General features: G+C 42.7%; 3 protein-coding genes and 1 non-coding gene across 10 annotated transcripts; all 4 read right to left on the bottom strand.

The window, feature by feature from the left end:
• Positions 1–31,416: 31,416 nt before the first annotated feature.
• On the bottom strand, positions 31,417–36,932 carry cssa01h2orf42 (chromosome ssa01 C2orf42 homolog). 4 transcript variants are annotated; one of them, XM_045692161.1, is made up of 8 exons: positions 36,514–36,932; positions 34,963–36,194; positions 34,737–34,850; positions 34,062–34,166; positions 33,875–33,982; positions 32,781–32,881; positions 32,431–32,593; positions 31,417–32,305 (listed from the first exon to the last, which is right to left on the bottom strand). In XM_045692161.1, exons 2-8 carry the CDS (start codon positions 36,137–36,139, stop codon positions 32,079–32,081), a joined length of 1,995 nt encoding a protein of 664 aa, XP_045548117.1. In that variant the 5' UTR covers positions 36,140–36,194; positions 36,514–36,932; the 3' UTR covers positions 31,417–32,078. The 4 variants fall into 4 exon arrangements, with proteins under 4 accessions (XP_045548117.1, XP_045548116.1, XP_045548114.1 ...); XM_045692160.1 differs by having other exon boundaries at positions 36,582–36,915; XM_045692158.1 differs by having other exon boundaries at positions 36,402–36,539.
• Positions 36,933–38,922: 1,990 nt separating this feature from the next.
• Positions 38,923–49,065, bottom strand: LOC106568058 (nucleolysin TIA-1). 4 transcript variants are annotated; one of them, XM_014138076.2, is made up of 12 exons: positions 48,770–49,065; positions 47,239–47,335; positions 46,072–46,170; positions 44,602–44,656; positions 44,273–44,360; positions 43,820–43,895; positions 43,435–43,543; positions 43,199–43,294; positions 42,995–43,079; positions 42,623–42,773; positions 42,249–42,397; positions 38,923–41,963 (listed from the first exon to the last, which is right to left on the bottom strand). In XM_014138076.2, the coding sequence occupies exons 1-12, from the start codon at positions 48,796–48,798 to the stop codon at positions 41,825–41,827; spliced, it is 1,173 nt and encodes a 390-aa protein (XP_013993551.1). In that variant the 5' UTR covers positions 48,799–49,065; the 3' UTR covers positions 38,923–41,824. The 4 variants fall into 4 exon arrangements, with proteins under 4 accessions (XP_013993551.1, XP_045548113.1, XP_013993539.1 ...); XM_045692157.1 differs by having other exon boundaries at positions 42,249–42,394; XM_014138064.2 differs by having other exon boundaries at positions 42,635–42,773.
• Positions 49,066–49,222: 157 nt separating this feature from the next.
• On the bottom strand, positions 49,223–49,293 carry trnag-ccc (transfer RNA glycine (anticodon CCC)). Its single transcript has one exon. It is a non-coding gene; the product is annotated as a tRNA-Gly (tRNA).
• A 777-nt stretch (positions 49,294–50,070) lies between these two features.
• Positions 50,071–64,593, bottom strand: dtwd2 (DTW domain containing 2). Its single transcript, XM_014138089.2, has 6 exons — positions 64,327–64,593; positions 62,073–62,163; positions 55,989–56,083; positions 55,662–55,899; positions 53,922–54,053; positions 50,071–50,498 (listed from the first exon to the last, which is right to left on the bottom strand). Exons 1-6 carry the CDS (start codon positions 64,515–64,517, stop codon positions 50,319–50,321), a joined length of 927 nt encoding a protein of 308 aa, XP_013993564.1. The 5' UTR covers positions 64,518–64,593; the 3' UTR covers positions 50,071–50,318.
• Positions 64,594–71,810: the final 7,217 nt, after the last annotated feature.

Below are 71,810 nucleotides of genomic sequence, written 5' to 3'. Positions count from 1 at the left end.
GCCCTCTTCACGACTGTCTTGGTGTGTTTGGACCATTCTAGTTTGTTGTTGATGTGGTCACCAAGGAACTTGAAGCTCTCAACCTGCTCCACTACAGCCCCGTCGATGAGAATGCGGGCGTGCTCGGTCCTCCTTTTCCTGTAGTCCACAATCATCTCCTTAGTCTTGCTCACATTGAGGGAGAAGTTGTTATTCTGGCACCACCCAGCCAGGTCTCTGACCTCCTCCCTATAGGCTGTCTCGTCGTTGTCGGTGATCAGGCCTACCACTGCTGTGTCGTCTACAAACTTAATGATGGTGTTGGAGTCGTGCCTGGCCATGCAGTCGTGGGTGAACAGGGAGTACAGGAGGGGACTGAGCACGCACCCCTGGGGCGCTCCAGTGTTGAGGATCAGCGTGGCAGATGTGTTGTTGCCTACCCTCACCACCTGGGGGCGGCCTGTCAGGAAGTCCAGGATCCAGTTGCAGATGGAGGTGTTTAGTCCCAGGATCCTTAGCTTAGTGATGAGCTTTGAGGGTACTATGGTGTTGAACACTGAGCTGTAGTCAATGAATAGCATTCTCACATACGTGTTCCTTTTGTCCAGGTGGGAAAGGGCAGTGTGGAGTGCAATAGAGATTGCATCATTTGTGGATCTGTATGGGCGGTATGCAAATTGGAGTGGGTCTAGGGTTTCTGGGATAATGTTGTTGATGTGAGCCATTACCAGCCTTTCAAAGCACTTCATGGCTACGGATGTAAGTGCTACGGGTCTGTAGTCATTTAGGCAGGTTGCCTTTGTGTTCTTGGGCACAGGGACTATGGTGGCCTTCCCTGTAGCTCAGTTGGTAGAGCATGGTGTTTGCAACGCCAGGGTTGTGGGTTCGATTCCCACGGGGGGCCAGCACAGGAAAAAAAATGTATGAAATGTATGCATTCACTACTGTAAGTTGCTCTGGATAAGAGCGTCTGCTAAATGACTAAAATGTAAATGTAAAAAATGTGGTCTGCTTGAAACATGTTGGTATTACAGACTCAATCTGGGACATTTGGAAAATGTCAGTGAAGACACCTGCCAGTTGGTCAGCACATGCCCGCAGCACACGTCCTGGTAATCCGTCTGGCCCCGCAGCCTTGTGTATGTTGACCTGTTTAAAGGTCTTACTCACGTCGGCTACGGAGAGCGTGATCACACAGTCATCCAGAACAGCTGATGCTCTCATGCATGCCTCAGTGTTGCTTGCCTCGAAGCGAGCATAGAAGTGATTTAGCTCGTCTTGACGGCTCGTGTCACTGGGCAGCTCGCGGCTGTGCTTCCCTTTGTAGTCTGTAATAGTTTGCAAGCCCTGCCACATAAGACGAGCATCGGAGCCGGTGTAGTATGATTCGATCTTAACCCTGTATTGAAACTTTGCCTGTTTGATGGTTCATCGCAGGGAATAGCAGGAATTCTTGTAAGCTCCCGGGTTAGAGTCCTGCACCTTGAAAGAGGCAGCTCTACCCTTTAGCTCAGTGCGAATGTTGCCTGTAATCCATGGCTTCTGGTTGGGGTATGTACGTACAGTCACTGTGGGGACGACGTCCTCAATGCACTTATTGATGAAGCCAGTGACTGATGTGGTGTACCCCTCAATGCCATCGGAAGAATCCCGGAACATGTTCCAGTCTGTGATAGCAAAACAGTCCTGTAGTTTAGCATCTGCTTCATCTGACCCCTTTTTTATCGACCGAGTCACTGGTGCTTCCTGCTTTAATTTTAGCCTGTAAGCAGGAATCAGGAGGATAGAGTTGTGGTCAGATTTACCAAATGGAGGGCGAGGGAGAGCTTTGTACGCGTCTCTGTGTGTGGAATACAAGTGATCTAGAATTTATTTCCCTCTGGTTGCACATTTAACTTGTTGATAGACATTTGATAGAACTGATTTTAGTTTCCCTGCATTAAATTATTCGACCACTAGGAGTGCCGCCTCTGGGTGAGTGGTTTCCTGTTTGCTTATTTCCTTATACAGCTGACTGAGTGCAGTCTTAGTGCCAGCATCTGTCTGTGGTGGTAAATAAACAGCCACGAAAAGTATAGCTGAAAACTCTCTAGGCAAGTAGTGTGGCCTGCAATTTATCACAAAATACTCTACTTCAGGCGTGCAAAATCTAGAGACTTCCTGTCACGCCCTGACCAGAGAGAGCCCTTGGGGTTCTCTATGGTGTTTTAGGTCAGGGCGTGACTAGGGGGGTTTCTAGGTATTATATTTCTATGTTGGTGTGTGTGTATGGTTCCCAGTTAGAGGCAGCTGAATATCGTTACCTCTAATTTGGGATCATACTTAGTGAGTCCTTTTCCCCACCTGCTAAATGGGATATTGTTTTGTTTGAGTGCCTATGTGCGTTACGTATTTCACGATCGTTATATCTTTGTTGTTTTGGAAATTTCACTAAATTTCATTAACCTGTTTGGGATAGGGGGCAGTATTTTCACGTCCGGATAAAAAACGTACCCGATTTAATCTGGTTACCACTCCTACCCAGTAACTAGAATATGCATATACGTATTACATATGGATAGAAAACACCCTAAAGTTTCTAAAACTGTTTGAATGGTGTCTGTGAGTATAACAGAACTCATTTGGCAGGCAAAAATCTGAGAAGGTTTCATGCAGGAAGTGGCCTGTCTGACAAGGTGTTGTTGTTCTTGCTTCTGTTTATTGAAGAGTCAGGATCTTAGCTGTAACGTGACATTTCCCACGGCTCCCATAGGCTCTCAGAGCCCGGGAAAAAGCTGAACGATATCGAGGCAGCCTCTGGCTGAAACACATTATCGCTTTTGGCAAGTGGCCGATCAGAGTACTTCGCCGAATTATTTCTGGCTGGGTACTCTGCTGACATAATCTAATGTTTTGCTTTCGTTGTAAAGCCTTTTTGAAATCGGACAGTGTGGTTAGATTAACGAGAGTCTTGTCTTTAAATAGCTGTAAAATAGTCATATGTTTGAGAAATTGAAGTAATAGGATTTTTAAGGTATTTGAAAATCGCACCACAGGCTTCAACTGGCTGTTACGTAGGTGGGACGAATTCGTCCCGCCTAGCCCATAGAGGTTAACCTGTTGGGGGTAGGGGGCAGTATTGACACGGCCGGATAAAAAACGTACCCGATTTAATCTGGTTACTACTCCTGCCCAGTAACTAGAATATGCATATAATTATTGGCTTTCGATAGAAAACACCCTAAAGTTTCTAAAACTGTTTGAATGGTGTCTGTGAGTATAACAGAACTCATATGGCAGGCCAAAACCTGAGAGGATTCTATATGGGAAGTGGCCTGTCTGACAAGTTGTTGTTCATCTGGACTCTTTTTATTGAAGACTGAGGATCTTTGCTCTAACGTGACACTTCCTACGGCTCCCATAGGCTCTCAGAGCCCGGGAAAAAGCTGAACGATATCGAGGCAGCCTCTGGCTGAAACACATTATCGCTTTTGGCAAGTGGCCGATCAGAGTACTATGGGCTTAGGCGCGTGCCCGAGTCGACCGAATGCTTTATTTTCTTTCGTCTGTTTACCTAAATGCAGATTCCCGGTCGGAATATTATCGCTTTTTTACGAGAAAAATGGCATAAAAATGGATTTTAAACAGCGGTTGACATGCTTCGAAGTACGGTAATGGAATATTTAGAATTTTTTGGCCACGAAATGCGCCATGCTCGTAACCCTTATTTACCCTTTCGGATAGTGTCTTGAACGCACGAACAAAACGCCGCTGTTTGGATATAACTATGGATTATTTGGGACCAAACCAACATTTGTTATTGAAGTAGAAGTCCTGGGAGTGCATTCTGACGAAGAACACCAAAGGTAATAACATTTTTCTTATAGTAAATCTGACTTTGGTGAGTGCTAAACTTGCTGGGTGTCTAAATAGCTAGCCCTGTGATGCCGGGCTATGTACTCAGAATATTGCAAAATGTGCTTACACCGAAAAGCTATTTTAAAATCGGACATATCGAGTGCATAGAGGAGTTCTGTATCTATAATTCTTAAAATAATTGTTATGCTTTTTGTGAACGTTTATCGTGAGTAATTTAGTAAATTCACCGGAGGTTTGCTAGTTCTGAACGTCACATGCTAATGTAAAAAGCTGTTTTTTGATATAAATATGAACTTGATTGAACAAAACATGCATGTATTGTATAACATAATGTCCTAGGTGTGTCATCTGATGAAGATCATCAAAGGTTAGTGCTGCATTTAGCTGTCTTCTGGGTTTTTGTGACATTATATGCTAGCTTGAAAAATGGGTGTCTGATTATTTCTGGCTGGGTACTCTGCTGACATAATCTAATGTTTTGCTTTCGTTGTAAAGCCTTTTTGAAATCGGACAGTGTGGTTAGATTAACGAGAGTCTTGTCTTTAAAATAGTGTAAAATAGTAATATGTTTGAGAAATTGAAGTAATAGCATTTCTAAGGTATTTGAATAACGCGCCACAGGATTCCACTGGCTGTTACGTAGGTGGGACAATTCTGTCCCGCCGGCCCTAGAGAAGTTAAAATGTGGAACTCTACTCACGCCGCACCTTGGTCCATTTATTTATACGACAGTCGTGACAGAATATCCCATCTAAACAGGACCAAGGAGCATGCCCAGGAGGTGAAGGAGAGTTGGTCATGGGAAGAGATACTAGGTGGATGTGAGACCCTTCCTTGGCGGGAGTCGCCGAGGAGTAAAGGAGGACAGCGACAACGCCGGGATCCGCAGCCACAAACAACCCAAGGGCAACCCCAATATTTTTTTGGGGGGGACACAAGGGGCGGTCGGCCGAGCCGAGGAGAGAGCCGTATGGGAGTTGATGGAGCAGTTTGAGGAGGGATATCGGAGAGAGGTGTTGGCTAGGAGTATGCTGCAGCGCAGGCGTTTTGAAGAGCGTGTCATCAGTCCAGTGCAACCTGTGCCAGTTCCACGCACCAGGCCTCCAGTGCATCTTCCCAGCCCGGTACGTCCTGTGCCGGGCTGTGCCGCACTTGCCCTGAGGAGCGTGTCATCAGTCCAGTTCAACCTGTGCCGGCTCAACGCACCAGGCCTCCAGTGTGCCTCCCCAGCCCGGTATGTCCTGTGCCGGCTCCTCGCACTCGCCCTGAAGAATGTCACCAGCCCGGTGCAACCTATGCCGGCTCCACGCACCAGGCCTCCAGTACACCTTCCCAGCTCGGTACGTCCTGTGCCTGTTCCCCGCACTCGTCCACCAGTGCGTGTGTACAGTCTGGAGTCTCCAGCGACGGTCTACAGCCCGGAACCTCCAGCGACGGTTCACAGTCCAGAGCTTCCAGTGACGGTTCACAGTCCAGAGCTTCCAGCAACAGTTCACAGTTCAGAGCCTCCAGTGACGGTCCACGGTCTGGAGCCTCCAGTGACGGTCCACGGCCCGGAGCTTCCAGTGACGGTCCACGGCCCAGAGCTTCCAGTGACGGTCCACGGTCCGGAGCCTCCAGTGATGGTCCACGGCCCGGAGCTTCCAGTGACGGTCCACGGCCCGGAGCTTCCTGCGCCGGTGCCATGGCCGGAGCCTTCCACTGCGCCAATGCCCAGTCCAGGCACGGTGTCCAGTCCCGCTCCATGGCCGGAGCCTTCCTCTGCGCCGGTGCTCAGTCCAGGCATGGCGTCCAGTTCCGCTCCATTGCCGGAGCCTTCCTCTGCGCCGGTGCTCAGTCCAGGCACGGCGTCCAGTCCCGCTCCATGGCCGGAGCCTTCCTCTGCGCCGGTGCTCAGTCCAGGCATGGTGTCCAGTCCCGCTCCATGGCTGGAGCCTTCCTCTGCGCCGGTGCCCTGTCCAGGCACGGAGTCCAGCCCGGCTCCATGGCCGGATCCGCGGTCTGAGCGGGTGCTACATCCCGCACCGGAGCCGCCACTGACGCTTGTTGCCCACCCTAACCCTCCCCATCTAGTTTCAGGTTTTGCGGTCGGAGTCCGCACCTTTTGGGGGGGGTACTGTCACGCCCTGACCATAGAGAGCCCTCGGGGTTCTCTATGGTGTTTTAGGTCAGGGTGTGACTAGTGGGGTTTCTAGGTATTATATTTCTATGTTGGTGTGTGTATGGTTCCCAATTAGAGGCAGCTGAATATTGTTACCTCTAATTGGGGATCATACTTAGTGTGTCCTTTTTCCCACCTGCTACATGGGATATTGTTTTGTATGAGTGCCTATGTGCGCTACATATTTCACAATCGTTATATCTTTGTTGTTTTGGAAATTTCACTAAATTTCATTAAAATGTGGAACTCTACTCACACTGCGCCTTGGTCCAATTATTTATACGGCGGTCGTGACACTTCCTTAAATTTTGTGCACCAGCTGTTGTTTACAAATATGCACAGACCACCCCCCCCTCGTCTTACCGGAGTGTGCTGTTCTATCATGCCGGTGCAGCGTATATCCCACTAGCTGAATATCCATGTCGTCATTCAGCCATGATTCCGTGAAACATAGGATATTACAGTTTTTGATGTCCCGTTGGTAGGATATATAGGGTTATTATAAATTGTTTTCTTGGTTTTAGAACTTAAGTTTTGTGTGAAGTCAGTGTAATTTATTTATATTTGCTTTGCTAACTTCAGTAGTTAGCTAGCTACCAGCGCGAGTGTGCAGTTATTTCTGCCAGAATTGTAGAATGGCCACCGCTGCTGAAAATGCTGTGGACTTAATGTATCTGCTATTTGTATTTACATCTAAGTCCCCTCCTGTTCCCTGATTTAAGAGGTGGTGACTACTCCACTCCACTACCATTGTCAACTGTCTCCTGACATGAACTGAAGCCACATCTCGTGTGCCAGCTCATCCACTGGCACATTGTATGGGAATGAGTACTGGGCTTTAACTGGAAAATCTGTCCCCCTCCTCCTGAGAGAGAAGCCCCAGACAGTGGGGGTGTTTGTGGATTATGATGAGTCTCATGATGTTGAGGCCAAGTCTCATATTTACTCTTTCACTGGTTGTACCTTCACTAAGAAACCCTATCCATACTTCAGACCTGGTCTTAATAATGGTGGTGAAAACTCCCCCCCCCCCCCATCTCTCCTGTCAGTCAGACAGACTGAGTTGTAGCTTTCAAAAAATGCTTTATTCGATTATTCAGTCACATGCACAATTATCAGATAAGACACAATACATATTGTTGAATGAAATAAAATGTTCCTCTTTTTTGTATTTTTCTTATTTTTGTTTCCACCTTCTTATCTAACTTGTAAATGTTTTGAATTTAGAATGTTATTCTTCAGTTGTCAATCGTTTAGGGAAGAGTATATATTATTGCAGAACATTCCTTGACTGTTTGCTTGCCAATGTGATTATGTGCTAATCCAAAGAAACTCAACAAATTGCATGGAAAGTCTATTCTGTAGATATTGAGTCAGCTAGCTAGTTAGCTAGTTGGTAGGCCTACTAAAAACAGCAGCAAACGTTTGTTAGCTAGGCCTATCAAAAATGTTAGCTAGCATTTGCTGGATGATTTAGGTAGTTGGCTAGCATTTGCCTGCTAGTTAGCTGCCCTATGGCTAATATTATGCTAAATCAGCCAGCACAATTTCTGTACATTATTTTTTATTTAACTAGGCAAGTCAGTTAAGAAGAAATTCTTATTTACAATGACGGCCTACCCCAGCCAAACCCTAACAACGCTGGGCCAATTGTGTGCCGCCCTATGGGACTCCCAATCACGGCCGGTTGTGATAGAGCCTGGATTTGAACCAGGTTCTGTATTGATGCCTCAAGCACTGTGATGCATTGCCTTAGACCACTGTGCCACTCGGGAGCCCAAAGAGTAGTTCCCTGACTGGTAATTGAACCCGGGCCGCGGCTGAATCCTAACCACTAGACTGTATCCAAAAAGCAAAACGAATTAGATAGAAAACCTACCTTCTCTCTCCTGTAGCAAAGTTTTTGTTTCCTCTACAACACTGAGTAGATGGAACAATCTATTATGTCTGGATTTTGCACGCAACTTTCTTCTCGATCTCTGTTGTTTGCACACTGTCACCATGACATCTGTGTCAATACAAATTGTGGGTACATTCAAGGTCGTTGTTATTTCGAGCATGTTGTGCAGATGGGCAGATCTTTACATGATGCCTTAATTCCTGGGATAAAACAGTGCACCAGTGCATCCCATCCAAAAGTGAGAATGTTCTTAAAACTTCATAGGGATAGGGGTGCAGTATTTTCACGTCCGGATAAAAAGCGTGCCCAAAGTAAACTGCCTGTTATTCAGGCCCAGAAGCTAGGATATGTATATAATTGGTAGATTTGGATAGAAAACACTCTAGTATCTAAAACTGTTGAAATAATGTCTGTGAGTATAACAGAACTGATTTGGCAGGCGAAACCCCGAGGACAAACCATCCAGGGGGAAAAAATGGTTGCAGTTGCAGTTCCTATGGCTTCCACTAGATGTCAACAGTCTTTAGAAATTAGTTGATGTTTTTCTTTTGAGAAATGAGGAAGTAGGGCTGTTCATTGTAAGTGTCAAGCCAAGTGGACTCTTCTGTTTGGTGCGCATGAACTGGAACGCGCTTCACGTTGTATTTATCCGGTATTGAACACAGTATATTCCGTCTTAAATTTTATCGATTATTTACGTTTTAGGATACCTAAGGTTGGATTAGGAACGTTGTTTGAAATGTTTGGACCAAGTTTACAGGTAAATTATTAGATACTTTGTAGGCATATTGGTTGAGTTGGAACCGGTCTATTTCTGAATCAAATGCGCCAAATAAATGGACATTTTTGGGACATAAAGAAGGACATTATCAAATAAAAGGACCATTTGTGATGTTTCTGGGACATTTTGGAGTGCCAACAGAAGAAGATCTTCAAAGGTAAGGCATTAATTATATCACTATTTCTGACTTTTGTCGCGCACCTGCCTGGTTGAAATCTGATTTTCATGTGATTGTATGCGGGGCGCTGTCCTCAGATAATCGCATGGTCTGCTTTTGCCGTAAAGCCTTTTTGAAATCTGACACAGCGGCTGGATTAACAAGAAGTTAAGCTTTATTTTGATGTTTAACACTTGTATGTTTTATGAATTTTTATTATGAGTATTTCTGTTTTTGAATTTGGCGCACTCCAATTTCACTGGATGTTGTCAAATCAATCCCATTAACGGGACTCGAGCGGGAAGGGATCACTAAGAAGTTAAACCAGTGCATTTATAAACCATTCTTCAACCAAGCTTATTAGGCTCAGAATTTGGCAAGCACTGAATGACTATCTCACAATGTATTTAATAATGTGTTAACAATGTTTGATGGTTAGTAAAGTAAGCAGCTACTGTTGCTATCCAGATCAATTGCACCATTAAATGATAAAACCATGTTTTTTTTGTTTTAAATTATGTAAATCCCCCATTTTTTCCATAGTGCTTATAAGCTTCCATTCGTTTCAAACGAAAGCTTGATCTGGGCATGGGCATCAGACTCCAGATCCCTTTATAGCAGAGCTGTTTCAATGAGGTGGTTGGTTTTAAATTGATTAACACTTATAACTGTGGTTTGTGCAGGCTGAAAAATGGTGCATTGGATGCTATTGGAAACATTAACATTTGTAACAAGCATGGTAGCAAGCATTCGTTGTTACACCTGTGTAATTACAGACTGCAATTATGACCAGTTACATTTTATTAGTACAGTATAACTATAAATTATTACAATTAATTACAATACTTATTACAGTGTAATTACATGTGCATAAAATGAAGTGTTATAAAAAAAAAGATTTATAAAAATCAATCTATGAATTTTGTTTTTGAACACTATAATTTGTTTACAAGCGTAACAGCTGTACTTTTAGTTTATGGTTTACTCAGCTTGTAGGCCATTAGCCATCCAGCATTTCTCAACAAGTTCAAACCATGTGAATGCATCCAACTGGTATTTACAACTTCACAACTGGTAAATTCTCACCTCCCACCTGGTTATGAACGCAGCATGAGCCTCAAAGTTGCTTGGGGGAGTGGTTATATAACTCTGTAACCCCAGCAGGTATACTAGTCTAGTTTACAGAAGTTAATTAAATTAAATTGCCTTTTAACATGTAGGAAGTGAATCAAATTAATAGGTAAGAAGAATCCATCTGCACAGTAAACTAGCTTGTCAGAGCGAGTTCAGCCATGTAAAGGGTTCATGCCGCGTTCACGTGCTACTCGGAACTAGGAAACCCCGAAATGTCAAACTTGCTAACTTGTTGAAGTGGCACGTGTATAACTACAACCACTTAACAAGTCAAACGTTTCAGAGTTTTTTTTTATTGAGTCTACAAAAAGAAAGAGCCGAGAAACAGCCAGTCACACATACGGGGGAGTAGGTAGATTTACCTGGACAGGTAAAGGTGAACTGATTAACTACTGTGTTCACGTCTGTTTTCATTATAACTATATCAAGATGATTTCCTATGTGATGGTGAAACTGTAAGCCTATCAAGATTGGCTAGTACTATAATGCTATCTCAGCAACTCTAGAGTGGAAATTATTGAGAGCAAGAATATAACTTCAATAAATGCCTTATGTGTTTTATTAGGTTCTAATTCTCAGAGTAAAAAACTCAACGGACACTATGAAAGCCTAACCAAGTTTATTCTTCCCAGAGGGGGGTCAGTACAGCTGCATCAGACAAGACATGTTTCCACCAACACAAGTATATATACTCCAATTTAGATGCACTTCTCCTTCTCTCCAACCCTTACATATTTTATGGTTCGACAGGAAGACAAAGTGATGGGGTAATAAACTGCTCCTCCTCCCTTAAGGTGACCTGACCTGACCTCAACCTCCTTGATGCCTAATTCAAAGCTCTCCACCCATATCACCTATAGCACTCCCGTGACTGCCTCCCCTCTACCCAGCACATTCCAAAGCCATCTGTCTCCTACAGATAACCATTAACTTCTGATGTAAAAACCAGTCTCTATCACTCCTCATATACTATAGTGTTACTCCTGATGTATCATGTCTCTAGTATAACAATGTTCCAAGTTTAACCCAGAATCTAACAGCCCCCCGTTTTGAACATTTAACTCCATACTGTTCAACACTACATACACTTGGAAATTACTTATAAATGGACAAACAATAATAATAATAATAAAACATGAACAAAAAATAAAACATGATTAACATTCACAGTTAGGCTTATGTCCTCTGTTCTATATGTACACTCGTATTACAATCTCTCATCACACAACAGAATGCCATTCCAGATTAAGCTGTTGGCTTCCTCCACCAAAGTTTGATAACATGACAATTCCCACTCTCTCTTAGCCTGACTATGACTTCAGGATACTTTTCTGCTAAGGTTGGCAAAAAGAAAAGCCCTAAAAAGCCTCCTCATGCTTTCGCCCAGTCTTCCCCATCAGACTGCAGGATCCAAGAGGTGTTCCCAAGCCATGTCATTCTCACTTTGCTCCCCATCGTCTTCCTCCATAGCCACCCAATATAAACGTGCTGTAGCCTTAATCAATTTTACCTAATCTTGAGGTAACCCAACACTGTGTAGTCATTTTAACATCAATGCCCTCAGCACATGATATCCCAACAATATCACCAAAGTCACCCCTGCTATTACTAACACTGCCCTGACACTGGACAATTTGCATGCTTTAAATGCCAGGATGTCAGATTCATTTCGGCTTTTCATCTTGTAGAATTCACTGCACACTATTGAGGAAGAGAACCGTCTTTCCAGACCAACATTATTTTGTCAACAGTTAATAATCAGATAAGGGGACGCATTATACCAAAATGAACAAATGGCGGGTTGCAACACAATTGCGGATTAGACGTATGAGCCTATTATGTTTAGATTTGTTTCTTACACAATACATTTTTAATAAACAGTAGTTTCTTAATAGTATGTAGTAGCCTGTTATTAGGACACAGTATGTCGTTTTAGTAAGTAGTAGGCAAGACAGTGTTGTGTCGTGAACCCATGAGTGGACAGAGCGTGACATTTCATCCCAAGCTTCACAGATTCTGTAATTCACAGAGCCTCCTTTCAACCCATCACAGAACAAACAAACTGCTCTTCCCACAATCCTGTTATGACTCTGAATGCCAGGCTGGTTGTCAGGAGACAGTCAGCAGACCCTTTCTACAACTTACATGTATTAAGGGAGGGAGGTCATCCGAGAGGCGCCACAGCTATGTTCCAACAAAATAACGCTTTTTTCCTCACTCTTCTTAATTAACAAGGAGAAAATGGCAAGAGCAAGAAAGGTCACATTTTGCCTCCCCAGACTATGTACCTCATCCTAGAGATAGTTCTCACATTCAAAAACACCTTTTTGTATTTCGTGAAACATTTTGTGAAACATGAGTAAGTTTCATGTTTATCGCCTATGAAAATGGATATGCCAAATCTTTACAATCAACGGGGCTTTCCCTTGTTGCATAACTGGGCCGTTAGACTCTGCCTTCTGTGATTCTGATTTTAAACAAGAGGACTTACTAACCAGAAATCAGATCAGATCTTTGTGAGGTGTAGGCCATGCCTTGAAGGTTCAATGATCCATCTCCTTGGAAACCAAAACATAGCTGCGAGAAACCTACGCAACTTTGATTTGCACCATCCTACTCAAACAGAAGATTTGCCTGAGAGGAACCACTGAGTCTTCATCGCTCCCAAAGGCAAACCGAAACCAACATTATATTGCACCCTAGTGTCTTAACAAACTTTATCTCGTTGAACTGAGAACTGAACTGAGAGAGCCTGTGTTTGAGCTTCTATGAGGGCCTTCTTTGACCGAAAGCTCCAAACGCCAGGACAACAGACCTTTTCCCTGTGTACCACTCCATCATAACAGAAACTCGACTGAACAATACGACACTCAAATTCACGTAAATACCTTGATGCGTTGCATTTTCCTTTTTTGTGATGCTGTCTGTGTAAAAGTGGTGGCAGTAACAGATTATTGTAAGACTGTTAGTCTTAATTAGGTATCATAATTAATACTGTTAAGGCATTGTCCACATTCGGATGCGAACTGATAGCCTAGCCGCTGGCAACTCTTGGTGGATGAACCTATAATTCCACAGTGGTGACGACTATCAGTTGATAAGACCATGTCATCCTCAAAAGTCTGGTGAATGTATGTACTGCTGTATTTGCTCAGTTCAAGTACAGAAGTTAATTTATGTTGACCTGTGGAGATTCTCACTTCAATAACTGTGTTGTATTCTGTTAGCCTGGACCCTGCCTTATTCTGTTCTGCTATACTCTGTTAACTACCTCATTTTCCAACTTATTTAGTCTAATAAATAAAACCTTTGTCACGGTTGCCGTAATGAGAAGCGGACCAAAGTGCAGCGTGTGTGTCGTTCCACATTTTATTTACACTGTGAAACTATGCGATACATAAACTAAAGAACAAAACAACAAACCGTGACACAGAGGTGAAACATACACTACTCAAAAAACAATCTCCCACAAACCAAGGTGGAAAAAACCCCTACTTAAGTATGATCTCCAATTAGAGACAACGAGGACCAGCTGCTTCTAATTGGAGATCATTCCAAATAAAACCCCAACATAGAAATACAAAACTAGACCCTGACAACATAGAAATAGAAAACATAGAAGAAGAAAAACCCTGACCTACTCTACCATAGAAAATAACATCTTTCTATGGTCAGGACGTGACAACCTTAAAAATGAATTTGTGGCCTTGAGTTAATTTACAAGTGATTGGATCCTTGAAGTTTCTGAGCTCGACAACATTCACAATGAGAATATAGTAACTGACTGTTGATTAAGACTATTGTTAATATAGAATTGTTATAACGGTTAATGATAACTACGGACGGAGTTAATTCAAGAGATCTCTATATTTAAAAAAGACTTGATGGTGCCCAACCTTTGATTAATTTGGATAGGATAAGCAAGTTAATTACAATAAATTAGATAAATGAATTATTCCAGTAATTAATCAGTAAATGATCTTTAATAGCCATAGCCAAAGTCACAACAGCAGATTTCCGACACGGCCTCTCCTCTATCTCTCTCTTTGTCCGCTCGCAGACCACAGTCGTTGTGCGGGACAGGACCTGGCATTTCCTTCCATGCACCTGATCTCCTGTGTGCGTGTGTGTGTGTCACGGAGGCTGTCACTCATCACTCGTCCTCTGATAGCTGACGGACAGCAAGGGGGAGTAGTGCTGTGACAGGATGACAGAGGGGACATTCTCTCTCTCTGTCTCTCTCCTTCTACGTTGATCGGATTCAGTTAGTGGGCAGAATCATTGAACAATATATGCATTCATTTTATGATGCACATTATGAACTTTCATTCATCTGATGAAGTTTTACACATTACTGAGACTCAACTGAATTACAGTACATCTGTTTTCTTCCACGAGAAACAAGTTAATTGATTTTGTTATAAAATCCAACTTTCTTACCATCTCTGTCTCTTCCCCTTTTCCCTTGTTGTCTGTCAGCTGCTCAAATACTAGTCTGTCTATTCATTCATCTGGAGGCAAAGGGAGGCTCTGAGGGGAAATATTGACTCAAGTCCACTGATGCAGCAGAATATGAATGGTCCTCATTTCAGCTTGTCAAGTTAGCCTGTACTCTGCCCCTCGCTGTGCCAAACACACACACGCACACGCACACACGCACACACCTGCTGCATGGTGAGGCTGGAAAATTGAGCTGATGGCAGCCCTGTCTGTCTGGCGTCATGTTGCGATGTGTTGTACTGCACCACACTCTTCCACAGGGGTCATGTCACATTGTGTACCCCCGCGATCAATTGTGACCCAGCTGTCAGGCTGCCCATGCTGGAGGTGATGTAGTAATGTGTATGTCTGAGTTTGTGTTGTCTGAGCGTGTGCTAAGATTCCCCTTGCTTAATTGAATCTGGTGTGTTCATACTGGGCTGGAACAAAAGCCTGCACAGTGTATAGTCATTCAGGCCACCTACACTAGTAAGTGAGCAGGGTGTAATTTATGGTTTGTTTGCTCAACACATCCAATCTAATTCCATTCACAGCCCAGAGCCTGTGAGAAAGGTTTAATGGTGGTGCGGAGAGAAGGAATTAGAGATTACTAACGAGGTTAGAAAAGCTTTAGAGTCTGGGAGGCATGGCTGGCTGCCTAACGACTCCCTGGCTGTTTAAACAAATCAGTTTTTCCTACTGGAGCTGGTGCTCAGCACAATTATACCCACAGTTAACCTCTCTTTTTACCAGGGCTGCCTCTGTCAACTGGCCTCTAACTGGAGATGCTAAGGCCCAGTAGATCTTTGGAAATTACTAATAACGCTGTCGCAATGGGTTCGTTATTAAGCTGGCAAATGTAGTGATAGAGGGGAAACGGCCAATGTGGTGTGTGAACCAGCAACCCTGAGGTTATGGGTCAAGTGTTCTACCATAAAAGCCTGGGCCTCTTGGCAGAAGCAGTAAGTGAGTTTCCTTTCAAAAACACATGGTAGAAAGAGATGACCTGTTCATTTAATTATAAGGGATATCAAGTTATTGATTGACTAATTGGTTTATTTAGGGATAATTGTAAATATGCATACAGCCACATCACTACATCAGGTGTAGAAGACAGGAGAATGAGGTGAGAGAAGGCAAGGCAGAGAGAGAGAGTGTAAAAGAGATGGAGGAGGAGGGGACAAGCTGGTATTGATTTTGTGCCAGGTGTGATGGATAAAACCATAAGTGGTAGGAGCCAGTGGAGGAGAGGAGAGAGTGATTCTGCTTTTCACAGGTCAAGGGAGGCAGAGGGAGGCCAGTGTCCAGACCTTCGCCACATGATAGACTGATCTGTTGGGACAGAAATAGAGGGAGGAAAGACAGGGAGAAGAGGGACTCGAGTCTGACTCCAGTCACAAATTTGATGACCTGAGACTCGACTTGATATAAAATATAATGACTTGACTTGGACCTGGAGCCTCAAGACTCGGGACTCGACATTGACTTGAGACTGATGACTTGAAATGATCTAGCCAGGTTTTGTAATGTTTTGTAACTCATTTTGTGGCACAGAGTCTCCGTTGATTACTCTCCACGCAACCAGAGACAGAAGGCACACTCAGCCTTCTGATTGGACCAACAAACTGTCAATCAACACATGTCCAGTGAGCCACTGCAGTGGATCTCAAAGTGGAGAAGATTCTGGGGTGTCATGAGTATGAAACTGAATGGGAAAAATAACTAAACTGGTACCAAGAAGCAAACAAGTAGCCTAATATCTAGGTTATTACGGTGTAATTACCATTTTACCTTGTGATTCAAGTACACTAAACAAAAATATAAACGCAACATATAAAGTGTTGGTCCCATGTTTCATGAGCTAAAAGAAAAAAGAAAAAATTATACATATTTTAATTGGCTACATATACAGTGCATACCATTTCTATTTTATATTTATATCCTTCCCTATCAATCTGGTTTCTAACATACAGTGTTGCACCAAATTATTATTTAAAAAAATGAATCTGTGCTTCAGAACCAAAACGTTGCGTGTCTTGATTATTGACCAATGACCATTCATCAGCATTAGAGCGCATCAGCATATCCAGATTAGCCTCAAAAAAGCACTTGTTTCATTTTCTCCAGTTTTGCCTGGCACAAACAGAGTAGGCCAACGGTTATATTATCCATATAGCAATCTACTATGGACGTATCTTTCCCAGAACAATAAACAATAGGCTACCTGGCTATCATTTTCATTGAATATTTTCAAATTTCAGATAGTCGTAGTTTGGGTGGCTACTGGCTATATGTCTGAAGATAGCTGTAACATTGCACAGCCTTCAATATTGTGGGAAAAGATGTAATATATTCTGGTGAATTTATTGTCATTTTTGTGAAGAAGAAATGGGCTACACAGTTGGCAACGAGCACTCCTACAGGCAAGCGGCCTTCCAAAGTGATGCAGACAGACCATGCTTTCTATCAGTCAGGTAGGGTAAGCATATTATCCTCTTGCTCTGGAATCCAGAGGAGTGACAAGATATTGCTAGTTGATATTGGCCACTAACATGAATGACTTTCACCTCAAAATTCAGGTGTAAAACACTGTTAATTTATGTGTCTTGCATTTTGAAAATGCATCACCGTTTATGTCTATAATGCAGTGGAGGCTCCTCAGAGGAGGAACGGGAGGACTGTCCTCCTCAGTGAATTTTATAAAAATAAGGTATCCTTTTTAGATAAAACTATACTAAATATATTCACATCACCAAATAATTGATTTAAACACACTGTTTTGCAATGGTCTACAGTATCCTCAACAGCACTCTGTAGGGTACCACAGAGGACAGCTAGTTTCTATCCTCCTGTCAGGTGTGTCGTACAAAGTGGACCAAAACACAGCGGGTATATGAATACCCATCTTCTTTTATTAGAAGGAAACCAAAACAAAACACTTATACAAAAACCAACGACGAAAAACAGTCCTGTAAGGTACTCTGACTATAAATGGAACAGCTACCCACAAAACCCATGGAAAAAACACCCCTACTAAATAGGACCTTCAATTAGAGGCAATGAGGAACAGCTGCCTCCAATTGAAGGTCAACCCAATAAACTAAACATAGAAATAGAAGACCTAGAATGAACATAGAAATATACTAACATAGAACATTAACCAAAAACCCAAGACACATAAATCAAACACACCCCTGCCACGTCCTGACCATACTATAATAACAAAATGACCCCTCTACTGGTCAGGACGTGACACCTCCTCTGGGTACATTGACTTCAATAAAAAACCTAGGAGGCTCGTGGTTCTCACCCCCTTCCATAGACTTATGACAACTTCTGGAGGACGTCCTCCAATTTATCAGAGCTCTTGCAGCATGAACTGACACACAATCAAAGGATCAGAAAATGAATATAGTACTGAAAGCATAAGCTACAGCTAGCTAGCACTGCAGTGCATAAAATGTGGTGAGTAGGTGACTAAGAGAGAAAGATAATAGTTGAACAGTTTTTAACAAATTAATTCCTTCCAAAATGAGGGAGATGCAAGAGAGAGAACAAGAGAGACAGCTAGCTATATTTCATTGTATATTGTTTTTTGCTTTCACTTATCTAGCGAATGCAGCTAGCTAGTTTAGCCTACTCAAACACCCAGCTCAACAGAGAGGGATGCAATGTTAGTTAGCAGGCTATGGCTATCCAACACTGGAACTCTTCCAGGTCAAGGTAAGTTTTAGGTTTAATTAATTTATTGCCACGAGGCCCGCCGGTGTAACTGCTAAACTGCTTGCTGACTGTACACTGTACTGCATGATTGTAGCGGGTTTACTAACGCTTTAGTTCTAGTAGCTATGTTGACTATGACATTAGCTAATATGGTGACAACAATGTAGGCTGTGTGTAGAGGTTAGTGGTTATGATATTGTCGTGTCTTGACTATCATTAATGTGTTTGACTGTTATTTGATAAAATAATTACATACCACGTTAAATTATTATGTGATTGAATTAATCATATAACAATGAATCCATTATTAATCTGGGGCACCACAGGAAATTATTTAATGAGTTACTATCTCCCAACTAAACTCTAATGATATAAATATCTCTTACATCAGTAACACTCAATTCATTCATTCTTATTTACTTTCAGTCTCATTCTGAATGTTGAAAAATCCTTGGATATCTGCACGAACCCTAGCATAAATGATGAATCAGCGATATACAAATTGGCTTAATTATTTATTTACTAACTAACTAAATAATCACACAGAATTACATAAACACACAAACAGGATAGCTTACACATTGATTACTACACAATGCAATGAAAAGTCCCTAGTGGACTAAACCGATATGATGGCTTGTTACACTAAATGGCGGATTCAAAAGAGAGGGAAAGGGAGAGGGAAAGGAATTCAACTATCGTGATCCAGCCTTTTGATGTTGTAGTTTTGGCAGGAGGAATCTCCTTGTAACAAAAGGTTTCTTTCCCCTCAATCCTGCAGAACCCAAAGGCGGAGTTTCTACAAGGTAGTTACGACCGTTATAAAACGGCCAACTTCACCCCTCTCCCTCTCTGCGGGAGAGAGAGGGCGCTGTAGAGCAGACTCACTGTAACCTGATCCTTCGTATCCTCACAGGAGAGTCATGACAATATGAAGGTTTGGCCTGGAAAGGTTTTTTCTTCTGGTCACATACAGCTGATGTGTTGTGCACTGAAGTCCACAAGCGAAGGGAAAAGGTGAGAGGAGGAGAGCGCGTAGATGTGAGAAGGAATTATACAATGAACAAATTATCATGCAGTTTGTGGGTGGCTGCTATGAAAGTGAACTGTGATGTTTGTGTGTGTTCCAGGGTGTATTCATTCTGCCAATGCTGTTGAAAAACATTTCTTAAACAGAAGCAAAAGGAATGAAATGGGTATAAACATACCTGAATTTGTCCAATAGAAACTCTCGTTTGCAACTGTTGGACAAATGATTTCATCCTAGATTAGCTAGATGCAGGCAAGAGTATGCAAGGTGGTATTGAATGTGTCACTGTCTGTCACCTTGATTACAAAAAAATGTATCTCAACCTATGTTGTAAACTTTCATTCATAGGCTAGGTTGTAGCAACCTCATGATGGGTATAGGGAGAATTTGAGCATCATGTAGTAGCCTAAACCTATCGATGTTACATTGAGCTGGGTGAATGAAATTTGAATGACAGTCATCCAAAATGTTTTAATAGAAATAAGGCCATGCTCATAAAAAATGTATAATCCTCCCTCATCTTTAACGGCACCAACCGCCACTGCTGTAATGACAGGCTACATTTGCGCATGAATTGTGTGCGCGTGTATGTGAGTCCTTGGTGCTTGGGGTCACCACCTTTGAACCACTCCTTTTAGGGGTTTGCGGGTCAAAAAGTTTGAGAACCACTGAGCTAGCAAATAGATTGCAGATTTACTACAGCTATACAGGATGGGTGCAGCGCAAATGTCAAATTCTAGGGAGAGAGGATTGCCATAAATAAATATGCAGCTCCCCAAAAATTGGTGATAAAGAATATGCAAGCTCACCAGCAATTGTGAAGAAAAGAGATGGAGGGGCTGGAAAGAAGAGAAGATAGATGAAGGGATGTGATAGAGGGGGGGAAAGAGTTGAAGAGAGCATTGATGAACTGGAGAGAGAGAATGAGAAAGGGAGGGTAAAGAAAGAGAGAGAGAGAGAGAGATTAAGGCAGGGGTTGATATTGCAGTCAGTTCAACATTATTAATGGCAAAAGAGAGGAGAGGGAGGTATGACAGAATGAGTGTGAAGGGGGGATGAAGTCTCCACGGATAAATTATTTGACTGTATTAGTGATTTAAATACTTGGCCTCACAACTTCCTCCAGCTAAATCAAGACAAGACCAATGTTCTTATTGTTGGAGCCATATCACAGAGAGAGTATCTGAGTGTAGTCGCACATGCACACACGCCCCCGCGCTTGCATGCACACAATGGGGTTGATGAGTAGTTATGATTGTGATCCTAGCCAGAACCATGCATCAGGTAACATCTAGCAGCCCAGCCAGGACACACACAAAGATAATAGATATATACCTTAACCAAGTCACTTCCAGGCCCCACATACTCATATACTAACTGTTCTCTCTCTCTCTCTCTCTCTCTCTCTCTCTCTCTCTCTCTCTCTCTCTCATTTCTAGGGCTTTATTGGCATGAGAAACATGTTTACATTGCCAAACAAAGTGGAATAGATAATAAACAAAAGTTAAAGAAAAACATAAAAAAATTAACAGTAAACATTACACTCACAAAAGTTTCAAAAGAAACTGTGGCGACAGGTCAAACATCTTGCTGCTGTGATGGCATCACTGTGGTACTTCACCCAATAGATTTCTCTCTCTCGCTCTCTCATAACATTATGTGACACCAGAGTCAGACACAGACATCTTCCTCCTCTGTCTAGCTCTTCTATTTCACCATCAACAAAAAGAGAGGGATAGAGGTGGCCAGACATGAGAGGTGGCCAGACATAGATAGAAAAAAAGAGGAAGAGAGGAGGGGCAGACCCTAGACAATCTCATTAAATTGAGTAAAGAAGGAATGATTCAAAAGGGAGAGAAGGAGAGAGGGAGAGTGAAAGTGGCAGAGAGCCCAGCCCAGCTTAGTTTGGTCTGATAAAGACAGATACAGGTGGCCAAACGAAGGAAGGATGAGTAGAGCAAGGGAAAAGAATGGATGAGGAGGAGGAGAGAGGAGGGGTTGGGCCCAGACAATCTCATTAAGGAGAGGGCCGTGGTGTGACACAAGATGCATGAGTTTGGCAGCATCCATCCACTCTCTCCACAGGAGCCTGTCTGGAGGGAGATGTATGGCCGCGTGTGTCAGTGTGTGTGTAGAGTCGTGTGAGTGTTCGTGGAAAAAATAAACAATTAAATACAAGGGTCAACTCAGATAGTCCGTTAAATATATTCTGGCAAAAATTACAGACAGTAGCTTATTAGCAAAATATAACTTTATTGAGAGTGTGTGGGGAGAGGCCAGGACCCAGTTTCCTAATAGCGATGGAACTTCGGCATATGAGTGTATTAATGATGCAGCGTTCCTACAACGGCCGAAGATGTAACAAGAGTTTCCCAAAACACCACGCAGAGAGAACGTTTGCTAAATGCGTAGTTAGACCATGTGTCGATACAATCGCTTCTCTTGGATCAGCTTTCTCCATTCAAATCTTACCTTAATGTACAGCGCCTTCAGAAAGTATTCACACCCCTTGACTTCTTCCACATTTTGATGTGTTACAGCCTGAACTCAAAATGGATTAAATTGAGATTTTTTTGTCTCTGACACACACACCATACCCCATAATGTCAAAGTGGAATTTTGTTTTTCTAAATTTTTACAAATTAATTAAGACAACCTCTTTGTTATGGCAATCGGGGTCTACAGTCCATTACGGATTACGAAGGAAGACCTAACCATGATCTGCCCAACGATGCCCCTCTACCAGACGAACTCAATGCATTTTATGCATGCTTTGACAATAACAACATCAAGCTGGATGTGAAGGCCGTCACCGACCAAGTGGACTTGGTGACGCGCTCTCCGAGGCCGACGTGAGAATGGTAGAGAGCATGCGCAGAACAGCTGGCAGGCATGTTCACGGTAATGTTCAACCTCTCCTGGTCCCAGTCTGTAATCCACATGTGTTAAGATGACCAGAATCATTCCTGTTCCTAAGAACTCTAAGACTTCATGCCACAATGATTACCGCCCTGTAGCACTCACTTCTGTAATCATGAAGTGCTGTGAAAGGCTGGTTATGGCACACATCAACTCCGTCATCCCAGACACCCTAGACCCACTCCAATTTGCATACCGCCCCAACAGATCAATAGACAATGCAATCTCAATTGCTCTCCACACTGCCCTCACCAACCTAGATCAGAGGAATATCGATGTGAGAATGCTGTTCATTGACTAAAGCTCAGCATTCAACACCATAGTGCCCTCCAAGTTCATCACCAAGCTTAGGACTTGGGACTGAACACCTCCCTCTGCAACTGGATCCTGGACTTTCTGACGAGCCGACCCCAGGTGGTGAGGGTAGCCAACATCACCTCCACCACGCTGACCCTTAAAACAGGGGCCGCACAAGGGTGTGTGCATAGTACCCTCCTGTACTCCCTGTTCACCCAACACCATTATCATTGCTGATGATATGACGGTGGTAGGCCTGATCACCGGCGATGAGTCAGCCTACAGGGAGGTGGTCAGTGACCTGGCAGTGTGTTCTTAGAGCAACAACCTCTTCCTCAACGTCAGCAAGAAGAAGGAGCTGATTGTGGACTTCAGGAAACGGGGGGGGGGGGGGGTGCACACCCCCTTCCACATTGACGGGGTGGCAGTGGAGTAGGTAGACAGCTTCAATTTCCTCGGTGTACAAATCATTAAAGACTTCAAATGGTCCAAACACACATGCACAGTCGTGAAGAAGGCGTGACAGTGCCTCTTCCCCCTCAGGAGGATTGAAAAGGTTTGGCATGGGCCCTCAAATCCTTAAAAGGTTCTACAGCTGTACAATTGAGAGCATATTGACTGGCTGCATCACTGCTTGGTATGGCAATAGCGCCGCCCAATTGCATGGTGCTACAGAGGGTTGTGCGACAGCCTAGTACATCACTGGGGCCGAGCTCCCTGCCATCCAGGACCCATATATCAGGCGGTGTGAAAAGAAGGCCTGGAAAATCGTCAAACACCTCAACCACTCAAGCCATAGACTATTTTCTCTGCTGCCGCACGGCAAGAGGTACTGGTGCGTCAAGTCTGACACCAACAGGCTATTAAACAACTTCTATTTCCTAGCATTACAACTGATAAATAGCTAAGAAAATAGCTACTCAGACCGAGTTTCCCTTGCGTCTTTATATACCTTTTATTTCAATATTTGCACTGTCTCTATGCACACTCACAGGGCCCTACACACTCACAAACACTGTCACTACCAACACACACTCAAACACTCATGACATAATTTGCTCGCTCACACGTAATATGATCATACATTTATACTGACTCTACACACCCGCACACTCAAATACAGGCAAGCTGCTGCTACTCTGTCTATCTTATATCCTGTTTCCTTGTCCCCTTACCCCTATACATACAGCACCAGTCAAAAGTTTGGACACACCTACTCATTCCAGGGTTTCTTTATTTTTACTATTTTCTACACTGTAGAATAATAGTAAAGACATCAAAACTATGAAATAACACATGGAATCATGTAGTACCAAAAAAGTGTTAAACAAATCCAAATATATTTTATATTTGAGATTCTTCAAAGTAGCCACCCTTTGCCTTGAGGACAGCTTTGCACACTCTTGGCATTTTGTTGGGTTACTACATGATTCCATATGTGTTATTTCATAGTTTTGATGTCTTCACTATTATTCTACAATGTAGAAAATAGTAAAAATAAAGAAAAAATCTTGAATGAGTAGGTGTGTCCAAACTTTTGACTGGTACTGTATCTACCTCCATCACTCCAGTTTCCCTGCATATGTAAATATGGTATTGGAACTGACTTTTAAAATATTTCCTGTATATATAGTATGCTTACTTACTGTAAGTAAGTAAAAAGCCTAAGTAAGTGTCACGCCCTGACCTGAGAGAGCCGTTTTTCTTTGTTTGGTTAGGTCAGGGTGTGATATGGGGTGGGCATTCTATGTCATATATTTCTTTGTGTTTGGCCGAGTATGGTTCCTAATCAGAGGCAGCTGTCTATTGTTGTCTCTGATTGAGAATCATACTTAGGCAGCCCTTTTCCCACCTTCAGTTGTGGGATCTTGTTTTTGTACAGCTCTGTGTAAGCATGCAGAACGTAATGTTCGTTTTCCTTTTCGTTATTTTGTTTAGTATTCTGAGTTAAATAAAAGTAAACATGAGCACTTACCATGCTGCACCTTGGTCTCCTCCTTACGACGATCGTTACAGTAAGTCCACATAAGCTGCATGGACTCACTCTGTTTGCAATAATAGTGTTTAACATGTTTTTTTGATTGACTACCTCATTTCTGTACCCCACTCATACAATTATCTGTGAGGTCCCTCAGTCAAGAAGTGAAACACAGATTCAACCACAAAGCCAAGGGAGGTTTTCCAATACCTTGCAAAGAAGGACACCTATTGGTAGATGTGTAAACAAATGTATATTGAATATCCCATGGTGAAGTTATTAATTACACTTTGGATGGTGTATCAATACACCCAGTCACTACAGATACAGGTGTCCTTCCTAACTCAGTTGCCGGAGAGGAAGGAAACCGCTCAGGGATTTCACCATGAGGCCAATGGTGACTTTAAAACAGTTACAGAGTTTAATGTCTTTGAAAGAACGGAGGATGGATCAACAACATTGTAGTTACTCCACAATATTATCCAAATTGACAGAGTGAAAAGAAGGAAGCTTGTTCAGAATAAAAATATTCCAAATCATGTATCCTGTTTTAAAACAAGGCATTAAAGTAATACTGCAGAAAAATGTGACGAAGAAATTAACTTTTTCACACTGAATACAAAGTGTTATGTTTGGGGCAAATCCAACACATTACTGACTACATTTACATTTACGTCATTTAGCAGACGCTCTTATCCAGAGCAACTTACAAATTGGACTACCACTCTCCATATTTTCAAGCATGTTGTTGGCTGCATCATCTTATGGGTATGCTTGTCATCGTTAAGGACTGGGGAGTTTTTCAGGATAAAAAATAAACGGACTGGAGCTAAGCACAGGCAAAATCCTAGAGAAAAACCTGGTTCTGTTTGCTTTCCACCCGACACTGGGCAATGAATTCACCTTTCAGCAAGACAATAACCTAAAACATAAGGCAAAATATACACTGGAGTTGCTTACCAAGAAGACAGTGAATGTTCCTAAGTGGCTGAGTTACAGTTTCACTTAAATCTACTTAAAAATCTATAGACAGATCTGAAAATGGTTGTCTAGCATAAAGTAGACAAAAACACACAATAAATAAAAATAAGAAAAACATGAAAGTAAGCATACTATATAGAGGTAGATATGTATAGGGGTAAGGTGACTAGGCTTCAGGATATCTGATAAACAGAGTAGCAGCAGTGTATATGATAATAGTATGTGTGTGTAGATTCAGTATAAATGGCTGCAACAAGCTCTCACAGTCTCATGTCAGAATTAGACATTCATCCATGTTTCTCAAATATCAAATTTAAGGTTAAGTTTAGGCATTAACTCCGAAATATTAAGGTTAGGCATTAACTCCAAATGGTTAAGGTAAGGGTTAAGGTTTTGAACATGCAACCTTTGGCACTAGAGGCCATCCCCACCATTCCTGTCCACACCCCCCTAGAAAAACCCAAACCTACTTGAAGGTAACAGCGCTCACTGTTGCCCCTAGTGGCCGGTTTCCACATCATCTCCCGACATCCTCAGACATGGATGGACGTTGAATTCTGACTTGTATCACGGTTGACCTGGCGGATAAATGTGTGTGCATGTTATGTGTGTGAGCAAATTATTTGTTTGTGCGCAAATTAAGTGTGCGTGTGTTAGCGCATCAGTGTGCGTGAGTGTGTAGAGTCCTGTGATTCTGCATAGAGTGCAAAAATAAAAAATTAAATACAAGGGTCAACTCTGTCCGTTAAATGTATTCAAGCAAAAATTACAGACAAATGCCTATTGGCAAAATAGAACTCAATTTATTGAACATGAAATTGATTTCAATATGATTCCGATATATAGGCCCATGTAGTTAACATCGGTTTTCATTTGAAGCATCTTTTCATCCTTCATTTGTTTGTAACAATTATAAAGACTTTAGCAACTTTATGTACTTGTATTCAACTTTGTTCTGAAGTAAGGCGGTCACAATCAGACAGATAAACATCTTGATTCCATGTTTAGCAGAGATCTTCTGTGAATAAAGTGAAACGGAAGGGCAAAAATGCATCACTTAGCCGTTCTAAATAACAAGCAACTTTAGTAATTGTGTTTTTTGGAAACAGCTCGGAATGGCTCCGGGAAGATGTTAAGAGGTGGGGACCATACAAGAGTAATAAAGGCCCAGTGCACAAATTATGAGGGATTTTTTTTCTGATTTATCATGGGGTGCTGCAGCACCCTCAACACACGAACTTCCCGTGGCAATGCAGCTCGGAGAATTAGCAATGTTCCTACTAAGGTTCTAACGATGAACTTAACCTTAAGATGCATTTGGGAAACTGGGCCCAGGGCCGCCAGTTAACTGATGGATGGGAGGAGAGAGGGAAGAGAGGTGATTACATAGCTGTGCTTATGCTTGACCTCCTCTACCCTAACACTTGTGCCTTCATCCAGACTGACAGAGATGGAGACAAAGAGAAAGAAAGAAAGAAAGAAAGAAAGAAAGAAAGAAAGAAAGAAAGAAAGAAAGAAAGAAAGAAAGAAAGAAAGAAAGAAAGAAAGAAAGAAAGAAGAAAGCTTCAATAAAAATGAGAAGCACAAAGAGAAAGAATGAGGATGAACAGAAGAGAATAATAAAGGAGGGAGGTAGGGAGAAAAATAGAAGTTTGTTGAGATTCTGGCAGTGACACTGGGACTATCATTTCAATACATCAGGACAATGAATGAGGCTTTCAGCGAGCTGTAATAAGAATTTGATAAATCATGAGACCAGAATTAACCAGACGTCACAACAATGAGACTCCTCTGATGGATGGAGGGAGGGCCACGGCACAGATTACTCATAGAGGAGAGTGGGAAGGAGAAGGGGAGTAGAAGGAGAGGAGGATGCATTGGGTCCAGCAAGGTTAAAACAGGGTCTGAGAGAGAGGAAAGGAGATGTGCCAGGCAAAGAGAGGGTAGAAGAAAGGGAGATAGGGATGGGAAAAGAGAGAGAAAAGAGGTAACAGACTGCAACTGAGAAGATATAGGAGGACAGAGATAAGAAAGGTGGGGCAGTGAGAAATAAAGAGAGGAAGAGAGAGGGGGTGAAGGAGTGGACACTATGGGAGGCAGACATATCTGTCATATCTCTGGTAATGATCTTAGTAGTACTACAGTTATCACAGAACAGTTTATCTCTCCCTCCCCTCTCCCTCCCTAACTCCCTCACACTCTGCCTCCCTCCACCTCCCTCCCTCTTTCCTTCCTTCCTTCCCTCCCTCTCTCCAGCCCTCCTCTCTCTCAGTCTGGATTTATATTTATTTATTTAATTTAACCTTTTTTTAACTAGGCAAGCCAGTTAAGAACAAATTCTTATTTACAATGACTTCCTACCTGGCTGAGGGATGTTTATTTAATGAGCGCAGTCTGTGGAGGGGGTAATGGAATCTTCCCTAACACCATTAACCATGAGGCTTATCAGCACTGCTCTGCTCTGCTCTGCATGGGGACACACATCAGCACACTGCACCCCTTTGTTCTCTACACCAGTGTTCTCTACACCATTGTTCTCTACACCCCTCCAGTACCCCCAACAGAACACATTTTATTGTAGCCCTGGACAAGCACACCTGATTCAACTTGTCAACTAATCGTCAAGCTCTCAATCAGTTAAATCAGGTGTTTTTGTTTGGGGCTACAGCAAAAATGTGTTCCCTAACACAGGTCTGGGATCAGATTACCCATGTAACTGCAGCCTAACCCTGAGTGTGAGGTTTTACAAAAAGTGGTAAAAAGCTAAAAGTGACTAGAGAACAGTACTAAAGGGGTAACTGTTTATATGTTGTTGTTGCTAAGTTGACATGGAGGACAGTCATGTGATAAAGGGTTAGGAGGACTAGAGTAAGTTATGGTTAGTATTAGTTCAAGTACAAGTTATAGTTTACTTACCATATTCCAGTTCAAGTTTATTGGCCATATCCAAGTTACATTTTGCCATATGTAATAAGTACATTGGAAATAGAGCTCTCCCATTAAAACAGCCTTACAGTAGAGAGGTCTGATGATGGCTACACAGCCATGTAAATGAGCCCTAGTTCTCATCAGTCATCCTGCCAGTCTCTCAGTCCCATTAGAATTATGACCATAATTGGCCCATGTATCCTCAGGCTACTGACTCCTCTACTCTCTGATGGATCTACTTACAGCCCTACTCAGCCCAGCCACTCAACACTACACTACGTACATGTGTGTGTGTGCGTGCATGTGTGTGTGTATGTGAGCTGGGTTGGACTGGTGTGTGTGATGTCCTATGATCTGATTTGTTGTGATCACCACAGGACTGTGTACTGCGGATCAGAAAGATCCCAATCCCTTTGTGATCGAGCGGATCGCAAACATCCCACACTTTAATACTATTAGTAAATTAGCCAAGCTGAACAGAACGAGACAAAGCATGGCTTCATGACCTTCTATAGTAATACTGTACCCTGGACACAATGTCAGAGTGGGAGAAACAAGCAAATAGAGAAGAGAAGAAATGTCTCTCATATGAAGCTCACTGGGATACTAATGGTCCTTATGAGAGTACAACATCACAACAATATAAATGGTTTTAATAATATAATTTTGAACATACATGTTTTGCCATTCTTCTTAGTACATGTTCTCACCCCTCAACCTCTCCCTATCTCCTCCTCTCACCTCACCCCTTCACCTCACTATATCTCTTCCACTCTCTGTAGGGGCCTAGTTGTAACAGATAAACGGTTGAGTTAACCTATTGAGAGCCACCGTCACATTTTGGACTTCTAACTCCTTTAAAACAATGTTTTTGATGGGTTGTACCGTTGGATTAGTCTATTTCTTCTGCATCTGCTGATACCAACCAATAGTCTGTAATTAATAAGGGCTGAGTTAGAGCGGTGTTTGTGAGACAAGGGCAGGTCCCGAAGGGGTCCGGGGGTGGTTCTTCTCACAAAAACGTCTGAAGAGTCCAAATGGTTTGAGCTAAAAAATACTATGACCCAATATATGAAAACCTGAGACTCTCACGAACACGCACGTGTACTGCTCTATGAATCTCAGAAGCCACACAATAGTTGTTAGAAGGTAAGGGGTTCCTTTACATAGAAGATCATAGGAAATCCCAGGACATAGTGTCTATAATACTGTAATAAGCTCCCATACTTGTTGTCGCAAACTCCAAACTCCACACAGTTGTCACTGACGAATACAATATTAATTTCTCATAGAGCAAACAATTTCTGTATTGTTATAAATACATTATCAGGTTTTTGCTTAGAAGACCTTACTGGTTTGACATTAGTCAATAAAACTCATTAATGCAACTGTTTGGCAAATAGTTTTGTGTTGTACTTGTAACCCTGGTTGTTTTGAAAAAGAATAAAATTGGTGAATTTCAACTTGTTTTTCTGTGGGAAGCCTGGTTATAATGCAGGAAAACAGGTCGGATAAATGGTGCTGTAATGGGACAGAGAGAGAGAGAGGAACACAGGGTCAGAGAGGATCATACAAGCTAGGGACGAGTAGGGTCACCACTGAACCCAGCACCCCCTCAGTAACCACCAACATTCCAGAGAGAGAGAGACAGAGAGAGAAAAAGAGAGAGGGGGGAGAAGGGTGGAGAGAGAAAGAAAGAGGGCAGTGAGGGAGGGAGAGAGAGAGTAGGAGGTATTGGCAGGTGAGTGATGTGGGATTGGGTTGGTTGGTTTAATGATTGACAGCCAGGCCTTAGAGGTCAGTAGTTAAGTGATCCACTGAGTCTCAGAGGTACTGATAGACATCTGCTAATCACTTCATTGTCTCAGTGTTCTTTAATTAGACTGTGGGTGAATCTCAAATCTCAATACTCCTCTCTCTGAAGTCTGCACTTGCTCGCTCCCCCTCTTGGATTGGATTAAGTTGAAGGACCTAGAGGGAGTGTCCAGAGGAAGTGTAAAAAATGTTGCACGTAGTACCTGAACATGTATTAAATAATATAAATATGTACAGTATCTCCATCTCGACCACCTGCAGGTTTTCCCTGTATGGTTTGAGTGTGAGCACCCTTTGGATTCCATTTTGTTTTTTACCCTTAGCCGCGTACTATATAGCCTTGGTGCAGACTGACACTGATTTTCTCTGTAATTCAGAAGAACAAGGCTAAGAGAGAGCTGTCGTCTCAGTGTGTTGTAGGCTGGCGTTGACACAGAGACACACACACGCGCACACACACAGTCACAGAGCGCTGGCTCCTCACAATTCCATCATTAAGGGTCACCTACACACTAGTGCGCACACAAACACACACTGCGCACCAGCTAAAATCATTTTGTGACCCTGAGATTTGAATCATATTCTACTTGACATGCGGCCTTCGCTACAATTCTTCTACCAATATAATTCTCTCCCTCCCTCCCTCTCCCTCTTTCCAGCTCGCTCCTTCATCCTCATCCAACTTTCAAGCTCGTTTTCATGCTGTCAAACAGGATGTTTTTCCTTCTCTCGCTTAGTTTCTTTCAGTGTTAGTGTCACACACTCTTGTGGAGGTTGTCTCCTGGGGGTCTGAGAGGGAGGACGAATAGGGCCGGGAGCCATGGATGTTCTGACACCCACACACACCTCTCATACACTAATGTCCTCCTCCTACTCTGTACATCACTCATTTGGCATGTGGTTCACTAAGGAGCATTAACTGAATCAATTAGTTCATGTAAAAGTGGATCTTATTCTGAGACTGTGTGGTTATGATAATATCCTGAGAAGGAGTGTGTAATTGAAATGAGCTGTCTGTTCATCGGGGGATGGAGCCATGGCCAAACATTGGACAGTTACGTTTCTATAAAGCAAAACATAATTTCTCTCTTCCGTAGGCACTAGTCAAGTTTGTGGAACACTGGTGTGAAATTGTTAGCCAATGTCGCCACCTGGTGGACAAAGACTAAGCTCAACACTTTGGCTGAAAAACAAGCAACGTCTAGGACACAAGTGTGCACGCTCTTTTTATCAGTAAAATAAGTAATGTAAAGGATGGGAGGGAGCGATGCTAAGAAATAGAAAAGAAAGACTGTCTATTCTCAAGGTCAATGAATTTATTAATCTACACTACAAACAAACAAAAAGACAACAAACCATTAAGTTATTCTGTAACTACGGGCACAAACGTAAATATTCTATTCGACAGTGAATTACATCGCTACACACCAGAAAGTTCTTATTCATTATACACCACTTATAAATGCACACACACACACGCAAAGGGTAATCAATCAGATGGCATTCATTTAAAACCCTTCAGACACACACATAAGCCTCACACACGTTTGTCATTTGATTATCTCAATGACTTGATATTACATTCAGATGCTACTTCTCTGCAGAGTAGCTAATGTTATCAAGCACCTGCGATTTGATACATAGAAGTCATGTAATGGCGTGAATTAACAGAAATCCATGTTAGCTGCAATGGAAGGGACATAGGGTAACTTTGGGAGAAGAGTGTACAAACAGTGATATAAAAAATACAATTCTTGGCCATCAGCAGCACTCTTTCACATCTCTTTCCTTCTCTCAAAATGTTCCCCCCGCTCATTTCTCCCTCTTTCCCTCTCTAAAAAACAGTCCCCCCTCATCTCCCTTTCTAAAAACAATGCTCTAGACTTTCATAATTCCCAGAACTATTAACTAACAGATTCTCCAGTGATTTCTCATGGGACAGTTGCCTGTGGAACTTTTTATTTGGGAAGGGAGGTCTCTGATGATGACTTGCAACCCACCCTCTCTGTCCCCCCTCCCGCTCCGGTGCGCCTCAGAGTTCCATCGCAGTATTCCGTCTGTCCTCCGTGCTGGTGACCATACTGGAAGCGGATGCGGAGCTCTCCGACGCGACAGCGAGGCAGGATGTCTGGGATCCACTCGATCACAAAGGGAGTGGGATCCTTCTGATCCGCTGTACACAGTCCTGTGGTGATCACAACATATCAGATCATATGACATCACACATAGCAGTTCAGTCCAGCTCTCTCACACACACACACACACACACACACACACACACACACACACACACACACACACACACACCACCGACTTGGAGAAAGGTGCGTAGCTCCAGGGGTCGTATGGCCTGGGATCTGTCCGTCCGGCTGTAGCCCTCAGTGGGGTCAGGAGGAAGAGGCTCGGGACAGCGGAACGGAGAGTAGGAACCATCACTGTTCTTCACAAAACTCTGGGTCAACTCCAGGGGCAGCTAGACAGACAGAGGAAGACAGAGAGGGAGAAGGATACATGGTGAGATAGAGAGGAAGTCACAGAGTGACTAAGACCAAAACATACCAACACCCTGTGGTAAATACATGACACGAGCAGTCTGAAGACCGTGTGAGTGGATGAGATGAAGGAGGGAGATGGGGAGGAGTGAAGAAGAGAGAGCTGACCTCTGGGGTGTCGAAGATGCGTTTCACCTGCATCAGGTTGGTGATGTGCCAGGTGTACTTGGGGAAGGAGCCATGGTGCAGATCATCATTCCTCACAAACGCTGACCAAAGAAAACAAAAAGATGAGATAACAAACCATGTTTCCCTTGTAACTTATCCTAAAACTGGTGGTTACTTTAGGGTTATGTTTGGTGTTGGGTTAAGGTTTACCTGTAGTTGCGTTAGGGTTAGTCTCGTGAGGCCATCTTTCGAAATCTCATCTTGATGACACAAATATTGGAAGTCTGGAGAACTTCAGTATTGGATTTTGCATTTGAATGGGAGTGCTGGCTGTTAACGCTCACATTTGATTGTCTCAGAGTAGAAATTAAAATGAGTTGTTTTTTCCTAGTTTTGTTTGTGCCTCTTTTCCTACCGGTTAGACAACATTTTAGTAGTCTATGCTGCCTTCTTTTTTGTATCGTATGCTAGTTAGCTTGTTGCAAGCCAGAACATATTTTAGAAACATAACCTCTGTTTGGAGCTCCACCCAATCAAAATGTTTGATTGATTTGATAGGTGGCAATGTGTCGCTAGCATTCATCTAGACTCCAACGTATTTTTGGCATCTTTCTGCAGACAAGTTCCCTAGGAGTTCGGAACAATGTAAACAAAGCCTGGGTGTCCGAGGCTGTTAGGGTTAGAGTAGGCTCATTTGTAGCGTTATACAGTGAGCTCCAAAAGTATTGGGACAGTGACAATTTTTTGATGTTGTTTTGGTTCTGTACTCCAGCATTTTAAAAGATACAATGACTATGAGGTTAAGTCAGCTTTAATTTGAAGGTATTTTCATCCATATGGTGGGAAACAGTTTAGAAATTATAGCACTTTTGGTACATAGTGCCCCCATTTCAGCGGACCAAAAGTATTGGTGCCCTCAAATTAAAGCTGACAGTCTGGACTTTAACCTCATAGTCATTGTGTCATTTAAAATCCAAAGTGCTGGAATACAGAACTAAAACAACAACAAACAAGGGTCACTGTCCCAGTACTTTTGGAGCTCATTATAGTTGAATTAGGGATGGCGTTGGGTTGTGGTTAGGGTTCAGGGTTACCTGAGGTAGCATTGGGCAGCCGTCTCTTCTTGGAGCCCAGGGACAGACGATACTGCAGGGCGTTGAAGAACACATGGGGGACATGGAACACCAGAGGCTCCGGCTTACCTGGAGACAACAACATCTTTATCATCATCATCAATAAGACAAACACACAGGGACGGAGGGCTGTGTGTGTGTGCGTTACCATCAAACTGGTAGTGCATGGTCTGGTGGATCCTCTCTGTAACGCTGGCTAGCCACTGCTGGAAGCCCAGGGTCACCAGGCTCTCATCCACAGGCTGGCTGCTCCCTGACACACACACACACGTCATAATTAATTAAAAGAGAGAGAATAATATAATATTACCTTTTAATGCTCAAGAATCTGTGGTTTATTGGATACCGTTAAGGGGCAGAAAGGCAGTGAGAAAGGCAGTGAGAAAGGCAGTGAGAAAGGCCGTAAGAGACAGAAAGGGAGGACAGATGGACAGAACAGAGGCACTGGGTAAGACACAGAGCGACAGACAGAAAGCAGGCAGGCAGGCTGCACCTGCGTTCTTCAGCCCAATAGAAACAGGAGCACAATGACCAGGAGGTTTCCTCTGAAAAGGTCTCCTCTACCCATCCTACCCCCACCCACCCTACAGGACATACAGCTGAACGGAGGGAGGAGAGAGAAGAGAGGAGGGACTTACAGGGGAAAATGAAGAAGAAAGGAGTGACAGAAGAAAAAGAGGATAGATGGTCACAGAGAAGGACAGATTGAGAGAAAAAAAATTGTGCTCAGGCAGATTTAAAAGAACATAAAGAAGGTCCTATTTTCATGATGAGGCACTCGCACTTCTATTGGATGAACAGTGTGATTGACAGGGCAGCTCACCAATGAGGTGCTCTTCCAGACGGAGTCTCTTGGTTTTGTGAGTGGTGATTGGTTCAGGCAGCTGAGGTGGGCTGGAGCCACAGAGGACTGTGCAGTCAGCATTCTGTTGTACACCTGCAGTACAGATGACAACAGAGTCTCCTACAGGTACTGCAGTGCACATATACATACACCATGACATATTACACAAAGATCACACACATCAATCCCTCTCCTAGGGACCTACCATTGGAGCTGTAGTTGATGAAACCTGTGAACTCTGAGGCCAGTTTCTCGTCGCTGGTAAAGGCGCAAACACAGGCATAGAAGTGGAGGCAGAGGTATGGAGCTGTAGGGCCAGCATCAGCACCAGGCCGAGAGGTGGAGTCAGGAAAGACACCACTTGAGGATCCTCTCACCTCCCCATCCCCATTCTGGGAGGTCTCCACGGTCACTCTTCCCCCTGCCGTACCTCCTCTGACACCCCCCTGACAGGAACACTGAAACACAGCCCCCTCTCTGACCTTCCCCTTCCCCCCAGCAGCAGACCCCCCCGCGCCTACAGTTAGGTGCAGAAGCCCAAGAGGATGACTTGGTCCACTGTGACATTTCACCACCAGAGTATCTTTGTTCACCCGCTGAACCAGGGGTCCCGGGGACTCAGTAGCCAACCTCCAGAGCTCTTCCCTGGCCTCGGCTGAGGCCTGAAGCCCCTCCAGGATAGAGCTCTTCAGGGGGAGAGGGGTGGCCTGCACCTGGCACTCCATAGCCTGCTTCACGTGGACACAGGGAGTGACGGAGTTAGACAAGCCCTGCTTGGAGGGGGGGTTAGTCAGAACAGCTGCCTGCTGTGATTGGCTCTGGCCTGACCTTTGACCGTTGGCATGGCGGCAGGTGGGCAGGAAGCAGCGGCCCATGTTGACCCGTGTCAGTAGTGTCGCCCCTTCACTCGTGGCAATGGCTGTATCCGTGGGGACAAGCTCTATGAACCCCCGCTGTGTTGCAGCCGCTCCCACCCCTCTCACTCGCTGACAGACAGAGAACACCTGCGCACCTCCACCTGAGGATTCACCACCTCTTCCTTCATCCCCCTCTTCATCTTCCCCTCCTCCGTCAATCACCACCCGCACCACCTCCATCGCCCCTCTCTTGGCCCCTCTGCCTCCCCCCACAGCCCCCCCATCTCTGAAGACAATTCCACAAGCCTTGTTCTTGCAGCTGAGCCCACGGGTGCCGTTGAAAACGCCACACTGGGGACACTTCCTGATCCCTCGTAGGGTGGGCTTGCCCAGATTGGACAGAAAGGAGGGGGTGGTGCTGATAGCAGTCTTCTTGCTACTCTCTCTCTGCTTTGAGCAAAGGTTGGGGGGTGTAGGGGCAACCACCGATGCAGGAGGTGAGGTCACTGCCACGCCAGACTCCATTTGGGCAGCCGGTCTCCACTGGCAGTTGGCCTGAAGTCTGGAAGACAGAGTAGGTCTGAAAAGAGAACAGATACAGCCTGATTTAATTTCAGCAAGTAGATATTACTGTAATCAATGTGATCAAAAAATAACTTAGGCCATAATGCAATATTTTGTTCCAGTCAAGCCTTTGTAGGCCTTTATCGAGTTTCCTTATGTAATCAGAAATAAGTGTTGTTTTTTTACAAAATGTGACAAATAATTTATCATAAAAAACGGTTACTTTTCAACACATGTAACTGTGATAAGAAAGGAATAGAAAAGCCCATTTATGTAGGATGACATTGTTCCTGAAGCGAACAATAACGGTGCGTAAAATGGGTCCATAATTATACCAGACGCATCGCAATCTACTGCTCCACGCCTGTGTTTGGACCATGACCGGTTACAGCTGGATGCATACCTGTTTTTTTCACTACCTATAATCCTGGTGCTGTATGGTCGTTCCAGTTTTCATACACAAACCTCCTCTTCCCCTCGACCGTCGCCATTCCTCCTTACATCCGTGTCTCCGCATTGCGCCTGTAACGAGCATCCTGATTGGGTAGGGTGTTGGACAATGACTTATACATAAAGTAGATGTTTAATCCACCGCACGTCCATCTTGGTACTCCCCCACGGTTGTAAAATAGTAATGGCGTATGGCGTATTTTTGTAAGCACTAACTCGACGGATAGCAAAGATCTATAACTAGCTCATTGTTCTACCTCCGCAAAGGTTCATTGGACAAAGCCTATGCGGAAATGAATGGTGTTTTTGGATAAATGCTGAAAATAAATGATGTGGTAAACACAGGCTTAAACCATACTCTGATGGGGCTAGTATTACTATTGAACGTCGGTTATGTAATAATAACCCCAGCATGTCCGTTTTTCCAGTGGACGATTTGGAGGGGATTAGTTTTACCAAACGGCCCCTGTAATTATTGGGGGTTTTCTCATTGTCAATTGACCATTATGACGGAAACTCAGAAACTCTTCTAGGCGTGAAGATATCTTAAATGTCTAGGAATAACCTAATATTGGCCTAATGGCCTTCAGTTCGGCGAAAGTCAAAATAATATTGCATATCAATAATAACCATAAACGGTACCCTATGCAGACATGTAATTACCTGACGTATTTGGCAATGTATCAATTTATTGGCACAATATCGTCCACTTCATATTTTAAAAGAGAAGTATGGCACTAGAAAGGTTTATATGTGACAAAACAGATCATTCATCTGTAAGCTAGTGCTTTATTTTAAGCATACATTTGTTCCCCATGTTCATACCCAAACTGGGTGCAGCACCAAACTCTGTAATATCCCTAAAAACACAGGAATGACGATTCGCCCAGGATAAGTATTATCAGAAGACCTCGGAGTTTGCCGAAAAACATGTTTTTACCTCTGGGGTAATAACCTTCCTGACAAATAAAAATTACTGACATGGCAGTTCGGACAAAACTAAATTAGGGATGTGGTGATTAGTGCTCGTGGACATAATTACAATACCTGAGCTCCCCAGTAAAACGTATTCTGTCCGAATATGGCTTTATAAGATCTTATACATTTTGTTCTAGGATAATCTTCATCGGATGTCACTTTTTTGTTAATTTTGAAGCATTTATGTAATTTAAAAAAGCACATAAAGGCTTCATATCAAAAAGTTCAGGCTAACAAACTGACATCTCAGAGAACAAAACGTATATCATCTCTTAAACTTGTGTTAACCTCAGACCTTGTTTTCGGCATTTATCCCAAAAACCCTATTCTTTCCCCATTCATTTCCACCATAGGAATTGCTGAATGAACCAGAGGTAACTCATTTCCGGGTTTTAGGACTACAAACTTGCGAGCTCTCTAGAAATGCATTTAATGACTACATTTTTTTTTGCCACGTTTATTCTATTACAGACACCTTCATGCAAATACTTTTAAATTGTGAGCTATACATGAAAATAAAAAATATAAAAGTCTTTAAAATATATTTGTTTTAGGTCAATGTTACTGTCCCCACAACAAAAACTATTTTTAGTTTTTTTGTTGTCGTTCTGCCCCTGAACAAGGCGGTTAACCCACTGTTCGTATGCCGTCATTGTAAATACGAATTTGTTCTTAACACACTTGCCTAGTTAAATAAAGGTACAATTAAAAAAATGCATTCCTATGGAGGTCTGCGCCTACTGGGGAGTGCAAATATGGCTGACCAGTGGCTTCAAAGCCACTCAAATGGTCACTACATAGCATCAGCAATAAAATGTTTGTTGCCACGTTCACATGCTAGTCAGATCTAGATAACTTGGACATTTTCGACTTGCTATATGGTTGGCGTGTTCAACCAGTTTGGAAATCGGATATTTCCAACTAGCAAGCGAAGGCAGCATAAATACACACATTACTGGTGTTGGTCACAGGGCCGAGATGAAAGCCCTTTTCAGAGAAGAGAATCAAGTGACATGTAGTTTCTATCTCGTTCATACCTGTAGATCAGAAATTCAAACACAGCTTGGGTCAAAAGTGTATGTAATGTATGTAGGTCTTCCTGCTCTTGTAATTCCAGTTTCTGTTACTTACAAAAGGTGTTATCTGATGACAAAAATCAATGGTTCTGAATACTACAAGTAGGAAAGCTCATTGTAAACAAAAAAGCATTTAGTTGCAAGACTGGACCACCTCTCCCAATACTCTCAACTCAAGCCTGTAAAAACACAGTAACAAGAAGTGTGATGGAGATAGAAATATGATCCGTTTCCACTAGCAATGTTTATAAGCATCAGCATTTTAATGGGACAAAGCAAGAACACGTTATAGCATCAGCAACATAACCCCACCCCCAAAACATAAGGTCTATCTTTAGGCACTGCCTACTCTATGATAAATTGGTTGGTTAAAATTAAATTAACTCAAAATAAGGCAACACAATGGGTCTCATCCAACTGTATTATTTAAACAACTCCATGGGGGGGGGCACAGTGCAAAATGATGATCCATTCAAGTTTGATAACTATTTACTACTTTGTCATAAAAAAAACACCAAAAAGTTCAATATTTAGGTTTTATACACAGAATAACTTTAATTCTACATTACTTTTCAGTATAGATCATTTTTGCACTGCCGGTCGCTCTCCTCAGGCCCCTGGAAGAATCAAATGTTGCACTGTCCCTACATTGTAATGGACCAGCATTTAGCAGTGATGCTAATATGCCCCAGTCTAGTTTAAAATCCCCAGCCCTGGCCGTCAAAAAGCAAGCAAGCTTCCATAATTAACATGAGGTTTTTTCCTCTTTATACAGCGTCAGAACAGTTGAACAGACTTTGTTTGGTTATTTACATACAAAACAGTATACGTACGTACGCCCTCCTAAAACAAAAGTTTCAAAAGGAAAAAAGTGGAATGCAAAACAATTCAAAATACCTAGAATTTGTGTAACATCAAATTTTGTGAAAAGGTAACTAAGTAATAGTATTGTGCAATATTTGTCTGCCTTTAAAAGAAAGAAGAACAGTGGCAGTAATCCCTGCAATTGTTTCTTAGTTGAGATATTGAAATTTAAAAAAAAAAATACAACAGCTGACATCCATTTGATTCGTTTTTTATAAACATAAAAAACAAAAAAAGGTTCTTACATTTCACATGATTCCATGGAGTCATTGCTTTAAACATTTCTTTAAAATGACAGTCCCAAAACAACAACAAAAAAAGTCAAAAGGCAAAGCTCGTTTCTTAACGATATCAGCAGTGGAAATCGTTCTAAACAAACCAACGAGAAAAAGCAAATCCAAAATAACTTTTATCATTTAATAGTACTTTAATTAAAAATGGCATAGTCCTTTTTGATTCATGTGTCAGTTGTAGGGTGTGTGTACGCATGTATACAGTACCAGTCAAAAGTTCAGACACCTACTCATTCCAGTTTGTTTTTTTTACTATTTTCTGCATTGTAGAATAGTAAAAACATCAAAACTATGAAATTACACATATGAATCATGTAGTAAGCAAAAAAAAAAAAAAAAGTGTTAAAGAAATCAACATATATTTTACACTCTTCAAATTAGCCACCCTTTGCTTTGATGACAGCTTTGCACACTCTTGGCACTCAAGCAGCTTCATGAGGTAGTAACCTGGAATGCATTTCAATTAAGAGGTGTGCCTTGTTAAAAGTTAATTTGTGGAATTTCTTTCCTTCTGAATGCCTTTGAGCCAATCAGTTGTGTTGTGACAAGGTAGGGGTGGTATACAGAAGATAACCCTATTTTGCAAAAGACAAAGTCCATATTATGGCAAGAACAACTCAAATAAGCAAAGAGAAATGACAGTCCATCATTACTTTAAGACATGGTCAGTTAATGCGGAAAACTTCAAGAAGTTTGAAAGTTTCAAGTGCAGGCGCAAAAACCATGAAGCGCTATGATGAAACTGACTCATGAGGGCCGTCACAGGAATGGTTGACCCAGAGTTACCTCTGCTGCAGAGGATAAGTTCATTAGTTACCAGACTCAGATTACAGCCCAAATAAATGCTACACAGAGTTCAAGTAACAGACACGTCTCAACATCAACTGTTCAGAGGAGACTGCGTGAATCAGGCCTTCATGGTCAAATTGCTGCAAAGAAACCCCTACCAAAGGACACCAATAAGAAGAGACTTGCTTGGGCCAAGAAACAAGAGCAATGGCCATTAGACCAGTGGAAATCTGTCCTTTGGTCTGATTCTGGTTCCAACCGTCGTGTCTTTGTGAGACGCAGAGTAGGTTGACGGATGATCTCTGCATGTGTGGTTCCCACCGTAAAGTATGGCGGATGAGGTGTGATGTGCTTTGCCGGTGACAGTGATTTATTTAGAATTCAAGGCACACTTAACCAGCATGGCTACCACAGCATTCTGCAGCGATACGCCATCCCTTGTGGTTTGCGCTTAGTGGGACTATAAGTTGTTTTCAACAGGACAATGACCCAAAACACACCTCCAGGCTGTGTAAAGGCTATTTGACCAGGAAGGAGAGTGATGAATGCTGCATGAGATGATCTGGCTTCTACAAACACCCGACCTCAACCCAATTGAGATGGTTTGGGATTAGTTGAACTGCAGAGTGAAGGAAAAGCAGTCAAGTGCTCAGCATGTGGGAACTCCTTCAAGACTGTTGGAAAAGCATTCCTCATGAAGCTGGTTGAGAGAATGCCAAGAATGTGCAAAGCTGTCAAGGCAAATGGTGTCTAATTTGAAGAATCTCAAATATATTTTGATTTGTTTAACACTTTTTTGGTTACTACATGATTCCACGTGTTATTTCATAGTTGATGTCTTTACTATTATTCTACAATGTAGAAAATAGTACAAATAAAGAAAAACCCTGGAATAAGTAGGTGTGTCCAAACTTTTTACTGGTACTGTATACACACACACGTGTGTATCTTATATACCAGGACTGGGCAACTGGGCAACTCTATCGCCAATGACACACAAGCGTTTCCTCTTCTCCACCTTAAAACTTACATGTAAAAACCAGGTTGGGTGGGGGGGACGGACAGGGGAACCCCCCCCCTCATAGAGTTCTTAATCATGTTGTAAAAGACAGGGCACATGTTGGCCCCCCCACCCCCTGTATAGGATCCCTGTTGTGGAGGGTAGGAGGCCGACTCGGCCGCCAGGCCAACGCTGATCAGTGGGTGTGGTAGCCAGCGGTGCCCATGCCGGACTGGTTGGCCAGCACAGTCCCATTGACTCCCTGTCCAGGCTCCACCACACCGCCGTTACTGACGGCTCCCACGCCCGTCCACCCTGCACCCGCCTGTAAATGGCTACACAGAGACAACATGGAGGTTAGAGGATAGGTGAAGGATGGGGAGAGAAAGGTGTAAACCCAAAATCGGTGATGGTTAAAGAGCAGGACGGTAAAGGGAATGAGGGATGAAGAGAGAGAGCAACGACATGAACAAGAAGTTAAGATTGATCTTCAAGGGCCACTAATGTTAAAGTCTCCTCCCAACATCTGGGCTGAAATGTTATACAAGTCTCCTGACATCTGGGCTGCATTTCCTTCAAACACCTTGTTCCCTTCCCTCTAGGAGTCCATGAGTACTCACTTGAATCCCTGCTGGTTCCAGGCCTGTCCATAGACTCCGTAGGTGGGCACCTGCCACCCGTTTGGGACGTATTGGCCAATCTGCTGGGCGTTACCGTACCACTGGGCATACTGGCCGTAGGGCTGCGCTGCAAACCCTATTTTGTTCTGCTGTGGAGACAACACTTAGGGTTCAAACCATGTAATTGATGAACTATTGGATCAAAATGGGTCTACTATGTTTTTCTGTTTCCTTAGATAAGCACAGAGCAAAGTGGGCTATGGGCAACTGCTACATCAAGCCCCTAAAGCTGAGCATGTAGATATGTTACTACACATGTATATTATATCTAAGAAAGTATAAAGGATGTTGTATGAGAAAGGAAGTGCTGTTACCTGCGGTCTTACCTGAGGCATCTGTACCTGCTGCATGGGGCTGACCATGTCTGTGGTTTCTTTCCCCCAGTAACACTTCACCACGTGACCATCTATGGACGTCCCGTTCACTGACACTATGGCGTGGGCCGCTCCCTCGTGGGAGTTGAACCTATACCAGGGAGAGACACAGGTGAGAAAAATCTCCCAAACAACTTCAAGGTCACCATCAGGGCTCTTCCCATCGAACTAGAGATGCAGACACCTGGTCAGCAGTCAAAAGTTCCACGTTTTCAACTGGAGATGACCCGGGTTTGCTGTGATTCTGGGTTACTCTGTGGGAATAAGGGCTTCTGTAACAGTGTATTCTGTAGACGATGTGCATGGACTTACCTCACAAATGAGTAGCCTTTGTCTGGGAAAACTCTGATCTCCATGATCTGACCGAAGGGGGTGAAGGTCTGCCTCATCAGTTGCTCTGGAAACAACAAGGTACATCAGTAAGGATGGGGTCACCAATGACATCACATATTCCATCTAAATAACCTGCAAGTTATGTCGTGACTTCCATAGTACAGATTGTCTTGAGGCTCTGACCTGTGAGGCCTGTTGTGACACCTCCACAGTAGACGGTACAGTTGCTGGGACTGGACTGGTTCACAACCTCTTCAAACGACAGGTGTTTGGTGTTTGCTGCGCCACAGGGGAGAAGGTTGATTTAAAACATTAATAGAAAAAATAGATGGCAATTTTTTCATTTATTTTTCCCCCAAATCAGATGCCAACAGGTGTGCGCACGCGAGTCATTCTTTAGAGTAGTGTGTCTAACTCACTCTCATAGGTGGCTTTGGGCGCAGGGGGCTTCCTGGTGGCCCAGTTAGTCCTGATCTGCCGTCCTCCCAACCACTGACCTCCCATCTGTTGGATGGCATTCTCTGCATCCTACACACAAAGGCATACCATTTATTATGCATAGTGGTAGTAATAATGGTGTAACATAGAATCTAAATCTTGTCTTCACCCATGTAAACTTCATAGCTCAAAGTAGCTACTGAATTACAGGGTGGTATTTGCTTGGCTAAACATTGCTGGGTGACGTCTGAGGGGGGACACAAAAGGAATGGAGTCTCACACTGCTCCGATGCTAATGATTTCTTGCAAGCCACAAACCCAAGATGCAGCACAGTAAGCTGAGGTTGGGAGGGGGCGGGCACTCACCCATTTGTTGAAGAAGGACACAAAGCCATAGCCTTTAGATTTGCCAGTAGCCATGTCTTTCACCACCCGAGCATCACTGTGGACAGAGACTACTGTTAGCAAGACAATAGGAAGTTATGGCCTCTGGCCACTGATCCATCTGTGTTTCTAGGAAGCTTTTCCTTGCCACCGACTAACTGGGTTGCTGTCCAGGGAGGTTTTGGCCCCACGCTGCTGTAAAGCACTGGATGATAAGTATGATACTAAGAAGTGCTGTGATTAGTATTTCATTAGCTGCTTGTTGAGAGACACTCCAAAATGACCTGTAGAGAACATATTTTACAGATGAATGCTGCGAATACAGCTTGTTCCCGTGTTCAATCAATACATTCACGATTGAAGGAACATATCTTTGTAGTGTTTTTGAATAAGCATAACCGAGATAACTGGGGTAGGGAGAAAGAGAACACTCACGATATCCTCCCAAAGGGGGCGAAAGCAGCTTTGATGTCATCCGTGGTGATTTCAGGACTGAGGTCTCCAACGAAAACATGGAAGTGATCTGAACGCAAACAGAATCATATGTATAAAATGTTTTTGAAGATTACAAAAAATCAACTCATTTTAGGCAGCAATGCTAACGATTCTTGGAATAATCTTGGATAACACAAGTGTGCTCTAAATGCCCCATACACAAAGTCTAGCCACATTTGAATAATTACGTTTCCATGCTTTATATAGGCACTAGTCCTTTAACAGTTAGGCACAGTGCATGTCAAAGTATTAATAGAGATAGTACTCACTGCTTGTGTCTTTCTTCTGGCTGCTAGGGGTTGTGGCCCAGTTCACCTTGACCTCCTAAAGAAGAGAAAGAGAGATGGAAAGAGAAAAAGATAGAGGGGGATGGAAAGAGGGGTGAAAAGCAAGCCTTACTTGTACAGCACGCGTCTGTCAGCCTATTAGAGGGCTTGTTGTAGTCACACCAGTGATAGAGGGAAAGCCTGGTCACACTCAGACTACGTCACAATTCAGTCTCACCGTCTAATCAATCAAATTTGGAACAAAACGTCTAGGAAGTTAAAAAAAAGGTCCAAATAACAAGGGACTTACAAACAAGTGAATTTTACGAACTTGTATTACTCCTCAAATGGTCCTTCAATACCTGTTGAGGATAAAATATTTTCAACTGAATGTGTCTTTAAAGATATAAATAGTATTATTATTTGGATTCTTTATGCAAAGGGTTTTTGCAAAAGAACACATTGTACAGAAAAATAAGAGTAGAAGTATAGGAGTGTTATTTGAAACCGGTCAATGGGGGACACTACTTAGAAAGATTACACAACTCAACCAGGTTTAAAGTCATTGGACTCGCTGCCAATATTAATTGCCTGTGCCAAGTTCTCTTCTGAGCATGAAACTGTACATGGGTGACGTCCAGAAGCTGTTTCTACCAGTAGGATTAAATAGTATGTAGAGTAGTAAGCCTATTAGCTACAACCAATCTGGGATGGCCAGGGTCAGGTGGCCAGGGTCCCAAATCAGTAGCTAGCAAAAAATAAATAAATCCATAACATCTTATCAACAGGAGTTTCATAGTGTTTGAATTCAAGAGCAATCCGTCGTCCACGCTCCTTCATTCAGTATCTCCCTCAGGTCAAATGAACCAGACGTTTCATTTACATTGCGAGATCTGCTGGCCTCAAACCCAAATTAATGGGAAAGATTGTAATATAACTGAATTAGATGGTGCCAATGTCAAACTGCCCCATTAATTAGAGATTGAGGCCTGCAGATTGATCCTAATTTATATAAAATGGCATCTACACAACATTTGTGTGGAATATGTAGTCTTATCTGGGCTATCGTTAGACATGTGAGGAATGGAGACAGATTTTGGGGTGAAGAACAAAGTAGCCTACCGTTGTAAGGAATGCTGCAAGACCATTCAAATGTAGCCTACTTATACATAAAAAAAATAAACTTTTTTCTGGTGTTGCGGTATTATTGCTGAATGAGGAAACGTTCCATGCATGTCATACTCCCTGATGTTTAATGTCAACTGTTGAGGTTGAACTGATAACATGACTCAGTGTAATACCCAGTCAATGAGACTAAGTCCCAAATCAAGCCCCTAACCATTCCTCATAGGGCCACCATATCACTTGCACCCATCTGACCTTTCCAGACCTACATCAAGTAGGCCAACCCTCTCTTCCTTCCCCACCCCATGCCGACCCAACCAGACTCACCCTGTAGATACGATAGCTTACCTTACCCATTATTTTACGACCATTCATGGCTGCGAGTGACGAGGCAGCGTGCCTGTGTTCGTAGAACTCCACAAAGCAGTATGGGTCATTACCTGCCGTCTGGAGGGGAACAGTGGACAAGAACAGGGACTTTACCTTTGACACCAGACCTGCCCACCGTTTCATCCTACCATTGTAAAATGCAGGCCTAGTTGAGTCTCCCTCCTTAATTAAGAATTTGTTCTTAACTGACTTGCCTAGTTAAATAAAAACAATTACAATGTAAAGCATTTTATACTCCAGTTAGCCTATAAAATAAAATCCATCATCATCATTTACAGATTGGCCAAACAATCTTCCCTCTATTTAGCTTGACAGACTCAATGTAAATTAAACCCAGAAGAAATACTCAACAGTACAATGTGTTCTTAAACTGGCAGCTGACTATTACTGGTCAAAGCTATTCTGTCCTATTTGGCTAGTCAGTCCTGGGTCAATTTCAGTGGGTGCCAGATAAAGCAATAGTGTGTAGGACAGACATCCCTCTGTCATGTAGAACAGGGAATTGTGTGGTCATATTTGTTTTTCTATAGGCTTTATACATTAAATTCCCATCTGCAATGTGTTGCAGACCACTGAATAGGCCCCTAGTCGTGGCCTGCGTTCAGTAGGCACAAAACTAGAGAAAATATTTTTGAAGCAGTGGTACCCCTCTCAACGAGTCCAAATACAGATGGGACGTTAAACCAAAAATGACCGACCATAACAATCACTTATCGCAGGCATTTTGCTGATATTGTTCATTAAGCTAAGTAGCCTATAATAGAGAAATGTGAAGTTTGAAATGAAATAAATGATCTAATATGTGTGATTGTTAATGGGACAGTTGGTGCCTAGAACCATCATACTAGTAGTAGTAGTTTAAATGATAATTTACCAAAACTGCAGTGCACATTAGTATTATAAACGTATCCTATTCATTGTCATCACCAGAATTCAGGCAATTTATCGCAATATGGATTTTTGTCCATAACGCCCAGCTCCAAGTCTAATCATAATGCTCTTTTTGTTTTTCCATTTCAAAACATTCTCTCCCATTTGTTCTGACTGAACATGGTGCAGTGGTAAGTAATTCTGCGTTGAATCTGATTTGAGAAGGTTCATTCCTAGCCAATAGGAAGGACTCACATCTACTATCATTTTACAGCTCTTGCAGGGGCCGATCTGTCCAAACAGCTGCATGATGAGGGCTTCAGTCACATCCCGGGACAGGTTCCCCACATACCTGCAGCACAGTGACAACACATCAGCATGGACACCCTGGGTTCAACTCAGCAAATACAAGACAACCGAATGTTCCACTTAGCTGATAGGCAAGGAAGTGTGGTTGTGAAGATCTAGATTTAAAATGGATAGTTCACCACCATCGACAAAATACGGCGGTATGAAACCGTCTGGAATTGTTTCTTATTTTGGGGTGAACTATCCCTTTAACTTTGTATTCTACCTCACAGCTAACGATTAGGAAGATATTGGGATTTCAAATCTTAAAATGGATACCAGCCCATGCAAGGCACCATATAGCAACAGTGGCCACATGAAGACAACTGAGGTGAAATTGAAACCATAACATAGGGCAGTGCCATACAAAACCAGTCAAGTAACGTTAGCCGGCTTTGTTTGGAAAGTAGACACCTGGCTTTTACAGCTACTGAACATAATATTTAAACATTTTCAAGACAGATTATGTTAGTGTCACAGTTTGTGTATACTGCGGGAAAAACTAACAGAAATGTATTGAGTAAGTAACATTCACAGTTAGAATTTCCTAAATTAGGCGCCTAGGCCCCAGAATCTGGGCATCCGAGAGGACTAGGCCGCGCTTTCACATTGCATTCAACAATTTCTATATGTGCATTATCATGCATGGCCAGTGTCGTAGTTGCAACCAAAACATTCATGTTAGCTAGCTGACATACCCAATCTGAATCTCAGATTTGTAGAGGTATGGTAGGTAGCTAGCCAACAGCAACAGATAACACATTGATGTCCGACTATTATTGGTCATTGATGTATGCCGAGCAGTGTAGGTATAGCTAGCTAGCCAACGTTAGCAGTTAGGTTGTGTTTTCTTGAATACTGTATGGACACCCGTGTAGAAATGTAACGTTATCGGGCTGACGACAACAGCATTGTTCAGCATGATACTGAAGCTAATTTAGAGGCCCGGCATGCTGTCGACAAGAGTTAGCAAGCAAGATAGCTAGTTATCCTGCTAATCATGCGAACGTTATCATATTTGAGGAAGGCTATTACCAAAATATACAAAATTCACATTTAACTCCCATAGGCGAATAAGAACATCACAATATCTCTAAATGTTGAGATCTAAAAAGGTGGCTTTAGAGGCAATTTTGCAAGTCGCAACAATGTTCTCTCTTCTACAGCATAGTGCCTACAGTGCCTTTGTCTTAAAAATGGACACGTCTGACATGTTAGTTAACTAGCCTATTAGCCAGTGCATTCCCATCATAAACCCAGTTGGCTGGCTCACAACTTGCTAGCTAATAAACAGGGGGGAAGAGAAATGACTGACATGATTATTATGAACCACATCATATGAAAATGCAATTGACACATAAGACCGATGCACTGCTACATGATACTTGGAATAAATGGTCATTCGGCTAGCTAATAGCGAGCTGCTATTCATACATACAGGGTCTTGGGTGTTTCGTCGTCCATCATATTTTCCGACCGAGGTTGAGATCGAACCCAGAGAGAAAAATCCACGTGTGTCGTATTCTATGATGACCTTGGATTCTTGCGCCTTCACCCTATTTTGCTGATGTCCACTGAGCAATATCCAAAAATGTTTTAATGCGCAGTAAATCGCTCCGCCGCCCCTGCTAACTTCAATTATGAACAATAGAAAAGCGACATAAAATGGCGGAGAAAGAGAGCGGATATACGGCATCGCTAAGGTATAGCATCGCATGCGCACTGTGGCTTTGGTAAATGTACTGGTAGGATGGCGCGATGACCAAAATAAGAGTTGTAATGCAACGATTGATTAACAGTAACATATGATTTGTGCTATGCATGGTGGATATTTGTTTTTATGTGTATGTAAAATGCAGGACAAAATTGTGATCGAATGTAACAAAATACGTGCGCCGCCCGGGAATCGAACCCGGGTCGCAAGAATGGGAATCTTGCATGATACCACTACACCAGCGGCGCGTTACAGTGGTAGAGGATAATTCAGGTATTTAACCTGTACTGTAGTACTGAATAACATCCCTTCAACTGCAATTTTACATTTATTAATATGCGTTCCTCTTGTCAATGATTTTGAATGAGGCTGTGTTAGGTCAAAGACGGTTGGTTCAGGTGTCCTCACTGAAGTTCTATGCACCATCAGTGGTGTAAAGTACTTGAGTAACGTGACTTGCCTAGTTAAATAAAGGTTAAATAAATACGTTACTTGTAGTTTTTGGGGGGTATCTGTACTTTCTATTCATATTTTTGACAACTTTTACCCCTCTACATTCCTAAATAAAATAATGTACTTTTTACTCCATACATTTTCCCTGACACCCAAAAGTACTTGTTACACGTAGAATGCTTAGCAGGACAGGATCATTCACATATGTATGAAGAGAACATCCCTGGTCATCTCTTCTACCGCTGATCTGGCGGACTCACTAAACACAAACGTAAATGTCTGAGTGTTGGAGTGTGCCCCTGACTATCCGTGAATAAAATAAACACAAGAGAATCGTGCGGTCTGATTTGCTTAACATAAGGAATGTAAAAAATATTTAAACTTTTGATGCTTAAGTATATTTTTGCAATTACATGTAAAACTAAATCATTTCAGACTTTTACTCTAGTAGTATTTCACATTAGTCGTTTTCTACTAAGGTATGTTTACTGTACTCAAGTATGACAACGGGGTACTTTTTCCCACTACTATGCACCATGCCATCAAGTCCTACATAATGAAATTAGACAGCAGACACTTTACTTATTTATTTCAACACATGTATAAAAACAAATAAGACAATTTCAAATAACCACACATTGGATTGGAAATATAGGGGGTAGCCACACTGACCCAGGGGTCTGAATTTCAGTGCTCTGTACACATCTGGGTAAGGTGGAAGAAATGTTGATTAATCCAAATTGCACTCAGGTCAAAAGTAGTGTACTATATGAGGATAGGCCAGAGTGTTCTTTTATTTCATAAACAACCTAGTAGTCCCTCATCTAGGGCAGATATGCTGGTTAGTAATAAGATTCTCCATTCTCTTGATCTTGCGTTTGTTTGTGGGCATCTGTTTGTCGTAAATGCCGTGTCGTATCAGGTGTTCCTTGCTGTGGTGGACCAGGGCCCCATGCTGCAGCTGGAAAGAGCACAGAGCCTGCAGAGGCTTCAACAGAACCTGGAAGGGACAGGAAGAGAAAATGTACAGTCACGTACAGGCAGATTGCGGCAAAGGGCCATCCGCCATCATGGTGTGGGTCTGTAGCGGCCTTATGCTCAGGAGCAATGTTTGGGTTGTTACTCACAAAAAGTAATATATTATTCATTACGCGTTACTTCTTTCAAAAATAACTAATTACTTCACTTATTACTCTTTGGGAAAAGCAATTTGTTACACTACTTATTTTTTTACGTTACACCCCAAAATGTTACACGTCCTCACTAAATGTAAACAACGTTACGTAGGCCTATACACCAAAACAAGTACCTTAATAATGACAGATTCTACCATGGATAAGGGCAGCATTCGTCTACTACATACCCAGCGAAAAGCTTGTTCAGCTCTCCCTAATTTTAAACCCTGTCCTGCTGAATGATTAAAATCAAGCAATGGTTGTTTGAATGAGGTAGGCCTACAGACATCTTCAGCAGCGGTCAGGTCTCGGGGGGGGGGTCTTTCGATACGAGTTTTGTGTTGCCTTTGCGGAGTACTTCCACGTTGAGAAAGTCAATGTTTTAGACGCTTCTGTCATTTTTCCATCTCTCTCATTAAAGCAGTTAGTAGTAGTGGGTGCATAAACAGGAACTTAGTGAGACTGAGGACAAAAACAAATTTGAATCTGGGATGGGTTTAATTTATATATATATATATATAGCACCATTAGAGAGCAAATAATAATCACAAATATTTACTTGGATCAATAACTAATAGGAAGGGAATGATGACAAAAGTAACAACCTATTTATTTGATCAGAAACTATAATATTATTACTCAAATTGGAGCAGTAACTCCATTACATTACTGGTTACTATAAAAATTATATTATTACTGTAACACGTTGCTTTATAATACATTACCCCCAACACTGCTCAAGAGGGTAAGGTAAGGTGGGTAGAAGTCGTGAGACGTTATAGAAAGTACAGATAGAAATGGATGTTGTCTATTATGCAAACTGGAAACCATATATCTTGAGGCTGCATTTATTGTAGCTGGGGATTTTAACAAAGCACATTTGAGAACAAGGCTACCTAAATTCTATCAGCATATTGACTGTAGCACTCGCGCTGATAAAACACTGGATCACTGCTACTCTAACTTCAGCGATGCATAAATGGCCCTCCCCCGCCCTCCTTTTGGCAAATCCAACCACGTCTCCATTTTTCTCCTCCCTTCCGATCGGCAGAAACTCAAACAGGATGTACCCATGCCAAGGACTATTCAATGCTGGTCTGACCAATCAGAATCCATGCTTCAAGATTGTTTTGATCACGAGGACTGGAACATGTTCCCGGGTAGCCTCAGAGAATAATATTGACGTATACGCTGATTCGGTGAGTGAGTTTATAAGGAAGTGTATTGGAGATGTTGTACCTACAGTGACTTAAAACCTACCCTAAGCAGAAACCGTGGATAGATGGTGGCATTCCTGCAAAACTGAAAGTGCGAACCACCGCATTTAACCATGGAAAGGTGACTGGGAATATGGCAGAATACAAACAGTGTAGTTATTCCCTCCACAGGGCAATTAAACAAGCGAAATGTCAGTATAGACACAAAGTGGAGTCGCAATTCAACGGCTCAGACGCAAGACGCACAGTTGAAGTCGGAAGTTTACATACACTTAGGTTGGAGTCATTAAAACTCGTTTTTCAACCACACCACAAACTTCTTAACAAACAATAGTTCAGGCAAGTCAGTTAGGACATCTACTTAGTGCATGACACAAGTAATTTTTTCAACAACTGCTTACAGACAGATTATTTCACTGTATCACAAATCCATTGGGTCAGAAGTTTACATACACTAAGTTGACTGCGCCTTTAAACAGCTTGGAAAATTCCAGAAAATGATGTCATGGCTTTAGAAGCTTCTAATAGACTTATTGACATCATTTGAGTCAATTGGAGGTGTACCTGTGGATGGATTTCCTTCAAACTCAGTGCCTCTTTGCTTGACATCATGGGAAAATCAAAAGAAATCAGCCAAGACGTCCGAAAAAAAAATTGTAGACCTCCACAAGTCTGGTTCATCCTTGGGAGCAATTTCCAAACGCCTGAAAGTACCACGTTCATCTGTACAAACAATAGTACGCAAGTATAAACACCATGGGACCACGCAGCCGTCATACCGCTCAGGAAGGAGACGCATTCTGTCTCCTAGAGATGAACGTACTTTGGTGCGAAAAGTGAAAATCAATCCCAGAACAACAGCAAAGGATGTTGTGAAGATGCTGGAGGAAACTGGTACAAATGTATCTATATCCACAGTAAAACGAGTCCTATATCGACATAAGCTGAAAGGCAGCTCAGCAAGGAAGAAGCCACTGCTCCAAAACCACCATAAAAAAAGCCAGACTATGGCTTGCAACTGCACATGGGGTTATAAGATTATACTTTCTGGAGAAATGTCCTCTGGTCTGATGAAACAAAAATAGAACTGTTTGACCATAATGACCATCGTTATGTTTGGAGGAAAAAGGGGGAAGCTTGCAAGCCAAGAGCACCATCCCAACCGTGGAGCACGGGGGTGGCAGCATCATGTTGTGGGGATGCTTTGCTGCAGGAGGGACTGGTGCACTTCACAAAATAGATGGCATCATGAGAAAGGAAAATTACGTGGATATATTGAAGCAACAACTCAAGACATCAGTCACGAAGTTAAAGCTTGGTCGCAAATGGGTCTTCCAAATAGACAATGACCCCATGCATACTTCCAAAGTTGTGGCAAAATGGCTTAAGGACAACAACATCAAGGTATTGGAGTGGCCATCACAAAGCCCTGACCTCAAACCCATAGAAAATTTGGGGGCAGTACTGAAAAAGCGTGTGAGCAAGGAGGCCTACCAACCTGACTCAGTTACACCAGCTCTGTCAGGAGGAATGGGCCAAAATTCACCAAGCTTATTGTGGGAAGCTTGTGGAAGGCTACCCGAAACGTTTGACCCAAGTTAAACAATTTAAAGGCAATGCTACCAAATACTAATTGAGTGTATGTAAACTTCTAACCCAATGTGATGAAAGAAATAAAAGCTGAAATAAATCATTCTTTCTACTATTATTCTGACATTTCACATTCTAAAAATAAAGTGGTAATCCTAACTAACCTAAAACAAGGAATTTTTACTAGGATTAAATGTCAGGAATTGTGAAAAACATAGATGTGTGTATTAGGTAGTTGTGGAATTGTTAGATTACATGTTAGATATTGCTGCACTGTCGGAACTAGAAGCAAAAGCATTTCGCTACACTCGCAATAACATCTGCTAACTATGCATATCTGACCAATAAAATTAGATTTGTAGAACAAGTATGATTGTCTGTATGTATATATATATATATGATTGTCATGTCACATACAGTATAGGTCTATATGCTACCCACCTCCTGTATTGCTTCGTTCCTCTCTAGGATGGACAGGGTGACAGCAGCACACTCTAGGGTGGACAGGCAGATGTTAGATGGCTGAGAACGGATCACATACAGGCTAGTCTGCTCACTCCTGCTCAGCTGTACCTGAAATACACAACGCAGCAGACTCCATTTCAACAATAAAAATAACCAGACCGTATACTTGAAAGCCCTTGATTTGGCTTGTAGTTTGCACTTTTGGGACTATTGCATTGGCTCTATTGTACTTAATCAAGTACACCCCTGGTGTAAAGAAACCTGGTTCCATTATACTCAATCTACAGTGGCTTGCGAAAGTATTCACCCCTTTATTATAGCTGCGAGTATCTTGGGGTGTTTCTATAACCTTGGCACATCTAGTCACTGGGATTTTTGCCCATTCTTCAAAGCAAAACTGCTCCAGCTCCTTCAAGCTAGATGGGTTCCCCTGGTGTACAGCAATCTTTAAGTCATACCACAGATTCTCAATTGGATTGAGGTCTGGGCTTTGACTAGGCCATTCCAAGACATTTAAAGGTTTCCCCTTAAACCACTCGAGTGTTGCTTGAGCAATATGCTTAGGGTCATTGTCCTGCTGGAAGGTGAACCTCCGTCCCAGTCTCAAATCTCTGGGAGACTGAAACAGGTTTTCCTCAAGAATTTCCCTGTATTTAGCGCCATCATTCATTTTATTCTGACCAGTTTCCCAGTCCCTGCCGATGAAAAACATCCCCACAGCATGATGCTGCCACCACCATGCTTCACTGTGGGGATTTTGTTCTCGGGGTGATGAGAGGTGTTGGGTTTGCGCCAGACATAGCATTTCCTTGATGGCCAAAAATCTCAATTTTAGACTCATCTGACCAGAGTACCTTCTTCCATATATTTGGGGAGTCTCCCACATGCCTTTTGGCATACACCAAACGCGTTTACTTATTTTTTTCTTTAAGCAATGGCTTTTTTCTGGCCACTTCCGTAAAGCCCAGCTCTGTGGAGTGTACGGCTTAAAGTGGTCCTATGGACAGATACTCCAATCTCCGCTGTGGAGCTTTGCAGCTCCTTCAGTGTTATCTTTGGTCTCTTTGTTGCCTCTGATTAATGCCCTCCTTGCCTGGTCCGTGAATTTTGGTATGCGGCCCTCTCTTGGCAGGTTTGTTGTGGTGCCATATGCTTTCCATTTTTTAATAATGCATTTAATGGTGCTCCGTGGGATGTTCAAAGTTTCAGATATTTTTTTTATAACCCAACCCTGATCTGTACTTCTCCACAACTTTGTCCCTGATCTGTTTGGAGAGCTCCTTTGTCTTCATGGTGCCGCTTGCTTGGTGGTGCCCCTTGCTTAGTGGTGTTGCAGACTCTGGAGCCTTTCAGAACAGGTGTATATATACACTGAGATCATGTGACACTTAGATTGCACACAGGTGTACATTTAACTAATTATGTGACTGCTGTAGATAATTGATTGCACCAGATCTTATTTGGGGGCTTCATAGCAAAGGTGAAGAATACATATGCACGCACCACTTTTCTGTTTTTACATTTTTTAAAGAAGTCATTTTTTTCATTTCACTTCACCAATTTGGACTATTTTGTGTATGTCCATTACATGAAATCCAAATAAAAATCAATTTCAATTACAGGTTGTAATGCAACAAAATAGGAAAAGAGCTCCAAGGGGGATGAATACTTTTGCAAGGCACTATATTGTGCCCTGTTGGAGTATAGCTGTTCCACCTGTTTGGGCTGGTGGAGCAGGGTGTTTCTGAGGAACATATCTTTTGCCTGGCTCCAGGTGCCATCGATGATGATGACATTGGGTCCCACTGCCCTCACAAATTGCTCTCCCATCCTGTCCTGGTCTTCCTGGTCCCAGTCTTGTTTCTGGACTAGCTCCTCCAGGTTCTGAGCATCTGGTCCTGGGTACAGTATCAGGGTTCTGCTGTCTCGACACACTGCAGCCAGCTCTGGGTTCCTGTAAGGCAGAGAGAGAGGCAACATGTTTAGAGAGAATGATGTACATGTAATGTTCAGTATCGGACCAACATAAAGATAAATGTTTACCTCTCTTCATTGAATCTCCTTCCCACCAAGACCTTGCATTTTCCTGGGGGCAAACACGCAGCAAGGAGAGGAACGGTACGAAGCGCTCGACTCTCCTGAAAACACAGAGAAAATAATTTCCATTGTTATTTTTACTGACACTACCCAACCACACACACTGGATCAGAGGAGCATAGGGTCAGCTGCAGAACAGTAACCCTGAAGCAGTTTGGGGCCTTACTCAAGGGCTAAACTCAGGGTTGTGATTGAGTCGTTCCATAGGATTTTAATCACTTTATTAACGGACCCCTTGTGATTTGAACGAAACCTTCCATACATGTTTGCCCATGGTACAAGTGGTCAGAAAGTGACTTTTTGGACCTGAATGCCAAAACATTGAGGGGCTCAACGTTGACCCATTTTGTCTACTCCACCTACCATGAGACAGCCATGTCTTCATCACCGATTAGAAAAATGGTTGAGTTTGATATATACTGAACAAAAATATAAACGCAACATATAAAGTGTTGGTCCTATGTTTCAACTCCCCTCCAAGTCTCCGACCACTACCTTGTATCCTTTTCCCTCTCGCTCTCATCCAACACTTCTCACTCTGCCCCTACTCGGATGCTATTGCGCCGTCTCAACCTTCGCTCTCTCTCTCCCGCTACTCTCTCCTCTTCCATCCTATCATCTCTTCCCTCTGCTCAAACCTTCTCCAACCCATCTCCTGATTCTGCCTCCTCAACCCTCTCCTCCCTCTCTGCATCCTTTGATTTCCTCTGTCCCCTATCCTCCAGGCCGGCTCGGTCCTCCCCTCCTGCTCCGTGGCTCAACGACTCACTGCGAGCTCACAGAACAGGGCTCCGGGCAGCCGAGCGGAAATGGAGGAAAACTCGCCTCCCTGCGGACCTGGCATCCTTTCACTCCCTCCTCTCTACATTTTCCTCTTCTGTCTCTGCTGCTAAAGCCACTTTCTACCACTCTAAATTCCAAGCATCTGCCTCTAACCCTAGGAAGCTCTTTACTACCTTCTCCTCCCTCCTGAATCCTCCTCCCCCTCCCCCCCCACCCTCCCTCTCTGCGGATGACTTCGTCAACCATTTTGAAAAGAAGGTTGACGACATCCGATCCTCGTTTGCTAAGTCAAACGACACCGCTGGTCCTGCTCACACTGCCCTACCCTGTGCTTTGACCTCTTTCTCCCCTCTCTCTCCAGATGAAATCTCGCGTCTTGTGACGGCCGGCCGCCCAACAACCTGCCCACTTGACCCTATCCCCTCCTCTCTTCTCCAGACCATTTCCGGAGACCTTCTCCCCTACCTCACCTCGCTCATCAACTCATCCTTGACCGCTGGCTACGTCCCTTCCGTCTTCAAGAGAGCGAGAGTTGCACCCCTTCTGAAAAAACCTACACTCGATCCCTCCGATGTCAACAACTACAGACCAGTATCCCTTCTTTCTTTTCTCTCCAAAACTCTTGAACGTGCCGTCCTTGGCCAGCTCTCTTGCTATCTCTCTCAGAATGACCTTCTTGATCCTAATCAGTCAGGTTTCAAGACTGGGCATTCAACTGAGACTACTCTTCTCTGTGTCACGGAGGCTCTCCGCACTGCTAAAGCTAACTCTCTCTCCTCTGCTCTCATCCTTCTAGACCTATCTGCTGCCTTTGATACTGTGAACCATCAGATCCTCCTCTCCACCCTCTCCGAGCTAGGCATCTCCTGCACGGCCCACGCTTGGATTGCGTCCTACCTGACAGGTCGCTCCTACCAGGTGGCGTGGCGAGAATCTGTCTCCGCACCACGTGCTCTCACCACTGGTGTCCCCCAGGGCTCTGTTCTAGGCCCTCTCCTATTCTCGCTATACACCAAGTCACTTGGCTCTGTCATATCCTCACATGGTCTCTCATATCATTGCTATGCAGACGACACACAATTAATCTTCTCCTTTCCCCCTTCTGACAACCAGGTGGCGAATCGCATCTCTGCATGTCTGGCAGACATATCAGTGTGGATGACGGATCACCACCTCAAGCTGAACCTCGGCAAGACGGAGCTGCTCTTCCTCCCGGGGAAGGAATGCCCGTTCCATGATCTCGCCATCACGGTTGACAACTCCCTTGTGTCCTCCTCCCAGAGTGCTAAGAGCCTCGGCGTGACCCTGGACAACACCCTGGCGTTCTCCACTAACATCAAGGCGGTGACCCGATCCTGTAGGTTCATGCTCTACAACATTCGCAGAGTACGACCCTGCCTCACACAGGAAGCGGCGCAGGTCCTAATCCAGGCACTTGTCATCTCCCGTCTGGATTACTGCAACTCGCTGTTGGCTGGGCTCCCTGCCTGTGCCATTAAACCCCTACAACTCAACCAGAACGCCGCAGCCCGTCTGGTGTTCAACCTTCCCAAGTTCTCTCACGTCACCCCGCTCCTCCGCTCTCTCCACTGGCTTCCAGTTGAAGCTCGCATCCGCTACAAGACCATGGTGCTTGCCTACGGAGCTGTGAGGGGAACGGCACCTCCGTACCTTCAGGCTCTGGTCAGGCCCTACACCCAAACAAGGGCACTGCGTTCATCCACCTCTGGCCTGCTCGCCTCCCTACCTCTGAGGAAGCACAGTTCCCGCTCAGCCCAGTCAAAACTGTTCGCTGCTCTGGCACCCCAATGGTGGAACAAGCTCCCTCACGACGCCAGGACAGCGGAGTCAATCACCACCTTCCGGAGACACCTGAAACCCCACCTCTTTGAGGAATACCTGGGATAGGATAAAGTAATCCTCCTAACCCCCCCCCCCTAAAAGATTTAGATGCACTATTGTAAAGTGGTTGTTCCACTGGATATTATAAGGTGAATGCACCAATCTGTAAGTCGCTCTGGATAAGAGCGTCTGCTAAATGACTTAAATGTAATAAAAGATCTCAGAAATGTTCCATACTCACAAAAATATTATTTCTCTCAAATTGTGTGCACAAATTTGTTTACATCCCTGTTAGTGAGCATTTCACCTTTGCTAAAACAATCCATCGACCTGACAGGTGTGGCATATCAAGAAGCTGATTAAACAGTATGATCATTACTCACGTGCACCTTGTGCTGGGAACATCAAATGGCCACTCTTAAATTGTGCAGTTTTGTCACAACACAATGCCACAAATGTCTCAAGTTGAGGGAGCATGCAATTGGCATGCTGACTGCAAGAATGTCCACCAGAGATGTTGCCAGAGAATTAAATATTTATTTATCTACCATAAGCCGCCTCTAACATTTTAGAGAATTTGGCAGTACGTCGAACCGGTCCCACAACCACATGTAAGTCAGCGAAGAGCCGACTCCGGGATGCTGGCCTTCTAGGCAGAGTTCCTCTGTCCAGTGTCTGTGTTCTTTTGCCCATCTTAATCTTTTCATTGGCCAGTCTGAGATATGGCTTTTTCTTTGCTACTCTGCCTAGAAGGCCAGCATCCCGGAGTCGCCTCTTCACGGTTGACGTCGAGACTGGTGTTTTGCGGATGTTATTTAATGAAGCTGCCAGCTGAGGACTTCTGAGGTGTCTGTTTCTCAAACTAGACACTAATGTACTTGTCCCCTTGCTCAGTTGTGCACCGGGGCCTCCCACTCCTCTTTCTATCCTGGTTAGGGCCAGTTTGCGCTGTTCTGTGAAGAGAGTAGTACACAGCGTTGAAAGCGATCTTCAGTTTCTTGGATGGAATAGCCTTCATTTCTCAGAACAAGAATAGACAAGAATGAAATCAGCCGTTTTTTATGTTTTTATGTTATTTTAATGGACAATTTTTGTTGGCTTTTCTTTCAAAAACAAGGTCATTTCTAAGTGACCCCAAACTTTTGAACGGTTGTGTATGTTGTAGCTCAGACCCCATTTTACATCATCTGAGGTGTTTATGTTGTGTTTGTGTTAGAGGTCGACCGATTATGGTTTTTCAACACCGATACCGATTATTGGACGGCCCAAAAAAAGAAAACGATGCCGATTAATTGGCCGATTTTTCAAATGTATTTGTAATAATGACAATTACAACAATACTGAATGAACACTTATTTTAACTTAATATAATGCATCAATAAAATCAATTTAGCCTCAAATAATGAAACATGTTCAATTTGGTTTAAATAATGGAAAAACAAAGTGTTGGAGAAGAACGTAAAAGTGCAATATGAGCCATGTAAGAAAGCTAACGTTTAAGTTCCTTGCTCAGAACATGAGAACATATGAAAGCTGGTGGTTCCTTTTAACATGAGTCTTCAATATTCCCAGGTAAGAAGTTTTAGGTTGTAGTTATTATAGGACTATTTCTCTCTATACGATTTGTATTTCATATACCTTTGACTATTGGATGTTCTTATAGGCACTTTAGTATTGCCAGTGTAAAAGTATAGCTTCCGTCCCTCTCCTCGCTCCTACCTGGACTCGAACCAGGAACACATCGACAACAGCCACCCTCGAAGCTGCGTTACCCATGTAGAGCAAGGGAAACAACTACTCCAAGTCTCAGAGCGAGTGACGATTGAAACAATATTAGCGCGCACCGCGCTAACTAGCTAGCTATTTCACATCGGTTACACCAGCCTAATCTCGGGAGTTGATAGGCTTGAAGTCATAAACAGCGCAATGCTTGAAGCATTGCGAAGAGCTGCTGGCAAAACGCACGAAAGTGCTGTTTGAATGAATGCTTACGAGCCTGATGGTGCCTACCATCGCTCAGTCAGACTGCTCTATCAAATCATAGACTTAATTATAACATAATAACACACAGAAATACGAGTCTTAGGTCATTAATATGGTAGAATCCGGAAACTATCATCTCGAAAACAAAACGTTTATTCTTTCAGTGAAATACAGAACCGTTCCGTATTTTATCTAACGGGTGGCATCCATAAGTCTAAATATTCCTGTTACATTGCACAACCTTCAATGTTATGTCATAATTACATAAAATTCTGGCAAATTAGTTCGCAACGAGCCAAGCGGCCCAAACTGTTGCATATACCCTGACTTTGCGTGCAATGAACGCAAGAGAAGTGACACAATTTCACCTGGTTAATATTGCCTGCTAACCTGGATTTCTTTTAGCTAAATATGCAGGTTTAAAAATATATACTTCTGTGTATTGATTTTAAGAAAGGCATTGATGTTTATGGTTAGGTACAGTCGTGCAACGATTGTCCTTTTTAAGCAAATGGGCTTTTGTTAAATCATCCCCCGTTTGGTGAAGTTGGCTGTCTTTATTAGGAAGAAATAGTCTTCACACAGTTCGCAACGAGCCAGGCGGCCCAAACTGCTGCATATAGCCTGACTCTGTTGTAAGAGAAGTGACACAATTTTCCTAGTTAAAAGAAATTCATGTTAGCAGGCAATATTAACTAAATATGCAGTTTTAAAAATATATACTTGTGTACTGATTTTAAGAAAGGCATTGATGTTTATGGTTAGGTACACGTTGGAGCAACGACAGTCTTTTTTCGCGAATGCGCACCGCATCGATTATATGCAACGCAGGACACACTAGATAACCTAGTAATATCATCAACCATGTGTAGTTAACTAGTGATTATGATTGATTGATTGTTTTTTTATAAGATAAGTTTAATGCTAGCTAGCAATTTACCTTGGCTTCTTACTGCATTCGCGTAACAGGCAGGCTCCTCATGGAGTGCAATGTAAGGCAGGTGGTTAGAGCGTTGGACTAGTTAACCGTAAGGTTGCAAGATTGAATCCCCGAGCTGACAAGGTAAAAATCTGTCGTTCTGCCCCTGAACAAGGCAGTTAAGCCACCGTTCCTAGGCCGTCATTGAAAATAAGAATGTGTTCTTAACTGACGTGCCTAGTTAAATAAAGGTGTAAAAAAAAAAAAATATTCGGCCAAATCGGTGTCCAAAAATACCGATGTCCGATTGTTATGAAAACTTGAAATCGGCCCTAAATAAAATCGGCCATTCCGATTAAATCGGTCGGCCTCTAGTTTGTGTTGTGCCATCAGTTGAGACACAGCATACTCTTGACTACAGGGTGGTGTCATTCAAATCAAAAGGGGCGCAGTCAGAAAGTGATTTAAATCATATGGAACGACCCCCCCCACACACACCCCACCTCTGCAGGATGCTGTACGATGTACAGACACGTGGAGACCTCCAGGGGGTGGACTGGCAGGAACGGGCAGAGACACACCTTCTGGGGACGGCTGTTTGGAGAGAAGAGGAGAGGGTGAAGATGTGTCCCAAACAGTCTTAAATAACTACCTTCCTCATTGCATATCTTTATATGTGACTGCCAGGGAGAGGTGAAAGGTATAATTATGGTGGATGACTACTGAGAATTTGCTTTCACCTGTCCACAAATCAGTGTGTAGATAAAGAAAAGGAGAAAATGATTCAATACTGGGGTGGTATTCATTATGCTGATTCTGTTGCAAAATGTTTCGTCCAAACGGAAAACGGTTTGCAACAAAAACTAGAGTTTTGTACTGGACAAGTTCAGGTAGGTCATTCCCGTTAGCTTCCTGTTGAGTCTGGTAAATGGTATCCGTTGCAATACATAATCAGGGTTGGGGAGTACAAAAAATGGTAACTGTAATCCGTTACCAGAAAAAAAATACTGTAATCAGATTACCGATACTTTTGAAAAACTAGATGATTACTTGGAGGATTAGTTTTAAATTCAGAAAGGATGTTTGCGCAAAAAAAAATCTGTTTTCTAAATGACATTCAAATCAGCATTGAAAAAAGGCGCAAGTTTAAGTTTGTTCCACCTGAGCGAGTCTGACCACAAGTCAGACCACTATGATGACACACCAAATGTGTTTGATGGATCGCGGGAAAAGAGCATTAATAGGCTTTTGTAGGCTACAGTCCAAGCGATGTCTTATAATGGTGCGACTGCTGTCAGCATCCAAAGATAATCCAACTTGAATAAACGTTTGGAGGTAAGGATGACAGTAGCGGTGTAGTCTTTGGCGATACGGATATCACTTATTATTGATATCTACATAGCGCATTGATGTGAATCACACTGCTGCTCTTTCATTTAGCTATTTGCGCCTTACGGATTGTGGTTGTTGTGGATGGCTGTTCACAAACCTAAATGTGTATTTGAACCCAATAATGGTTGAATTCAATAAGTTTAAACTGTCTATCAATCATTGTTTTTGAAGCCAGTGGACAGCCAATGAAAAATACGCTCTTGCAACAGCTGCAAAATGCAGATCTAAGCCTATGGAATAAAAGTGGGGCTTTAATCTAATTTATGCTGATAAAATAAATCCATAGGCCTAATGGACACATGCTCAAACTTGCACACTTTTGATAGACTTAAAGGGGCAATCTGTAGTTGCTAAATCCATTTTGAGATTCATAAATATTATACCTACAGTACCAGTCCAAAGTTTGGACACATCTACTCATTGAAAAAAAACCAAGAAAAACCCTAAACAACAGAGTAGGGCTGGCTAATAAGTCCTTAGTTTTGGTGTCATGCTCAGGTAAAACAATTTGGGTAGTCTATATTTCCATATTTACAAGTCCTTATTCTTGAAGATCAAGGGGTATAACATTTATTGGAATGACTGGAATTCTGATAGACTTTGGTTTTTAATGTAAAGATATAATTTAATCGTATTATTATATGTAGTAGAAAGCAATGGGTTAGAAGAAGCCTACATAACCAACCCATAAAGTACAATTTTACATCCATATAGGGCCAGCTATGTAAACTTTGACATTGATTTATCCTGCAATAGATGTCGTTCAATTGATAACATACATTTTTGTCTTCTTCTAATGCCTCTTAAGGGGAAGGTAATCTAAAAGTAACAGAAATTAATCAGATTACGTTACTGAGTTTGGGGTAATCTAAAAGTTACGTTACTGATTACAACTTTGGACAAATAACTTGCAACTGTAACGGATTACATTTAGAAAGTAACCTACCCAACCCTGGACATAATGAATGAAGCCCTGTACTATTTGAGAAGTAGTCTACCCCTAGCCTTGCGAGGGAATCCTTCCACATGTCGTCTCGTTAGAAGCTTTTGAATAGTTCATGGAGAGAAAGAATATCCTCCTGTAGCTAGTTTGTCTCTCTTAGGCGGGTTGCCTCCAAGACTCCCACAGTGTACCACGGGTCTAATCATTCATCCAAACGGTTGCGTTTGGCATGCATTCGTGTAATCAATACACCCCAGCAGTATCTACAGAATTGTAACTGGATATGTGATGGTCCATTAGAGTAACTAGCTAATCCTAAATATTTGAATGATAAAGCTTTCATTCACATACTATCAATCAATGGCGGTGGCAAAGATACTGGTAACTTCTATATTTTATGGCGGTGCTCCCACTGAACTTACCAACATCGTAAACATGTGGGTCGTCTCTCGCAGACATCTACTGGCAGAGATCGCAGATCCCCAAAGCCGTCTTCGTCATCTTGCGAAGAAGAGCTGCCACAATTGGCAGATTCAACTGGAGCAAGAGGGTGGTTTAGAGAAAGATTTGAGAGACCTTGGCATGTTGTGTCCATTACAAATGTATGGAACATGAAAAAAATGAAGGGAAACTCCTATCAGCTTCTCGTCAGTAACACCAGAAGTACTTCCGGGTTACGGAATATCTGACATTTTCTAAATAAAAGTCCTCCACGTAATAGTAGGAAGGTGTCATTTACCTGTATTTATTCGTATGAAAAATAATTGTCTAAACATTAACAATGATTCATATTTGTTCATAAATTCATATTCGTTCAAATTTGCATTAAATGTGGGTTTTAAAACAGGTCCCAAGGTTAATTAAATGCCCCCAATGCAAATCACTGTATATCAGTGGAGGGTGGTGGGAGGAGCTATAGGAAGACGGGCTCATTGTAATGACTACATTGGAACCAATGGAATGAAGTCAACGCGTTGTTTCCATATGTTAGTGGTACCAAAACAATTCTTTGTCCCGATGTAAAAGTGGGGTGGGGAGTACTCAGTAGGGTCTGTAGAATCTATATATAGTGTAATTATATAGGGCTCTGAATAATACGGCGTGTTGCTGGATTTTTACTGTGGTCAAATAGCTTAAAATGGCGTGCCTGGACACTAGTGCTGAGCGATTAGTGCTTTTTTTAGGTCTGTTCGGTTTCGGTTTTGATTATGAAAAAATTGTCACGTTATTTCGATTTTGATGATTTTTTTAGGCAATAAATGCACTATGCATTATGTGAGTTGAATGCTGTAAGAACACAGACTAAAACAATTAATAAAGTCCCATGATGGTAGTGACTGGCCATTAATGCTTATCACTTACTAACCATCATTTAGGCACATTATTTTACTTTAATGCAATATTTCAGTTGTTGTGTATATTACATTTGTTTTATTTGATGACTATTATTTCATTCCAAGTCCTCATCTCTATAGAGTTGCTGTCTGACAAAATCACTATTTTAGTAGTTCTCCAAAGCATACTTTTATGACTGCTGAATACCAACTATCAATCACTTAGATCATGTATTTTCAGGCAGAGATACCTTGTGATGCGATTGATCTTCATCCCTCTCCTTCCACCGGCATGTAGAAACGCAATGGATTATGGTCTTTGTAGTTAATTAACACGGTTTTTTTGCACTAAACGATGTTGAATATTGGCCTGTTGGAAACTACAACTCCCTACTACAATCACACAGTTTGGTCGTGATCTAATGATGTATATAAACCCTGTATTGCTGATGCTATGTATTGGGCGCCTTTGGAGCCAACGGTCTGCCATATTGGAACTCCACATTAGGAATGAGTGGAATTCTACAATATTCTACAAAGGACAAAATTCCATGCATATAAGTATACATTTTTTTTGTAGTGGGACAGTAACATTAGTAGTATATATTTTTTTTATTTAGCTCACATAATATAATTTAAAAGTATACATTAAGGTGTCTAATATAATAAATGTAGCAAAAACGAATATAGACAATAATACATGCATTTCTATAGCTTCCCAAGTATGTTTTACAATAGCAACAGCTAATGGGGATCCATAATATATACAAATACAAGTAGTGGGGAGTGCCAAGATGGATGCACAGTGGCTTCAACACAGCACTCCCGCTTAGTCGTCTAGTGTATATATTAATAATTGGATTTATCTGTAGAAAAAAAAACGAACGAAATGGAATTAAAAAAATTGAACCAACCAAACAATTTTGGTTAATCACTCAGCAATACTGGACACTATATGGTACAAATATAGTCTGTACAGGAAAAACTATTATTTGTGCCAATGTAAAAGTGTACTCAGTAGTGTCTGAAGAATCTATATGGTGGCATTTCATGGGGCTCTGAACAATACGGAGTGTTGCTGGACTTCTACCGTGGTCAAACAGCTTAAAATGGGGTGCTTGGACACTGTTTGGTACAAATATAGCATTGTACAGGAAAAAACAAATCTTTGTGCTGATGTAAAAGTGGGGTGGGGAGTACTCAGTAGGGTCTGTAGAAATCTATATATGCTGTTATTTCATGGGGGACTGAGGTCTATATGCCAGCAACACTTTCTACTTCACCCCCTCCATTGGTCCCAATGCAATACACTATATGCCTATAACTTACATATTGGCTTATAGAGAGAAACTTATTCTAGGTGCATAAGTAAAAGTGGGGTTGACATTACTCACTGGGATCTGTAGAATCTGTATATGTTTTTATTTCACCTTTATTTAACCAGGTAGGCTAGTTGAGAACAAGTTCTCATTTACAACTGCGACCTGGCCAAGATAAAGCAAAGCACTGCGACACAAACAACAAAGTTACACATGGAATAAACAAACATACAGTCAATAACACAATAGGAAAAAATGTCTACATAGAGTGTGTGCAAATGAGGTAAGATAAGGGAGGTAAGGCAATAAATAGGCCATAGTGTCGAAATAATTACAATTTAGCAATTAAACACTGGAGTGATAGATGTGCAGAAGATGAATGTGCAAGTAGAGATACTGGGGTGCAAAGGAGCAAAAAAATAACAGTATGGGGATGAGGTAGTTGGATGGGCTATGTACAGGTGTAGTGATCTGTGAGCTGCTCTGACAGCTGGTGCTTAAAGTTAGTGAGGGAGATATGAGTCTTCAGCTTCAGTGATTTTTGCAATTCGTTCCAGTCATCGGCAGCAGAGAACTGTAAGGAAAGGCGGCCAAAAGGAGGAATTGGCTGACCAGTGAAATATACCTGCTGGAGCGCGTGCTACAGGTGGGTGCTGCTATGGTGACCAGTGAGCTGAGATAAGGTGGGGCTTTACCTAGCAAAGACTTATAGATGACCTGGAGCCAGTGGGTTTGCCGACGAATACAGGGGCGGAAATCCCGGGGGGGACGGGGGGGACACGACCCCCCCATCCTGGGAAAAATATGATTTGTCCCCCCCCAATATATCACTGAAACATAACTATGTAATTTAAATAATATTAATAATACGCAATGAAAGCAATTGTGCTGATTATAGACACTTAATAGCGCGTTTTTATGTTTCAAAAGATTGCAACCCCCCCACCCTTTGCCTCACAATGGTTTGATCCACTGCCAGTTCCTTAGCTTGCTAGGTAACAGAGAGGTCGTATCTACTGTCTGAAAGGCACTCAATGCACGTAACTGACGTGAGGTTAATCCAGTCAATCGCGCACACACACTAGCTGAATATGCAGAGCTAGCGCGCAAATATTAACTATTAAGCTAGCTAGTACCTATTCCATTTATGTTGCGTCGTCAAAGATGGAATCAGCATGCAGATGATGTAAGTTAGTGCTTCAAAGTCCCTGTGATAAGGTTAGCGATAAACTGAAATCCAAACTGAACAGAACTACACTCTCTTCTACCATTGTCTTAAATATATTTAATGGTCTCGTTGCAAAAGCTAAATTGTCGCAAGTGAACTTTTTTTATTTATTTTATTTCACCTTTATTTAACCCGGGTAGCAAAGATTATAGCAAACACCACTGAAACTGAATTGGTGCTCGCTAGCTTTGCAAATTCAGCTATTGTTGGAAGCCAGCCAATATGAAACAAACTATTAAAATTACAAAAGGTTGCAGCATATGTTGTGTAAATGGTGAACTCATACAGCTGTCAACTCTTGTCATTTTAATCCGTTTCACATTTGCTAGCTACCTTTTAGATCGAAGACCAAATAGAATGATTGACGATGATAGAAGCCCATCTCCTACTGTAAATAACCTACACACTGTGTGTGTGTGTAGCCAGCCAGCCAGGTAGAAAAATGGCAGAAAAATAAAAGACGGACATCAGAGTATTTTTCAATACACCAAAACGCATAGTAAGAACCCTAGTAGCCTAATATCTCAAAGACTAGTTGATAAAATGTTCATAAGAAAGAAATGAAATTCTAATGGAAATGTTTCACAATGATTTCATTAGGCAGAGCAGGCAACAGATGGCACACAGACAGCAGAGTTGGGGACAGATATGCAGGGACAGACTGGCAGAGACAGGGAGTCTCAGGTAAGTTTGTTGAGTCTTTGTTTGGCAATATTATGAAAGGTTCTCAATTTTTTTGACTTGTAAAATAGGAACATAATTGGAAAATGCCATGGATACCCCCACTCTCAACTTAAACTGGTGACTGAACTACGATTTGTTAAAGGCAATGGTATTGCTGTTGTGATTAGTTGTGTAGTTTTGGGTACCGGTAGTTAGGAGTACGGCAAACACCTTATTTCTTTGGTTCCTCAATATACATTTACAATGTAGGCTATGTGTTACAGCACTACTTTTGGTGTCCCCCTCAGGAATTGCTCTTGAGAAAATTTCATGTAATTGTCCCCTCCAAAGTTGATATCAGATTTTTGCCACTGGACGAATATGAAGCAAGTGCCAGCCAACGAGAGCATACAGGTCGCAGTGGTGGGTAGTATATGGGGCTTTGGTGACAAAATGGATGGCACTGTGATAGACTGCATCCAATTTGCTGAGTAGAGTGTTGGAGGCTATTTTGTAAATGACATCGCCGAAGTCAAGGATTGGTAGGATAGTCAGTTTTATGAGGGTAGGTTTGGCAGCATGAGTGAAGGATGCTTTGTTGCGAAATAGGAAGCCAATTCTAAATTTAATTTTGGATTGGAGATGCTTAATGTGAGTCTGGAAGGAGAGTTTAGAGTCTAACCAGACACCTAGGTATTTGTAGATGTCCACATATTCTAAGTCAGAACCGTCCAGAGTAGTGATGCTGGACAGGTGGGCAGGTGTGGGCAGCGATCGGTTGAAGAGCATGCATTTAGTTTTACTTGCATTTAAGAGCAGTTGGAGGCCACAGAAGGAGAGTTGTATGATATTGAAGCACGTCTGGAGGTTAGTTAACACCTTGGCCAAAGAAGGGCCAGATGTATACACAATGGTGTCGTCTGCGTTGAGGTGGATCAGAGAATCACCAGCAGCAAGAGCAACATCATTGATATATACAGAGAAAAGAGTCGGCCCGAGAATTGAACCCTGTGGAACCTCCATAGAGGCTGCCAGAGGTCCGGACAACAGGCCCTCCAATTTGACACACAGAACTCTGTCTGAGAAGTAGTTGGTGAACCAGGCGAGCCAGTCATTTGAGAAACCAAGGCTGTTGAGTGTCGATAAGAATGTGGTGATTGACAGAGTCAAAAGCCTTGGTCAGGTCTATGAATACAGCTGCACAGTATTGTCTCTTATCGATGGAGGTTATGATATCGTTTAGGACCTTGAGCGTGGCTGAGGTGCACCCTTGACCAGCTCGGAAACCAGATTGCAAAGCGGAGAAGGTACAGTGGGATTCGAAATGGTCGGTGATCTGTTTGTTAACTTGGCTTTCGAAGACCTTACAAAGGCAGGGTAGGATAGATATAAGTCTGTAGCAGTTTGGGTCTAGAGTGTCTCCCCCTTTGAAGAGGGGGATGACCGCGGCAGCTTTCCAATCTTTGGGGATCTCAGACGATATATGGTGCAGTGGAGGCTGCTGAGGGGAGAACGGATCATAATAATGGCCGCAATGAAGCAAATGGAATGGCATTAACCACCCGGAGACCATGTGTTTTATGTATTTGATACCATTCCACTGACTAGGCTCCAGTCATTACCACGAGCCCATTCTTCCCAATTAAGGTGCCACCAACCTCCTGTGATATGGTGTTATTTCATGGGGGACTGAGGTCTACAGTATATTCCCAGCAACACTTTCTACTCCACCAACTCCATTCACTGCAATGCAATACACTGTAGGCCGACAGGTGATTAGTTACTTCTAAGACACAATGTAAACAATGATGGACTGGCATACCTCTTAACGTCCTAGATTATTAACCAAATGATGATGAGCCAGTTTTGCCTTTTACACATTTAAATCAGCTCCAGTCCAGTCTTGACCTGTGCCAAAAAAATGCCTCTTGGCCAAACAAATAATGTCGAATGACATAAAATGGAGCCATTGGACACTATATGGTAAAAACATTACATTTTGTGTTCATAAACCAGGGTCCACTCTACTCACTAGAGTCCCTAAAATACAAAACAGCCAATCACCTCTTCAAGCCTCTTCCTTCGCGTAAACGGATGAGGTCCACAAAGGCCACAACAGCAAGGCTCTGCAACATGGTCTCAGAACATTCCATATTATTCTTTAAGTAAATTTGAGATATGTTATCAGATATGGTATGTATTCATCTGGGGATGTCCATCACCCAGTTCGTATGGTATGTGATGCGCTCTTTCATAATCTGTCGGAAATTGCAATAGCTAACTTGCATACAAATTGTGTTGTTGTCAACGTTCAGACTTCTGCTTTTTGGGGGTTTTATCTGGTTTAAAAAAAAACGATGTCTTTGCTTTCATAATCTGTTATATATACTGCTCCAAAAAATAAAGGGAACACTTAAACAACACATCCTAGATCTAAATGAAAGAAATAATCTTATTAAATACTTTTTTCTTTACATAGTTGAATGTGCTGACAACAAAATCACACAAAAATAATCAATGGAAATCCAATTTATCAACCCATGGAGGTCTGGATTTGGAGTCACACTCAGAATTAAAGTGGAAAACCACAGTACAGGCTGATCCAACTTTGATGTAATGTCCTTAAAACAAGTCAAAATGAGGCTCAGTAGTGTGTGTGTCCTCCACGTGCCTGTATGACCTCCCTACAATGCCTGGGCATGCTCCTGATGAGGTGGCGGATGGTCTCCTGAGGGATCTCCTCCCAGACCCGGACTAAAGCAACCGCCAACTCCTGGACAGTCTGTGGTGCAACGTGGCGTTGGTGGATGGAGCGAGACATGATGTCCCAGATGTGCTCAATTGGATTCAGGTCTGGGGAACGTGCGGGCCAGTCCATAGCATCAATGCCTTCCTCTTGCAGGAACTGCTGACACACTCCAGCCACATGAGGTCTAGCATTGTCTTGCATTAGGAGGAACCCAGGGCCAACCGCACCAGCATATGGTCTCATAAGGGGTCTGAGGATCTCATCTCGGTACCTAATGGCAGTCAGGCTACCTCTGGCGAGCACATGGAGGGCTGTGCGGCCCCCCCAAAGAAATGCCACCCCACACCATGACTGAGCCACCGCCAAACCGGTCATACTGGAGGATGTTGCAGGCAGCAGAATGTTCTCCACGGCGTCTCCAGACTCTGTCACGTCTGTCACGTGCTCAGTGTGAACCTGCTTTCATCTGTGAAGAGCACAGGGCGCCAGTGGCGAATTTGCCAATCTTGGTGTTCTCTGGCAAATGCCAAACGTCCTGCACGGTGTTGGGCTGTAAGCACAACCCCCACCTGTGGACGTCGGGCCCTCATACCACCCTCATTTAGTCTGTTTC

Source organism: Salmo salar, chromosome ssa01, assembly GCF_905237065.1.
Source record: "Salmo salar chromosome ssa01, Ssal_v3.1, whole genome shotgun sequence".
In the NCBI taxonomy this organism is placed as follows: Eukaryota; Metazoa; Chordata; class Actinopteri; order Salmoniformes; family Salmonidae; genus Salmo; species Salmo salar.
Note: the sequence above shows the minus strand (reverse complement) of the source record. Positions and strands in the feature narration are given on the sequence as shown.

Coding starts and splice junctions, on each gene's coding strand:
- dtwd2 (XM_014138089.2), bottom strand. CDS start 64,517: ATGTTCCATACATTTGTAATGGACACAACATGCCAAGGTCTCTCAAAT. Junction 62,164..64,326: donor CCCACATGTTTACGATGTTG/GTAAGTTCAGTG, acceptor CTCTCCAAACAG/CCGTCCCCAGAAGGTGTGTC. Junction 55,900..55,988: donor AGGAGATTCAATGAAGAGAG/GTAAACATTTAT, acceptor TCTGCCTTACAG/GAACCCAGAGCTGGCTGCAG.
- LOC106568058 (XM_014138076.2), bottom strand. CDS start 48,798: ATGATGGACGACGAAACACCCAAGACCCT. Junction 43,896..44,272: donor GCCCCCTTTGGGAGGATATC/GTGAGTGTTCTC, acceptor CTCTGTCCACAG/TGATGCTCGGGTGGTGAAAG. Junction 42,398..42,622: donor TGCCTCAGGTAAGACCGCAG/GTAACAGCACTT, acceptor TTGTCTCCACAG/CAGAACAAAATAGGGTTTGC.
- cssa01h2orf42 (XM_045692158.1), bottom strand. CDS start 36,505: ATGGACCCATTTTACGCACCGTTATTGTTCGCTTCAGGAACAATGTCA. Junction 34,851..34,962: donor CATCAACTACAGCTCCAATG/GTAGGTCCCTAG, acceptor TCTGTACTGCAG/GTGTACAACAGAATGCTGAC. Junction 34,167..34,736: donor TCTGGAAGAGCACCTCATTG/GTGAGCTGCCCT, acceptor TGTGTGTGTCAG/GGAGCAGCCAGCCTGTGGAT.